The 71855-nt window shown below is 45.4% G+C and overlaps 1 protein-coding gene and 1 long non-coding RNA gene across 10 annotated transcripts; one reads left to right on the top strand and one right to left on the bottom strand.

Annotated features, from left to right (window-relative positions):
- Nucleotides 1-20881: 20881 nt before the first annotated feature.
- On the bottom strand, nucleotides 20882-52976 carry Gata6 (GATA binding protein 6). 4 transcript variants are annotated; one of them, XM_087592639.1, is made up of 7 exons: nucleotides 52881-52976; nucleotides 50430-51583; nucleotides 46451-46617; nucleotides 42911-43036; nucleotides 41633-41720; nucleotides 41448-41545; nucleotides 20882-22194 (listed from the first exon to the last, which is right to left on the bottom strand). In XM_087592639.1, exons 2-7 carry the CDS (start codon nucleotides 51544-51546, stop codon nucleotides 22027-22029), a joined length of 1764 nt encoding a protein of 587 aa, XP_087448765.1. In that variant the 5' UTR covers nucleotides 51547-51583; nucleotides 52881-52976; the 3' UTR covers nucleotides 20882-22026.
- Nucleotides 52470-65432, top strand: LOC100909782 (uncharacterized). 6 transcript variants are annotated; one of them, XR_015642747.1, is made up of 5 exons: nucleotides 52489-53153; nucleotides 54192-54424; nucleotides 54851-55049; nucleotides 62192-62542; nucleotides 64723-65432. It is a non-coding gene; the product is annotated as an uncharacterized LOC100909782 (long non-coding RNA). The 6 variants fall into 6 exon arrangements; XR_015642746.1 differs by having other exon boundaries at nucleotides 52754-53153; nucleotides 54039-54424; XR_015642748.1 differs by lacking the exon at nucleotides 52489-53153 and adding an exon at nucleotides 53412-53608.
- Nucleotides 65433-71855: the final 6423 nt, after the last annotated feature.

Raw genomic sequence — 71855 nt, 5'->3', positions numbered from 1 at the left:
CCTGGAGATCTAACTCTCTTCTGAAAGAGTGCAAGTGCCTCAGAGGACATCCTCTCTCTCTCTCTCTCTCTCTCTCTCTCTCACACACACACACACACACACACACACACACACACACACACACACCACACATAAACAATTGCAACTGCACACACATTCTATGAACATAAGGCCAGCGTGTGCAGCACATGTGTGCCTGGTGCCTGAGGAGGACAGAAGAGGGCATTGAATTCCCTGAAACTGGAGTTTAAAGTGGTTGTGAGCAGTCATGTGGGTGCTAGGAATCAAACCTGGGCCCTCTGGAAGAGCAGCCAGCACCTTTAGCCAGTGAGCCATCTCTCCAGCCCAGTTCATGGTGAGTGTGTGTGTGTGTGTGTGTGTGTGTATGCGTGTGTGTGTGTCTGTGTGTCTGTGTCTGTGTTGTTTGTGTGCATGTGTGTGTGTTGTATGCGTGTGTGTGTTGTGTGTGTGCATGCGTGTGTGTCTGTGTCTGTGTTGTTTGTGTGCATGTGTGTGTGTTGTATGCGTGTGTGTGTTGTGTGTGTGTTGTGTGTGTGTGTGCATGTGTGTGTCTGTGTCTGTGTTGTTTGTGTGCATGTGTGTGTTGTGTGTGTGTTGTGTGTGTTGTGTGTGTTGTGTGTGTGTTGTGTGTGTTGTGTGTGTGTGCTGTGTGTGTGGTGTGTATGCATGTGTGTGTGTTGTGTGTGTGTGTGCATGCGTGTGTGTGTGTCTGTGTGTCTGTGTCTGTGTTGTTTGTGTGCATGTGTGTGTTGTATGCGTGTGTGTGTGTTGTGTGTGTGTGGTGTGTGTGTGTAGTGCGTGTGTGTGTGTATTGTGTGTGTGTTGTGTGTGTGTTGTGTGTGTGTTGTGTGTGTGTTGTGTGTGTGTGTGTGTGTGTTGTGTGTGTGTGTGTGTGTGTGTGTGTGTACCTGAGCAAGCTTGGGTGCCCACAGAAGCCACAAGGTAGCAGCATCAGATCCCCTGAAGCTGGACTTCCAGACAGCTATAAGCCATCCAACATAGGTCTGGAAACTGAACTCAGATTCCTATTTTTAATTTTTAAAAAACTAGGGTCTAGGTGCTGAAGAAATGGCTCGGCAGTTATGAGCACTGTCTGCTCATCCAAAGGACTCAGGTTCAGTTCCCAACACTCACATGTGGTGGCTCACAACCATCTGTAACTTCAGTTATAGGCTATCCAAAGTGGTCTTCTGATTTCTTCAAACACTGTACACAGGTAATGGACATGCATCCATTCATGCAAAACACTGACACACATAAAGTAAATAAATGTTAGCAACAGAGATTGGTCAGCACATGTCAGCATGGCCAGGTAGAGAAGCTAACCTTAGGAGGACAGTACAGACAGAGATGCGTCCATACAATGGACTCATCACAGTGTGAAATAAACAAGCAATACCTTTAAACACTGCAGTCAGGGGGTTGGGGATTTAGCTTAGTGGTAGAGCGCTTGCCTAGAGCGCTTGCCTAGCAAGTGCAAGGCCCTGGGTTCGGTGCCCAGCTCCAAAAAAAAAAAAAAAAGAAAAGAAAAGAAAAGAAAAAAAAACAACAACAACAAAAAAAAAAAAAAAAAAAAAAAACACTGCAGTCAGCCAGGCATGGTGGCTCATGCTTTTAATCCCAGCACTCAGGAGGCAGAAGCAGGCAAATCCCATGAGTTTGAGGCCAGCTTGGTCTACAGAGCATGTTCCAGGACAGCCAGGGCTACATAGAGAAACTCTGTTTTGAAAATAATAAAAACAGGGCTGGAGAGATGGCTCAGTGGTTAAGAGCACTGTCTGCTCTTCCAGAGGTCCTGAGTTCAATTCCCAGCAACCACATGGTGGCTCACAACCATCTGTAATCAGGTCTCGTGCCCTCTTCTGGCCTGCAGGTGCATACATGCAGGCAGAAAGCTATATGATGTATACATAATAAATGAATAAATGTTTAAAAAAGAAAAGAAAATAATAAAAACAAAAGAAAAACCAACAGCAACGAAAGCGCTGCAGTGGAGACACACATCTGTAATTCTGGTGCTGGGAGGGGAGCAGCCAGGTGATCAGTAGCCCAGGGTCATCTGTACTGCGTAGTTAAGCTCCAAGCCAATTGGTCTTCAGGATGCCTTATCTCAGGGGAAAAAAAAATCAAAAACCTCTAATGGTATTAGGATGGTGATAGAAAAAGTATAACATATGGTAGCTGATAGTAAATAAGCTGATAGTATGATGATAGCATACAGGAGAAGCTCAAGGGAAGCCAGCTTTCTGAAAACAGGGAGCAAAGGCACCGAACCTCCACAAACCAAGGTCCAGTGCTACCCACTGTTAGCAGAACCTTCACTGGTTATAAGCATGTACACTTAAGAGGCTGAAGCAGAAGACTAACTTGGCCTATGTAGAGAATGTGACCACGTATCCAAAAGGGGAGGCAGGAGGAAAAGTAGTAAGGGAGGCCAAAAGACAAACAGCAGGCGGTGGGGGTACCCCAAGTCAGGAGAGGCATCACGGCTCCCAGTGGTGATGCCCAATCAGGTACCAGGACGAATGCAGTTCTCCTCCCATCCACCCACCCGTTCCTACGCAGGCAGTGGCTGTCACAGGGTGGCACCTGAGTCACCCACACATCAACACCCTGGGCTTCCCTGGACGCCTCTCCCACAGCGGCTGCCAGATGGTGAGCTCATGCCTCTCCACAAAACACTCTGTCAAAGGCACCTCTGATCCAAAAGATTAAAAGGGCGATGCCTTGGGCATTATTATCCTTCTGGTCATCCACAGCCATCCATCCTCAGCAAGGCTGTTCTGGATGGAACAGACTTTAATGTTTTTATAGCTTTTTGAGTTTCTTAGCAAACCTGAGCTGAAAGCACAAAGCTCCCCAATGCCCCACTAGGACAGTTCCTCCTGGACCAACATCCTTGAAGCCTGTGCTAGAGCGCTTCAGTGAGTCTCAGTGAGTCTCCAGGAATGAACCTTCCTCTCCCAAATCCATGGTTTACCTTGGTGTAGTGTACACAGTGACATTCTGATTTCAAGGAAAGAAATGGGAAGAAGTCTGAAACTCACAAATTATCACCAGAACTCACCCAACCAGAATGCTCTTCTGTCTATCTTTACTGTGATGGTTCTTAAACAAGAAGAAAACTTGCAGGACTTTTTCTTTCAAGGTCATCTGAGACAGTTATTTCAACTCTAAGTCATGCTACATCCAGACTTGGCACTAAAGGCTCTAGCATGGGGTATGAGATGGCCCAGCAAGCTTCGAGGTGATCCCATGTCACGGCCATGGAGCAGCACTTTGAGAATTAGTGGCTTGCTGCTTCCAAGAGGCCACAAGCCACAAGACAGGCCTCTTGCCAGGAAGGTGGGGTGGGTTATATAAAGCTCAGCCAGTGGCCAGAACCATACAAATGAGATGCAAATTCATGAAAATGAGATTCATGGACTAATAAAGGCAAAGTTCAAGTCAGTTGATACCTTGCCTCAATTCCAGCACTCAGGAGGCCAAGGCAGGAACATTGGGAGTCTGAGATCAGTCTGGGCTACACAGCAGACCCTGTTTTGAGAAAGAAAAGATGAAGGAGAAGGAAAGAGGAACATACAAGAAGGGAGAGGAGAAAAAAGAAAGGAAAGTATATTAGATAATAGCTATCTATTTTGAAAAAGAAATCACATTGCTATAACACGTTGTGAAGGAAGGATGGCATATATGAATTAACAGAATCCCGTAGCCCAGAGTTTTGAACATGACCAACATTTTTCTTCTGCTCTGGCTTTTGAAACAATTGCAAGAACGGGGCTCTTCCTTCTCCTTCGTGGCCTGATGTGCACTGTGTCAGCCTTTCTGTCCCAGCCTCAGAGCCTTCACCCTAGTTGCACTGTGTTTGATTTGGGCAAAACCTTAACAGGTTCTACTCCAAATTCTTCATTTTATATAAGAAAATTGATTCTCAGCAAGCTTAGGTGATTTGCTCATAGTGACAGTCATAATTTTCTTAGAACCAGAAGTTGAGTTTCCATCACTTTCCTTCCTGTGCCATGTAGAGATATATAAGCAACCTTCTTGATGTATGTTTTCCAGAGTTTGGAATTCCAGAGCTCAGGGTTGGGGGTGTATAATTGGCATTGTTAGTAACTGTTGACTTTGGCAAGATGTTGTAATTACTGTTCTCTAGCATCATTACCCCATAAAAGAAAGATTATTTTAATGCCCAAAAATTGAGAACAGATTTATCTTTGGAATAAACAGCATTGTGATGATTCAGGTCTATTTAAAAAAGCTCAATTAATACCTTTTTTTTTTCTGTACAAATCAGCTATCAGCATGCTCGATGGGCCTTGCAAGAGCCTTGACAGATCTGCTGAAAGTGATGGGCTTTTCCCCTGTTTATATGTGATGTTTCACCTGTCAGTTCGGTGGCTTATAGGTCAAAATCACCTGTTGTTGGCCAGTGACTTCACCTCTGCCTTTTTTAGCCAGGGGCCATACCGGTTGTAGGACACTCAGAACCAGAAGTTCCTGTGATTCTTGGGACCCAACTTCTCTGAAGTAACATGCAAGTTCACAGAGAGAAGTGAGGAGAAGTTGTTCTCCTGGGACCCCGATGGTCAGTGACATTGCCAAACTCAGTAAGATTTTCCACCCAAGAGCCTCAGAGCATGGAGTTGGTTGCAGGACAAAAATGTCAACTCAATGAAGTGATCTTGGAAGATCCTGCATAATAAGAAAGATGGAGGTGAGCAGGTGGCACAAGAGACTCCATCTTGACATCATGGCTACGCTCTAGGCCCAGCTAAAAATGTGCTCTAGTCAGTCAGCTTTGGCTGTCAACTTGACACAGTCCATAGTCATTTGAGGGAGTCTGAACTGGGGAACTGCCCAGATCAGGGTAACCTGTGACCATGTCTGTGAGGGATTGTCTTGTTTGAGATCGACCCGAGTGGGCCTGACTCACTCACTGTGAGTGATTCCACCCCTGGGCATATCAAAAAGCAGGCTGAGTAAACCAGGAGAAGTGAGTAGTGTTCCTTTGTGGTCTCCTCAGTTCCTGCCTTGAGGTCCTGCCCTGACTTCCGTCAGTGACAGACTATGACCTTGGAGTATAAGTTGAAATAAACCCTTTCTTGCCCCAAGTTGGTTTTGGCCAATGCTTTCTCATAGCAACAAAAAGCAAACTAGAACAAGAGGCTGGTAGAGCAGCCAGCTTAAAACTCAAGTGGCAGGTATGTGATGATCCTGGCGAGGAGTGAGGGCTGGCAGAGAGTCACATACCACGATGCAGAGAGCCGATAACCGATCACTGTGGTCTGTACGTAAAGTGTCCCTTATAGGTTCATGTGTTTGAACACTTACTTGGTGGGCCTAGCTCAGCCACACTTCCTGTTCCCTCTCTGCTTTCTAACTGCAGATGCAAAGTGGCCAGCCAGCCCCTTGCTCCTCCTGCCACACCCTCCTTGCTTCCTTCTTGTCTGGCCTACTGTGGTGGAATGACCTCCATTGAACTGTAAGCCAGAATTAGCCTTTGTTTCCTTAAATTGCCTGTGCCAGGGTATTTCATCCCAGCCATAGAGATAGCTAAGGCTCCACCGAGACCCACTTTCAGACGGCGCGCTTGGGCGGAATGATACACCTTACTTTCAGCTACAGGCAGTGGGCAGGCAGGATGGCTCAATGGTGACCACACAGAACGTAAGGAACTGTTATGCTGTATCCTTCTGGAAAGGGCCAGGTAAGAAAGAAGAAAGTCCTTGCTGCAAACTTCAACTCCTGTGTTGAGGGAAATCGTACACGTAACAGACCTAGCCCTTCTCCAGCACACTCCTCAAAATCTGTGGCAAAGGTAGCTGGCTGCTGCTCCCTTAACTGGTAATATTTCTGGCTCTACTAGCAGCAGAATTTAGAGAGAGAAAAAAAAGGGCAGCTAAAGAGACATCACTAACAGGAAGAAGGGTCTCCCTGCAGGGATTCCCAAGCAGTTTTCACAGGCAGCAGTTGGGGGAAGTTCCTTACTGGTGGCTAGGAGAGAAGGGAGGGTTTGAGGAAGTTGAGAATCCTTTAAATGAAAACCATTTCTTAGCTAGAAAAAAGACCAAGGAGGGTGATAATTTGGCGGGTTTAAATGTAACTATGCTGTGAATTCAGACATTTGGCAGTCAGTTAGACTCAAAAGCCGTCAGCTTGAGAGGGTCTTCAGATAGGACACTTCTCTGTGACATCTGAGTGTTCTCATTACTGCTACTCTTCCAACTGTGCATATGGGACAGATTTATGCTGTTTTGTTTTTACATATCATTAAAACTGATTATATGTTCTTTACAATAAAGTTTTAATTAAAAACAAAGCACCCAACAACAACAAAAAAACCTCTTTGATTTCTGTAGCCTCCTCTATTCAAACCCAGAAGGGCAGCCTGCTGGGTCTGAGGGAGGCTAGAAGGTCTCTCCTCCCTCTTCTCTTCCTCCTCTGTCTTCCTTTCCTTTGTTTGGCTTCCTGTTTCCTGACCCTGCTGGAATGAGAATGTTAAACCTCCAAGAACAGAATTTGTGAACCAGCTCGCCCCACCACTTAACCTCTGTATGTTGGGAAACCATGCCAGCTTGGGGACCTCCTCCCCCAGACTGCCCAAGGGAGGTGCAGACCTAATGATCAAAATAGAACAATCGTAGCCAGGGGCCTTTAGAAAAGTGAGAGACAGGCACAGTCTCACTCCATGAAAGGAGCCCAAATAACCTAGAGCTTTGGTTCCCTCCAGCCCTAGTACCTACTAAGGGTGATTTAGGGAACTGAGTCTCCAGAACTAGTTCAATCAGGTTATACTTTATGTTTGCATCCTTATCCATCTGTCTGTCTGTCCCTCCTTTCTTGACCACATAAATGAGAGCTGTTAGTCCTAAAGGAGTTACTTAAGACTCAGGGTTAGGGAAATGTTCAGTGTAGAGGGAGGGTGAATGGAGTTACAAGGTGACTGTCCTGCCAGGATCAGAGGGAATTAGAAGGCCTAGCTCCCTGGACACAGAGGTAAAACCTGCTTTGTTGGAGCACCCATACCCACTCTGTGCAAAAATGGAGGTGGGATGAAGGGCCACATTAGCACACAGTTTACAGTAACCAAGGGAAGAAAACTGGAGACACTCAGGGAGGGGAGAAGCAGCTCAGTGGACAAAGGCACCTGCCACCAAGTCTGATGGCCTCTTTATTCCCTGGGACCTGCTTAGTGGAAGGGAAGACCTGACTCCTACAAGTTCTCTTTTGTGCTCCACACTCTCATACATGGTACACATAAAATTAATAAACAAAAATGCCACTTAAAGGAAGGTAAAAAGCTACCGTACCGCCTATCTTTTTTGGAAGAGCAATGTAATTGGAGGGAACTGGTTAACGGCCACTAACAGCCACCGGGGGGAAAACTGGTTAGTAGCAATTAACAACTATTTAGGCATTGAAAGGAACCTGGCAGTGAGACAGGGGGAGTGCATTCCGATGCCACCCAGATAATGCTGCAGAGGCTCCTGGCACTCAGCCCTGCCTGGGTTAAACATGAACCAGCTTCAGCCTCTCAGGAGCCCTTACGGTTCCTGCTCTGTCTTCTGCTTTTATTATTTCTAAGACTTAACTGACGGAGATGAAATATATTTGAGGTGTATGCAGGAGAGTGTGACGCACGTGCACACCCTGGTTGGTGCAGTCACTCTTGGGAGTGTTCATCACCGCCCACCCACTCCATGCCATCCTTGGAGGACAGACGGGCTTATCTCCAGCAGCCCACCCATGTTTGTAGTCATTACAGGAACTGTAGCAGCAAGGATGGCCCCGTGTGCAAAAGCACCATCACAAAGCCCTAAAACCCCAGAGCCCAGTGAAGACAGACAATTCCTGAGAGGTGTCTCTGAGCGTCACACATACACAGCATGCTGTGCACTCACGTGTGTGTATACACTTATAAACATACACGCACACACATGCAAACTCACAGAAACTCACATTCATACACACGCACTAATGTTTTTCAGCTATTTATCATTATGTCTATTATTAATGTTTTCTTTTCACTGTTGTTTGTTTGACGGTTTCCTTTTTTGAGACAGGATCACACTACGTATTGATAAGTCAGACAGGCCTTCAACTTGAGCGCTTCCTGCCTCAGCCTCGAGTGCTGTTGTTACAGGTGTGATTACAAGTTTCCTGGTTCTAGTCTAGGTGTGTCTGTCTGACTGTCGGTCTGTGGTGTGTGTGTGTGTGTGTGTGTGTGTGTGTGTGTGTGTGTGTGTGTGTGTTCACACATGCATGTACAAGCACACTTGGGGATTTAGGTGTGGACACCTATTGTTTGGCACCTGTGTGGCTATCAAAGGACAACTCTGTTGGTCCTCTTTTCCCATCTCTATACTGGTTCTGGAGGTCAAATTCTGTGTGGCAAATGCTGGAGTTGGCCATTTCCCCCAACACTGAAGATTGTACTTGTGATGATGTTTGTAGATTTGTGTGTCTGTAGATGAGGCTCTTGCAGGGGAGGGGAGGACTCCTGTAACGACTCCTCAGTTCTCCACAGAAAGCGGAGAGTACACACTGTTTTTGAAAAGTAAAGAGAAGCATTTTGTAGTCCACCCCTCTCTTCAGGTGTAGCCTGTTCCAAGCTGACCTCACCTGATGTGTTTTATTTGATTTGGGGAAAGGGTTGGTTTGGAGGTTGGAGTTTGTTTTCAAAAGAAGGCAATTGAGCTTCTTGACATCTACAAACATGAACCTCCTGCCTCAGACCTAGTGCTCCAAATCTCAATAAAAATCCAGAAAAATCTGGGCAACTGGTAGGTCAGGGTGGAGGCATTTTCCTTAGGGTTTCAGCTTACAGACTACAGTCACTACATTCTGGAATAACTCCTGTTTCCCATTCCATAAATGAGAAAACGAAGGCTCGGGGCCTTTACACATGTGAGCGAGTTCACACAGATAGTGAGAAAGCCAAGATTTAAGTAAGGATCCAGCATACTGCAAAGCCCTGGATTTTCTAAATGCTATAGTCTTAGCCGTATCTCTACCCCAAAAATCCTGTGTGCTGAAGGCCCAACCCTACCTTCAGTGCTGCTAAGAGACAATAGAACTTTGAGGTTCCATTCTGGAGAAGTAAGGAGTTAGAGGGAGGAGGTTGAGGTGTGGAGGGCATGCTCTTGAAGGGGATCCAGGTGTCATGTTTGTATATGCGTGGCCCATGGAGTGGCACTATTTGAAAGTGTGGCCTTGTTGAAATAGTTGTGTCACTGTAGGCACTGGCTTTAAGACCCTCATCCTAGCTGCCTGGAAACCAGTCTTCTACTATCAGCCTTCAGATGAAGATGTAGAACTCTTACCTCTGCCTGCACCATACCTGCCTGGAAGCTGCCATGCTCCTGCATTGATGATGACAAACTGAACCTCTGACCCTGTGAGTCAGCCCCAATTAAATGCTGTCCTTTTTAAGACTTGCATTGATCATGGTGTCTGTTCACAGAAGTTGGAACCAGGAATGGGGGATTGCTGTGGTAGGGCTGACTGTGTTTTTATTTAGAGGAATATGGATTTTGGAACTTTGGAAGCAGTGAAATGTTTTAAGTTGGGCTCAGTGGGCTGTCCTAGTAGGAATATGGAAGACTTTGTTGCTGAGTATAACTTCAACTGTTCTGACCTGGCCTAAGAGGTTTTAGTGGAGAAGAATTTCAGAATGTGGCCTAGAGACTCTTTTTGTGGTATTTTAGAGTAGAATTTGGCTGCCTTTTGCCCTTGTCTGAAGAGTTTACCAGAGTATAAAGAGATTTATATTAATTGCATTACAAAGGAAGTCTCAAGAAAGCCCAGCAGAGACTGTTTTCTCTGGTTAAATATCATGAAGAGCATTTTTAAACAAGTATAGCAAGCTTAGAAAGGAAAAATATGCAATATATGGTTCAAGTATTAAAGGGGCACCAGGAAGAATAGAAACCTATGTTCTAGAAGATAACAGATTAAGTGGTTTAGGGGCAAGATCTACCCAGCTAAGTTTAGATCCAGGCATGGTGATACACACTTTTAATCCCAGGAAACAAAGCCAAACAGATATCCGAGTTCAAGGCCAGCCTGGGACAAAACAGGTTCTAGATGAAGAAAAGCTTAAATCCAGGTATGGTGGTACTCCTAGCTACTGGTCATCACCCAGCTGATTGGAGCATCAGCCCTCACCCTGCTGCATCCAAGGAGAGGAAACAGGGATCCAAAGAGAGGAGGCAGGGATCCAAGGAGAGGAAAGCAGGGATCCAAGGAAAGGAAGCAGGAAAAGGAAGGCTTATTCATAAGCTGTAGAGCCTGGAGGGAAAAATTCACCCAACACAGCCGTCCACTTGGTGATCTCCAGGGACTCAGGCGTGTGTCCTAGTTTTCTGCTCTGATGGGGCTTTCAATTATCCCTGAAAGTATAGTCTGATGAGCCACAGGGATCATCTGTGCTGCTTCCTGGAAAAATTTTAGAGTCAGTGTTTGGAGACACATAATCTTTAAAAGTCCTTACTGGAAAGGTGGTACAGGGAGTATTCACCTAGCATGCGCCATGCCCTCTGTTCAAACGCCAATACAGCGTACACCAGATGTGGGAAAGTACATGCCTCTAACACCAGTTCTTAAAAGGTAGAGAAGCACCAGGCATTGAAGATTGTTCTTGGCTACATGGGGAATTTGAGATCAACCTGAGATACACAAAATCCCGCCTCAAAAAGGGGGAGGGGGACAGTGATGTGGCTCAGCCAGTAAAGGTGGTGTACGTGCTAATAAGCCTGGCTGAGTTAATACCAGGACATACATGGAAGAATGAGGCAACCAATTCCAGAAAGCTATCCTCTAACCTACACACACACACACACACACACACACACACACACACACACACACACACACACAAAATAAATAAATAAATAAATAAATAAATAAATAAATAAATAAATAAATACAGATTAAAACAAAAGGGCAAACCCTATTTTCGTGAGTCCTAGTGCCATGTTAACTTGTACAGTGGTTAGTGAAGTGAAGCCCTGCTCAGCGTGGTGAGACACCACTGGCGTTGGCCAATCCAAATCCGAGCTTTGCTCACTTCCTCTCAGCCTAGCCCAGCGCCACGGACGTTAAGAATCAAGTGTAGAAAGCCAGGATCTGCTCAGGCCAGCCTGAACTATCATCTTTGAGACACGGTTTCCTGAGCTGCACCTGAGAGCCCACCCCACCCCAGAGCAATGAACCTAAAGGATTAAGTACATTGTGAGGTGTATATACTTGCTTATTAGACAGCAAGAATGCTACCATTCCCATTAACAGTGGCCACCAGCTTCATACATAAAATAATCAACCTACTGCTTATTCCCTTAGAAAATACAGAAAGACCCTGTCTTGAAACAAGAGAGAGAGAATGGGTGGGGGGGATAAACAGACTGGAAAAAGACACAGTAATTCAGAATGTTTCTGGGAGAAAAATCCAATTAATCAACTATATTAATGGATTAGAAGTCATAATTCCTGCGAACACTGATAGAGCCCTGGGACCCTAGGCTGAACCAGAGGATGCGTGCGGAGTCTAAGGGCCAGGCTACACAGCAAGACTCTGCTTCAGAAAAGGAAGGAGATGACACAGCAGTTAGGATCCCTGGCTGCTCTTCCACAGGGCCCTGCTCTCCCACACAGCCCAGATTCTGTTCCCAGCATCCACAAAGTGGCTCACAACCGCTTGTAACTCCAGTTTCAGGGGATCCAACACCCTCTTCTGGCCTCTGCAGCCATGTCCACGGTATACAGACAGGCAATCAAAACACTCACACACATGAAATCTCATACACATGAAATAGTTAGTCTAAGAAGTGAAGACAAGGAAGAAATTAACATAAAACTGAGAAGTGTATGATCAGAAAGAAACTTAACCAGAAACAAACAGGAGACTGTATGAAAAAAAATACATATACCCTTTACATCAGTATTGGCCGAAAGAGAATAATATTGGAACAACTAGATTGCCTTGTGGGAAAGCATGTGGTTAAATTAATACATAGTCTACATGGTATAACAAAATTCCACTGAAGAGAAAAATACAAATCACAAAAATAAGATCGTAAGGAGCCCAGGACTCAGGTCACCTGGCAAAAGCTCTAAGAGTCCCACAAGCTCCCACAAGCAAATGCTGGGGCCCATCTGACATGTAGAAGGGACATCTGTACCTGTAATCCCAGCACCCCTGAAGAAAAACAGAGACAGCGGTCACCCAGAAGCTCTCAGGCCAGCCAGCTGAAGACACAGTAGCTTAAGAGAGACATTTCCTCAGAACAAAGCAGACAGCCAAAAAGTTGCTGTGGCCTGCATGTGCACATATGCAAATTCTCTCCCTCTCCCTCTCCCTCTCCCTCTCCCTCTCCCTTCTCCCTCTCTCTCTCCTTCTTCCTCTCCTTCCTCTCCCTCTCCCTTTCGCTCCTCCCCCACCCCATAGAATTTATTAGTTTTTAAAATCAGTAAAGATAAAAATACTACAAAAAGCATATATCTTTAAATCTTTAAAACTCTTTATTACATGTGTTTATGATTCTGTGTACCATGATGTGCATGTGGATAACTCAGGTTGTCAGGATCTGCAATAGCCCTTAAAAATAATCTTATTAAATGAAGTTCTTTATAACCACTGTACAAAACTTTAGGTCAGTGGTTCTCAACCTTCCTATTGCTGCTACCTTTTTTTTTTTTTTTTTTTGGTTCTTTTTTTTTTTTTTTTTCGGAGCTGGGGACCGAACCCAGGGCCATGCGCTTGCCTAGCAAGCGCTCTACCACTGAGCTAAATCCCCAACCCCGCTGCTACCTTTTAATACAGTCTTTCATGTTGTGGTGACCGCTAATCACAAAAGTATTTCCATTGCTATTTCATAGCTGTAATTTTACTACTGTTATGAATCATAATGTAAATATCTGATGTATTGTTTATCTGATATGCAACCCCAAGGGTGTCTCAACCCACAGGTTCAAAACCACTACTCTAATGTCAATAATTTGAACTATCTTTTAAAAAGAAAAGACCAAATCCATCATATAGTACTATGACGTGTAATCCCAGAACACAAAAAGGTAAGGCAGGAGAATGTGTTACATCGCAAGTGGGGGGCTCGCTTAGGAAGTATGATCATGTACCCTTACCTCAAAAAAAGGGGGAAGAGCTGGCATGGTGGTCCGTGCTTTTAAGAAGCAGTCAGATCTCTGTGAGTTTGAGGCCAGCCTGGCCTGTGTGAATTCCAGGTCAGCCAAGGGTACACAGAGAAACGCTGTCTCAAAAGACTAAAACAAAAACAAAAACAAAAACAAAAACAAAAACAAAAACAAAAAAAACAAAAGGAAGAGAAGGGGAAAGGAGAGAAGGGGAGGGAAGGGGGAAAGAAGGAAAAGAAAGACCTAGGTTCTGGGTGCAGCTCCATAGTAAGGCACCTGTCTAGCAGCCATGAGTGTATAGATTTGTCCCCAGCACTGGAGAAAGAAAACGGAAAGAGTATCTAGATATGTGTGCATACGTTCCGGGCCAGACAGAACTACAAATTGAGTCTCTGTCTCAAAAACAATAAAGTGCTGTGAAAGGCTCCTTAATCACTCTTAATCACAGGAAAACACACTCAATCTCATCCACAACAAGATAAACACAAAACGAAAGTCAAAGATACTAGAGACAAGGATCACCATGGTTGATAACAGGCTCATTTGACTAAAAGAAAATAGACATTCTTGAACAGTGCCAGCCGGAGTCTGAACTGGGATAATGTCTGTATGAGCAACTTGGCAGAACTAGGAAAGAAAAAGTCTGGCTGGGACTTGGCTCACTTGGCTGAGTGCCTACCTAGTACGCAGGAGCCTCTGGGCTCTATCCCCAGAAGAGCATTCACAGGGTACAGACAGCTACACATGCCTGGGGTCCCAGCCTCAGAAGATGGAGGTCACCCTCAGCTACCTAGCAAGTGTGAGGCCAGCGTGGGATACATGAGACTCGGCTTTAATAAACAGTCAAAGCGCTTGCCTTGGCAACCCGACTTCTACAAGTGCGTTTCACAGTCCACTTACACATTGTGAACCAACAAAAACAGACTAGCAATTTCAGCACTGCTTGAGAGCAAAGGAACAGGGAATGGATCAGATAATGACCACACTAAGAAAAAGAGGAAACATGCAAAGCAGTGCTCAGTGTCTGCCACCGCATATACAAAACTGTGACATAGATGCTTTCATTTGCTTGTGTGAATCACCAGCTGATACACTTACTCCATGTGACAGATAAGATAGGCATGGCGGCTCATGCCTGTAATCCTAGCACTTAGGAAGCTGAGGCAGTAGGTCCATCAGAAGCCAGCACAGGCTACATAGCGAAACCCTTCAGCACACAGACACACACGGGAGTAGGGGAGAGGGCAGAAACAAAAAGAAAGACGTATAGGAAGGAAATCAGACAGAAAGTGAGAGTCGCAGTGGAGGGAGGAGCTGGGCGGCTAAAGCACAGGAGTGAGGGCGACCGCCTTTCACTGTGTGTAGCTCCTGAATTTTGTCTTAGTCAAAACTGTTAGAGGACAGATATTGGAGTGCACACCTTTAGTTTCAGCACTCGGGAGGGATGCACAGACAGGACAGCCAGGACTAAATAGAATCACCCCACCTTAGAAAAAACAAAAATCACAACCAAAAAAGTTAATGAACATGAAGGCCAAAAGGTGCGGCTTCCTTAGCCTTACATAAAACCTGGAAATGCAGATCCTGCGGGGTGAGGAGGGACCCAGGGTCAGTGTGATTTTAACAAGTGCTATGAGAGGTTCCCCTGCACGCAGCATCCAGGCAATGCACCGCTATCAATGTGATAACAGCACCACACTGCAGGAGGCACTCACCAAGGAAGAGAGAGCCCACAACACCACTGCCAAGATCTTGTAGAAATGTCCTAGGGGAAAAAACTTTGACATAACAAAGCTCAGAGAGACTTTATAGCAGGCAGGCATTCTTTATACTTTCCAGTGTTGTGGGTAGGAGCGGGGTGATATGTTGTCCCTTATGTTCTCTGATGAATGTTTAATAAGAGGGGGGTGTTTGAGGTTGGGAATTTAGTTTCATTTGGTGTGGTTTGAGCTTTTCCAGACAGGATCTCATATAGTCCATATCGACCTCTAACTTGACATAGTTTACCATTTTGTTTTGTTTTTATTTTTTGAGGCAGGATTTCTGTCTTGAAATTACCTTGTCCTGGGCTGGAGAGGTGGCTCAGTGGTTAAGAGCACCGACTGCTCTTCCAGAGGTCCTGAGTTCAATTCCCAGCAACCACATTGTGGCTCACAACCATCTGTAATGGGATCTGATGCCCTCTTCTAGTGTGTCTAAGACAGCTACTACACTCATATAAATAAAATAAATCTTTAAAAAAAAAAAAAAGAAATTACCTTGCCCTGGACTCACTTTGTAGACAAGGCTGACCTTGAACTCAGAGACACACCTGCCTCTATTTCAAGAGTGCTGGGATTAAAAGCATGTGTCATCACGGCCGGCTAACCTTAAATTCTTGATCCTTCTGCCTCCACTTCCCAAGTGCCTGGACAATGAGGATAAAAAGGTAATAGGGTTCAAATTAAACGGAGGCCCTGGGGCCAGCATGTAGACCTTTGGGTGAGCCACTTTGCTTGCTGGATCCCAATTTATTCAGTCTAAGATAAATTGGTTTGTGTGCAGTACTTGGTGTAGAGATCAGCATCCAGGCTAGGGAGACCAGTCAGTCAGTCAGATGCTGCATGAAGACCCGAGCACAGTCACCAGCATCCACTGAGGCTCAAGCGGCTGAGTGTGTAACCCCCACAACCACGCAGACAGTTAGATCCCGGGCGTTCACTAGCTGGTAAACTCAGGTTCCATGAGAGATGCCTCAAAGCTAAGGGTTATTCCCTAACAATAAAGGAAGATGCTTGACCTTGCGCTCTGGCCTCCACAGTGTGCACAACAACCATTGTACCACACCCCACATGCATGCACTACACAGAGAGAGAGAGAGAGAGAGAGAGAGAGAGAGAGAGAGAGAGAGATCATCACCTTTGAAGCCCCACATAAATTGACTATTTGCTCAGGCTGGCCTTGGAATGTTAAAAGAATTCACAAAAATACAGCTAAATAAGCTGAGGATATATCTCAGTAGGTACAGTGCTTGCCTGTTGTGCACAAAACCTGGGTTTGATCTGCAGCACAGCGAACTAGGGTTGGTGGCACAAACACGTCAATCCTAGCATTCAGGAAAGAGAGGCAGAAGCATCAGTAGTTCAAGGCCAGCCTCCAGCACACAGACACTTTCAAGCCATGAGATTTTCTCATAGTTATAGAAAGTGTATAAAAGAGGCCGCACCTCGTGTGGAAACTGGAGTAGAGCGGGTATTATCTGAGTAGATGCTTCCGTCTCCTCAGGAACAACCACAAAAATGCTGACCAAGCACACAGGTGGGGAGACAAAGGAACGTGGAACGGCTAAGGAGAAGACATGGAGGGAAACAGTGTAACAGTTAAGGAGAAGAGAGGGATGGAAACAGCTAGGGAGAAGACACGGAGGGAAACAATGAAAAGTTGGCTGTTTCTAAGAAATAAAAACCTCACTAAAAGACACTGAAGAGCCAAGCAAAGCAAAGCTGTTTTTTCCTCGTCCTGGAGACCCAGAGGCTGCCAGACTTTTCCACTTTCCTGTCTGGGTTTATATAGATGTGTAAATTTTCTGTGAAGGGCCCCAGACCTAACAGGTTCAAGGTGAGGGGCAGTGCCAAGTCTTACCAACCCATGCTCTTGAAGGTGATAGGATTTGTTCTCCCTGGACTTACTCTGAAGGCCAACACCTGGGGTGGGGGGGGAGAGTGGATGGCAACGAGAAGAGGAATGGAAGGACAGTCTATGACTGGTCCAATTCCACCAGCTTCAGACCAGGGGACCCCGAACCGGGATGCATGTGCACTATTGCCTCAGAGATATTCTACTGTAGGAACTGTGGGATGAAAATGCAGACGGGAAGAACTCCTAAGACTCAATGCCATTCTCAGGCTCAAGAAGGAAGTCATTCTAAAGCTGCAACCTCTCCAGATAATTATCTTAAAAGAGTTGGCCATTAATAACAAAAATGGATGCACTTCTGCTAAGCACACAGTTTGTCTTTAATTGTTATAGTTTAGCCAATTTTTACAATACTTAAATAAGTAAATAAAAACCAAGCCAAATAAAAATCTTTTTAACTAAATTAGTGACATCACCATGTCAGGCACGGAAAAACAGTGCAGGGCAACTCTCCTGCAGATATGGGAAACATTGCTGGACTTTGGGGAGCACGGGTGCTCCCCTGAGAAGGTTCAGCTCTGCCTGTGACATCCTGTTCTTGAGGAGGGACTGGGAACTGTCAACCGAGATTCATTTCTCCCGAGTCCCTGTGAACTTCCTTGAGCTTGAGCTATGGTATTGAACCAACCAGAACACTGCAATCTCTCTGCTCTGTGTGACACACACACCCGTGTCTAATGCCTTCTGTATCTAACTCCCACCCAGGGGTCACAAGCCTGCTTGGAGATCACCCATTGAACAATCCATCCAGAAGCCTCAAGTAGATAGGATTTTAGGTGCCAAATTTTAACCAATGGACTGTTTGCAAAAGATCTGGGTTCAGACTAGTAGCATAGGCTTGTAACCTCAGCTACTCTGGAGACCAAGACAGGAAGATGAAAGTTCAAAGCCCACCTTGGCAACTTAGTGAGACCTTTGTCTCAAAATAAAAAGAAACAAGGCAAAAAGCAGAGAGGTGTTGGGGATGAGGGAGGGAAGAACTAGCAGACAGATCCAGGAGAATTGGCTTAGAACCAATCCAAATAATTATTAATAATTAACAGTTTAATACAGTTAACATGTTGTGGTGACCCCCACCCATAAAATTATTTCATTGCTACTTTATAACTGTAATTTTTCTACTGTTATAAAATATCTGATATGAAGGATATCTGATAGGTGACCCCTGTGAAAGGGCCAGGACTCACAGGCTGAGAACTTCTGGGTTAAAAGCTCAAGAGGCAGCGAACCTGGAATATGGCTCACAGCAGCAGGAACAGAAGGGGGAGAACCCCATGTTTACACTTAGACATTTACACAGTAACTTTTGAAGAAAGGACTGAGATGGCTGCTGCGACAGCACGTGCATGTAACCTCGAGATGTCAGAGGCACGTGCATGTACCCTCAGCACAAAAGCAGAAGTAATAAGATACTGGAAGTTCAAGGCCTCTCAGGACAGTCAGGAGTGCATAAGGAGTCACTGTCTGAAAGGGGAGTTGGGGATGGCAGTGTACGTTGGCAATCAGTGCTAGAACAGCCATGTGCCGTGTGCAGGGCCTCATGGCACTCTCGGGTACCTGATGTACATGTTTGTTCTAGCAAGTCTACTGATATTTGTTTCCCATTTGAAATAATCGAACTCCAGCTAGCGTCTTTAAACTTAGCAGTTTAAAAATAACGTTTTGCTCTTTCAGAGAACCCAGGTTCCTTCCCAGCACCATCGCAGCTCACAACCCCCTATAACACCTGCCCCAGAGGATCTGATGCCCTCTTCTAGACTCTTTGGGCATCAAGCACAAACATACACATATGTGCAGGCAAACCATGCACACACACACACACACACACACACACACACACACACACACACACACACACACAAAATAATCTCCTTAACCTTCCTCTATAGACAGCCAGTGCTGCCAATTGTAATACTTCAACCCAGAGCGGCTCCATTAGGAATTAATATCTTCCCTCTCCCTCCTCAGTCTCCTTATACCCACTACTTTCTTAAAGGCACAGGGATCCACAGAACCCACAGATGTGCACACGGGACTAAATACAAAGCCACTGCCTCGTCTGGGACTGGGACCTGGCAAAGCCACAGTGGCCTGTATTACCTCCCAAGGGCTAATTTATCTGAGATCTGAAACTGTACTAATTTCCAAGGCCTGTGGAAAACATTTCCCTTGAGCAAGAAGCTAATTTATCTGCCAGGAGTGAATGCTGCCCTGCTTTCCTGACCCTCCCATAGACACCAGGAAACATTAAGGGAACCTGGAGATAGACCCCAGACGGAGGCTTTGCTTGTATAAAATCAGACAAGGGTAACAGGACATAAATTCTACAACCTGTGGTAATGGGCCTGGGGGCTTTGTAAGCTAAGGAGCAACATCTATTTAAATTAATTCCCTACTGAAAAATAATAAGCTTGGCTTGGTAGTGCACACCTGTAATCCCAGCATTGAGGTAGAAGTACAAAGATTAAGACTTTAGAGGCCAGCCTGGGCTACACAGCAAATGCAAACCCAGTCTGAAGTTGTAGACCTGGTCTTTAAAAAAAAAAGTATCAGTCAGGCTTTGAGAAGTCGAGGTAAGCGGTACATTTGGAAGTGAGGGGCTTCTGTTCTGTTGGGTCACAGGTAATACAGTGTCATTTTAAAGGCCCAGATGAACACGACTAATTGTGCTTTAAAATACACTGCAGAAGCCCTGGGCCTTTCCTCTGCCTCTTGTCATCTACTCCATAGCTCCTGGAATTCTGTCCACCTTCTAACGGAGGATTAGCAAATGTACGGCATTTTAGGATTGGAGAGGGTTTCGTGAGATGCTCCCCACCTCTCAAAAGTGGTCATTCGGAGCTTATTAACTTCAACTCCCAATCATGTAGATGGAATGGGACTGGACCAGTGCGGGGATGACCACTCAGGGTGATCCTGATCTATAAAAGCAGTTGGCCAAGGAAGGTGAACTGAACGTCACACACACTCTGCCCATCTAGCCATACCTCTGGACTGGGAGGAGAGCCCCACACAACCTTTTTGTTGGTGGTTTGGTTTGGTTTGGGTTTTTTGGTTGGTTAGTTGGTTGTTCTTTTGGTTTTTTAAGACAGGATTCCTTTGTACAGCTTTGGCTGTCCTAGAATTCCGTAGACCAGTCTGGCCTTGTAGAGATCTGCCTGTTCCTGCCTCCTAAGTGCTGGGACCAAAGGCATGCACACTCAAAATCAAGGAGTGGGAGCTCTTGCCAACCTTCTTCAAGTTACTACCATGTGACAGGCACTGTAGTGGGAATAGTGCATGAATTGTCTCACAGCAACCCCATGGATTCTACATTGTTTGTTTTGCAGATTATGGAAAGTGACAGTTAGTTGGATAATCTATCACTGAACTAACTGGTCTCTGGTGGTCTGGTTTTATACCTAACTCCCTAGATATACACACCAGCCCTGAGAACCTGCCAGCACAGCCTAGTTTTCTGCCATAAGATTTCATCTACCGCACCAAGAATATCTATTAAAAAAAAAAAATCGAGAAAAGAAGTAGTTCAAAATGCCAGACATTCCAAGAGCCAAAGTTAAACATCACCATTTCCAGTTGTACCAACAATTGCCTAACCTCCTAAAATCCACCCAACAAAGGTTGTCTGGTGGGTGTCAGTCCTACAGCACCAGAAGTGAGGACCATAAAGGAAAGCATTCTGACCTAGAGCCCCAGAGTTTAGTCACTCACAAAGAAGCCCAGAACTGGCTAAGATGTTTTCAAGCAGTGGTCTGAAACAGACTGCTCATAATCTCAATGTCCTCCATAATGGTCACATTCATTTATACAAAGTACCTCCAATTGGCACTCCATATGCCAATTTCAAATAACCCAAGGTACACAATAAGCCCCCAAAGAACAACTTTTAAATAAAGGTCTCGAAGCAGCTTGCAAATACCACCAGCACTTTTGTATGTTTTCTGTTTTTCAGAGGAGAGCTATGACACTTTATAGTCACAAACAGCAGTTCACGCACAGCAGTAAAGTAAGTTGAAAAGGAAGGAGCTCACTATACAGAACACAAAACAATACCCTTTTTATTTTTTTAAAACTCTGGTGAAATAGGTTTCCATACGATATCCCTTTAAAAAAAAATAATAATGTAAACCAACCTGTGGGTTAGTCACACGGTACAGACGTCACGAGTGTTTACAGATGCTTAAACTATTTACAAATGCTATTCTTTAGGTAGTAAAGGTTTGTTGCAATTTTCCAGCACTTTTTCCTCAGTAAAAGAAATGGGGATGTGTTGGTGTTCTTGTATAAAAATTCATAAATGGAGAAAGTCAATTTCCTGAGAGAAGATTTGTTCTTGAAATCGTTTTTCTTTTAAACAATTGGGAATACAGAAGTGGGCTGTGGGTGTAAGAAGCATATGTCTAAAGTTAACATTTTTTTAAATTATTTTAAGTACCATTAAGTTAAAATGTTTACATTCATTATAAAAATGCTGTTAAATCTTATGCAAATGATTTAACACTGATTGCTGCAACGCAAATTGCACTTAAAAAAATTATTGTGTACATGGAAGAAAAATATCTTGTTTGCTACCCTGTTTACAAATTCCAAGTGACCTCAGATCAGCCACGTTACAATAAACGTTGAGATAAGTCAGTCAGTGTCTGTCATAATGCGATCTTGCAAACTAATATTCTTTTCAAGACCCCAGGAATGCACTCAGCCTCCAGGATGGACCTAATGGCCTCCAATGCTCCTCTCCACGAATGCTTGTGAAATGTGCACGTAGATCAGGGATGAAAGAATTCTGGGATAACCAAGGTTGATCACAAGAAGCACATGATTTGGAGCAATACACAAACTATTTTTTTTTAATCTCTCAATCTTCCTTAGCAGACAAGGCCCCAGTCATTGTCACAGTTTCTCCCACTGGTGTGGAGCAGAGCCAGAGGCAAGCTGGCTGGAAGCAGCCCAGGCTGACAGGAATAGGCCACACGCCCACTGTGCTGCCCCTTCCTACAAAGACCCATCTCTTCTTACTTCAATAAGCTTCTTGGGAAATATATCTCTTTCAAAACAAAGGCACAGAAATCACGCATCGAAGGAATGTTATGTCTGCATTTTTTGCCGCCATCTGGACTGCTGGACAAAATCAGACACAAGTGGTATGAGGCCTTCAGAGCCCTTGGCAGCACCAGCTCAGGCCAGGGCCAGAGCACACCAAGAATCCTGTCGCACCGAGGATGTAACTTCGGCAGGGGAGGACAAACTGACACCTATGTAGAGGCCATCTTGACCTGAATACTTGAGGTCACTGTTCTCAGGGTTGGCACTTTCTCCCACTGCAGACATCACTGATGCACCCACCTGGTAGAAGAAGAGAACAGAGAAGGAGAGATGGTTATATGTCGTGTTGTTAGCTGGTCCAATCCTCCTGTCTCAATACCAGGGAACAAATGACATAGTCAGCAAAAAAAACTAAAGCCACTCAGGAAGAACTAAGGCTCGCCTTGCTCTTCCTTGCCCAAATCAAGGGGCATGTACTGTGCTGACCACTGTCAGCCAGTGCCGTCCACCTGCTCCTGGCAACAATCTTAGAACAGTGCTGTTACCTTTTCAACCATGACCACCCAGCACAAAACAAAGGTAGACAGGAAGGGGTTCTGAAGGACCAACTCCAATTTGTCAAACTTAAGAGTGGAGAGGGCAAACAAATCATGCCCAACAAGGTACACACTGCAAATGCTGTAGGACCAAACCCAAATAACTAGAAAAGAATGGAAAAGAGGAAGAAGGAAGGAAGGAAGGAAGGAAGGAAGGAAGGAAGGAAGGAAGGAAGGAAATCCCAAACTCAGATTTTAATGTAACTATTATAAGCATAAAGACCCAAAGTGACAGCATTATATGCAACCGGAGAAACGGGGGTGGGAGGGACGCAAACGTCACAAAGCTGTAAGATGTTAAGCCTTTTGTTTTGTGTTGTTTTTTTTGTTTTGGTTTCTTTCTGGTTTGTTTGTTATTTGTTGTCACTTGAGACAGGGTTTGTCTGGGTGTCCTGAAATTTACTCTGTAGATCAAGCTAGCCTTGAACTCAATATCCACCTGCCTCTGCCTCCCAAGTGCTGGGACTAAAGATGTGAGCCACTATGCCTATATTCAGATGTTTAAAATTGTATCTAGATTCTTGTGAAGTTACTGAAATAAGTGCAGCGATGCTACAGACAGCAGGACACTCAGAACTCTGACGAATGACTTTAGATCTTGAGTCCAGAAACTCCATTACAAGCACATACATAAGTCCAAGTGACACAAGAACAGTAGCTTCTGTAGAGTGATTTCTATCATGCCCAACTTCTTACCAACACACTTATTCCAAAACAGCCAATATGCTGGTCTCTGGTGTCTGATTTCTCTGAAACAAGGTGTTACTTCTGGGAAATTCAGAGAGAGCTGGGATTGTCCAGACAGCTGGGACAGCAGGGCTAGCCCAGTGCACTAAAGCACTCCACCAGGGTCATTAACAAGCCCTGCTGGGATTGGTAGGAGCTCCAGGAGGGAAGGCTAGCCAGCAAGCAGCTTAGCTTACCATTCTGCTCACAGCTTAAGACAAGTGATAGGGTCGTCTCAGAGGCCAAAGGCTGGGTTGGGATCTAAATCAGACTGCTTGGTGAAGACAGGTTGAATTCCAAAGTTCTGGGCGGGTCGCCTAGGGTGCACTCCAGTCTACACACAGGTTACCTGGCTTAGGCTTGACTCAGCGTGTCTGTAATCATGTCTGAATGGTGTCTTGCTATGTAAGTATTCTGAAGGGGCAGCCACATGGCAGCTCACCACTGTGACTCCAATTCCAGTGGATATGACACCCTTGTGCAACACATTCAGGCAAACACCAGTGCACGTAAAATAAAAATAAATAAAATATCTCTCTAAACTAAACGGTCAAGTGGTGATGGTGGCACACACCTTTAATCCCAGGGCTTGGGAGACAGAAAGGCAGATTGAGTTCAAGACCATCCTGGTCTACAGGACAGCCAGGACTACACAGAAAATAAAATGGATATCTGGTGCCGGAACATCATTGTTGTTAACTACCATGTCTGTATATAAAGTCTCTACAGTAAGTGCTAGAACATTGTAAAGATTATACACATAGAAAGTACTGTTATTAAGTTAGCATTGTTAAAATGCTCTCCCTAGTTCTATCCCCCAGCCCAGGACAGCAATCATTGTCCAGGAACAAAAGCGGTGTAAGTGAAAACCAACGGTCAGGCTATGCATTTGTTTATTTGCCTGTTCATTTGAGACACAGTTGGCCTGTAATTTACTATTTAGATCATGCTGACCTCAAACTTACAGAGATCTGCCTGCCTCTGCCTCCCAAAGGCTATGCATCTTAATTTTAGTGACAGCTCTTCAGAAAGAGAAATGCAAGATATTCAACAACCATTCGAAATCACCCTTAGCTCCTGTCTGTTTTGAAAGAAAATCTTTGAGCTGTGCATAACACTCAGGAGGCTGAGACTGGAGGGGTACCATGAGTTGGAAGCCAGCTTGGGTTACAGAGAGAGAGAGAGAGAGAGAGAGAGAGAGAGAGAGAGAGAGAGAGAGAGATTAATTCAAGCACACCAGAGTTCTGTCCCAAGAACCCAATCATAGTGGTTTTGAATAGGTACGGCCCCATAGGCTCCTGTGTTTGACTTCCCATAGGGAGTGGACTGTTAGGATGCGTGGCCTTATTGGAATAGGTGTGGCCTTGATGGAAGAAGTTTGTCACTGTGGGGGTGGACTTTGATTGAGGTCTCCTATGCTCAAGCTACACCAAGTGAAGCACACAGTCACTTCCGCTGCCTTCAAATCAAGATGTAGATAGAACTCTCAGCTCCTTCTCCAGCACCATTCCTGCCTGGATGCTGCCATGTTCCTGCCATGATGATAATGGACTGAACCTCTGAAACTGTAAGTCAGCCCCAATTAAATGGTTTCCTTTGTAAGAATTGCCTTGGCCATGGTTTTTTCCCTGCAATAAAACCCTAACTAAGACACCAAGTAAGCTGCCTGTTACTCCAGATCTAGGAAGATGAAAACATTAGGACTCAGCCATCCCATGCACTAAAATCCATGCGTGCAAACACATGCAGGCATAGCCCACACTGAACTATACATCCCTAGCTCCAAGGGAATGCTGATGCCTTTAGTGTTGTTCTTATACCTGAAAAACAATTCCAAGTTTCTGAGAAATAACTCTTCTATATGAATACTAGACTATATATAAGAAGGTCACAGTCCTACAGAGGGCCAACAAACCCCAAAATGCAGATGTGCACACGAAAAACATCAGCTCCTAAAACGACAGCTGAGGCTCTCAGGAAACACAAGAGAATTTTGTGCCAAGACTTCATAACCTTTCACTGTGTGTGTGTGTGGGGGGGGGGGGGAGATTGGGGAATGGGAATAAGATGTGTATGTGCCACAGCATGTATGTGGGCAGACAACTTCTCTCTCTCTCTCTCTCTCTCTCTCTCTCTCTCTCTCTCTCTCTCTCTCTCCCTCTCCATGTGCCTTCTAAGATTAGGCGTAGGGTGCCAGGCTTGTAATACAAGCATCTTTTGCCACTGAGCTATTTTGCCAGTCCTAAGAACATGGTATTTAAGCATGAAATACAACACAAGAAGTCTGGGGCCTGCTGATGTCCCCAGTGGTATACAGTAAAGCCAATACTAAGACTCTGGGTTTTCTTTCTCACCACAGAAGGAAAAATAAAATTTAAAGTCTTTATAACACTTCAAAAGGCTGGTGTCAAGTAAACATGCCAGTCCTTTGTCTGTGGCCCATGAGGCTACACTTTGGTTCTGACAAAAGGCAATTAAAAGTGTCCAAGGCCACTGAGAAGCTTATGCCCTGCTGAACTCGGTAATTCCACTTCTGGAAATGTATTATAAGGAAATAGTCCAAAAGAAAGGAAAGGTGGCACAAAGGAAGCCATCCATTACTGGAGTACTTAAAATAGTTGAAACCATGGGAACAATCCAATATGGAATGGTCTGGAAACCTGGGTCATCCGCTCCATGAACGATTATGCAATTATTAAAAATAATAAGACCGTGTAGCAGGACAGGAAAAATCCCTCCTACAGTGGTAAGTGAAAACCATCGGGTCGTGGATCCTGTGTCCTGTACGTAAACCTGAGTGTCAGAACAGGAGTGAGGACATCGGAGAGCACTGGGTCTCCTAGCCAGTTACTCCTCCCTGAGTATTTTCCTTTGAATGCTCTAAGGGAACAGGGAACACCAAGGCTGCTGGCTTCACAAATCAGAGGCAAAAGTTAGAGACCTGAGTGACTGAATGGGACTGTAATGTAGATGAAATGAGGGAGTGAGAAGAGGGGAGGCACTAACAAGGGAGAGGCCAGGAGGGCCCAGTATAATCTGAAACCATCTCCAAGCTGCCCAGCATAAACCCAAGCTTGACACCCAAGCCTGGGAGAAACACACGACTCTGCTCCAGTTATGAGCACTGTTCCTGTGTGGAGTGACTCTCACAGCTGTTCTTAATTGCAGGGTCACTAACTCTCCTGAAGAAGCCTAGCTCATCACTGGTTTTCATCTTAAATCCCTTCTCTCACAGGTTTTAGTCATGGATCGTCTAAGAAGAAAAAAAATCAGAAAGCATTCATAATCCTGAAACCAGCCATTTCTGGAAACTGAGGCAGAAGGACAGAAGACTTTGAGAACTGCATGGACTGTTTAGTTAGATCCAGTCTCCCCCAACACACGCACACACATACACATGCACACGCACGCACGCATGCACAGAGACACACAGACAGGCATGCGCACACACACACACACACACACACACACACACACACGTGCGCGCGCGCGCACAGACAAGCACAGAGACACACAGACACACACACAGGCATGCACACACAGACACGTGCAGACAGGCAGGCATAGTATCTCATACCTATAGTTTCAGTACCCAGGAAGCTGAAGCAGAGGTCAGCCTGAGCTTGTCTTAAAGGATTTTTAAAGGGGGTGGGGGTGGCACAGAGCTGGGAGCTGCGGTGAACTGCTGTAACCCAAGCACTGCAGCAGCAGGAGGATGGGATTCAAGGCCATTCTCCTCACTTGCACACAAGGTCAGAGGCCAGTCTGGAGGATTATGAAATACTGTCTCTCAAAAAAAAAATATTTTCCCCAAAACAGCAACAATAATAAAAATGATCTGGTAAGAATTTTAGGGGACTGGAAAGATGGTTCAGTGATTAAGAGCACTGACTGCTCTTCCAGAGGTCTTGAGTTAAATTCCCAGCAGCCACATGGGATGGTAACTCACAACCATCTGTAATAGGATTTGATGCCCTCTTCTGGTGTCTGAAGACAGCTACACTGTACTCACATACATAAAATAAATAAATCTTTAAAAAAAGAAGAAGAATTTTAGTTGTGGTGCATGCCTTTAATCCCAGCTTTTACGAGGCAAGTGGATGTCTGAGTTAGAGACACTGGCCTGATGTAGTATTTCCTTAGTTACAGACCAGCCAGGGCTACATAGGGTGATCCTATGTCAAAACAAACAAATCAAAGAATTTCCATGAGTTAACATTTTCCCACATCTAATTAAGTCCTTCAAAGGACTTTATCAAATGGTGAGCCTCTCAATATAGCCAAAGGCTCTTCTAGAACTGAAACAAATGTTCCGGCGGGAAAGCAGAGAGGAGCTTAGATACCAGAGCCCAGCCATCCTTCCTCCCTTCCCCGGGCAGACAGGCAGCTCACTCGGCAGAAATCCCCTCTCCCAGATCAAAGTGCACTGAGGGTGGAGTAAAATCTGTTCTGTGTTCCCGTTCACAGCTTATCTGCCCTCCACCCTCCTACAGACAACTGAAAATGGAGGTACTTCCTGTTCGAAGAATGTGTTATCAGCACCAGACTCAGCCTGGCCTTAGCATAGCATGCACGCCAGGGTAGGTGGGAGACAGCAGCATGGGAAAATGCCCCTGGAAAAGAAGAAGCGATTCCAGGGACAACTCAAACAGAAGGGAAGGAGGGAAAAGCCTGTTTGCCCGTGAGGCACACGCAGGTCATCTCACATCACCCAGCTGCTTCTCTCGAGAATAAGCCATCTCTGTCTTTGAATGTCACTGGTAAAGTTATTAAAGGATTCAGATTTGATTCATTTGAGCTGTCAAATGCTCAGAACGGTGTCTAGCACCAGTCGGCTGGCTCCCAGCGGTCATCTCCTCCTTCCTGCCCTAGCCTTCACATCTTGCAGGGCTGGAAGCTGGGGAGAGCCTCCATAGGAATAGAACTCGGAACACACCAGAGAGAAGAAACACAAAGACAGCTCCGGGGTAAAAACGTGCACTGAACAAGCCAGACCACGGAAAGTTCAGTTTCCAAACCCAGAGAAAAGGGAGAAAGTAACTCTCAAAGTTTTCTTTCCTGCACTGCGTGTGGGAGTTCTGCACATGGGCTTACACACACACACACACACACACACACACACACACACACACACACACTATTCTAATTTTGAACAGAATGCTGGACATGGGGGCACATGCCTTAGGGGAGATAGGGGCAGGGGGATCTAAGTTCCCAGGCTAACCTGATCTAATAGTGAAACACTATCTCAAAAAGAAAAACAAGTGAAACAGATAAACAGATAAAAGTTTTCTAGCTTATGAAATTGTGTGCACATGTAGAAACACACACATTGGAAATGGACTGTGCTGCTATCTGCCCAGGGTAGCCTGGATCTCACTCACCATCCTCCTGCCTCCCACATTACAGTGCTGGTATAGACACATGCTACCATACATAGCATAAGTTTTAATGTTGTAAGAAAGCCCCAATGAAGCTAGCTCAGTGGGTAGAGCCCTTGCCAAGCCGCATGAAACAACCCTGGGTTCAATCCTGAGCAGTACATGCACCAGGCATGGCGGTGCTGCTGTAATGACTGGGGAGGTAGGTCAGAAGGATCGGTTCAATGCCACCCCAGCTACAATCCAAACAGCTGCCAGCATGAGTGGGCTACAGGGGGCTTTTGTATCAAAGAAACCACAGAACTCTGCTAACGTATCTGCATTGCTTCTAAAAGTTCCTCTCTGCAGGAAGGAATTGCTGTCTGTACCCAGGAAAGTAACAGGGTGAGTGGTCAAGCTCTGGTGTGGGGCTCTAAGCTTCAAGACCCTGATCTGCCTCCCATGCACCTGAGTGAGTCTGTGCTCACTCTCGAACCCTGTGTGAGGGGAAACCGGGCATTCCTCAGCAAAGCTGTGTTTTTGTAGCCTCTGGGCTTAAACCCCTGTGGGGCTCTCTAGCTCCCTTCTACAAGAAAAGGAAAAAAAGTATGCATAAGTCCCAGTACAGGCATATACTCTCATGGAAACCTGTATGCCCACTTACATGGTGGCAGAATAGGACTCAGTTCCCAAGGTGACATGTGGAAGGTACCGGAACACATAATCTCTCAACTCAAAGCCCTCGAGCTGTCCATGCCGGCTTGCCAGCCTGAACACATCCACCTCTAAAGAGTAGCCAGTCCCTGTAACTGGCCTAACTCCATTTGTTCAGTTTCCTTCCTAAAATGTCAGATTCTCTAGCTGCAATCCACCCTGGACAGGGAAGCAAGTTGTCTTGACCCCGTGCTCCCGCTCTAACGGAGGGCATCGGGTGGGGAAGGCAGCCAGTTTGAGGCTACGCAGGGGCAAATATAAACTACCAGGGTCTGTCTGGGAACGTGAAGTCAATCTGGAAACTTCTTTTTAAAAAAGGTTTGTGAAATTGGAATGGATTATTCCATTTAGTAGTCAAAAGAAGCTGTACAGGACCCCGAGGCAAAGCCTTGCAATGCTGTGTGTCACCACTTTCGCGTGCTTCTTCTCAGGAGATGGGTGAGGATCCTAAACCCTGAGCTTCAGTAGGAAAACAACAAAGGTCGGAAGAACACATACTCAGCCACCACATCGGGAACTAAGGAACACAGACCATAAAAATGCTAGCAGGGAAAACAAAAGCTTGAAAAGCTTCTTATAGCACGGGAATACTTCTTTACATTCCCCTTTTAGAAAGTAAAGATTTATTCCCACTATCTTGGAGGGGAGGGGGTCTGAGTGCTACGCGAGCTTCTATCTTAAGTGCTTGCTGTTCATAAGCTTCAAAGCAGTCTGTGGGCATCTCCCATTACGCTACGCAACACTCCTAAGGACCAGATGGGAGGACTTATTCTTCCCTTGTAGGAGGACAAGTCTTGCCAGTTCCCTACAGTCACGGAGAGCTTCAGCTGGCTCTTGGCTGCCTGAATCTGTTTTCTCCCAGCTGCTAATCTGTGAGCCCCAGAATAAACTTCAGACCATATCCAGGCTTCCGTACAAACCAAGCACTAATTTAATGACATCAAACATAGTTTGATACAATAAAAAAAAATGGCTTGTAACACTGGCAAAAATTCTTGTAACTCTGGTGAAAGCTGACCATGCCAATACACCAGACAGGCAGCAAGCCATGGAGTTGGTCCCCTTGAAACAACAGATACTGTCTTGGAATTCTGTTTATCACATGACATGGGCATGGTGGCAGATTCCTGTTACCACTCTTAGGAGGTAGAAACAGGAAAATCAGGAATTCCTGGCCAGCCTCAGCTACCAAACAAATCTGAGGCCAACCTGGGCTATTTGAGATTCTGTAGCAAACAGAAACATAAACTGAGTCCTAGGCTGTCCTGGAGCTGCATATGACAGAAGCTGGGTTATGAGCCATTAAGTCTGACAACACCTGTCTTTGAAAGTATTGGTATACAGAAAAAAATCATCAGATAACCAACTCTAAGTATGAGCAAGGCTATCACACTGAACTTAATTCGGACCCACTAAGTCTTCATTTTGCTGGTAACCCTTTTGGCAGACACTCACGAAATGCATAATTACTTCAATTCCAGTAAGGGAATTCATTTTCTTCAAAGACTCATTTAGCAATAACATTTCAGATCATCCTAAGCCAGATTCCTTGTCTGTAGCATTGTTTTCCCATAACATTATTTCACATTTTGTGACAATTCTGTATTTTTTAGAGGCAGGGATTTAAAACAAACAAACAAAAAATAGGTGAAGAATCTTTAAGTTGGGGCTGTACAAAAAGCCAATAAGCCCTGCTGGCACACACATGCTTTCTGCCTGGCTCTGGCTTTTAGAGCTGTAAGGAGCAATGAGTCACTTATCACTTAAGCCTCAGTCCACGGTAGCTTAAGTGAGCACATACTTCGTAACTGTTTTCTAATGCATATTCAAAGCCATGGGATGTTAAGGAGACAGTGGATTTTCTCACTACCTTACACAGGGACACACACACACACACACACACACACACACACACACACACACACGAGAGAGAGAGAGAGAGAGACAGACAGACAGACAGACAGACAGACAGAGAGGGGGAGAGAGAGGGGGGAGAGAGAAGGGGAGAGAGAGGGAGAGAGAGGAGAAAGAGAGACGAGAGAGAAAGAGAAAGAGAGAGAGAGAGAGAGAGAGAGAGAGAGAGAGAGGAAGGAAGAGAAGAGACACGGGGTTAGATAGAAATGAAAGTATTCGAAATCCTTATTTAAACATTCTCTGCTAGGGTGGCTTTCTGTGAAGGCTAGATAGTGTTCAGATAGAATTACAAGTTACTAGAAAGGCTGTGAACAAAGAGAGAGGGTGGTTGGTACACAGGGAATGTGAAGTAAAATATGCCAACAAAATATTTATGTTCATGGCTTGCAGCATGTGGCAAGTGGGATATTAATAACTGAGTTGATTGGCCAACTCCCCAGGGTGCAGGGAGGGGGAATAGCTCTGACTTAGGAGCTAGGAGACGTTGGTTCCAGTCCCCGATTCAGCACCAGACTGTTCTGTGACCTTAGGGAGTCACTCAGTGTCCTGGTTTATAAATGAAGCAATTATAATAGTGTCTTACCCCAGTGCTCACAATCAGTGTGAGCGAGTAATGGTTTTTAACTCCTTTTTCATTCTTCAGACAAGAGTGCTTGGGAATAGAAATGCTGAAACTAAAAATGGGCGCTAGACTCCTGGAAAGTGTCTTGTCTGTTTAATCATTTCCTAAAACTGAAGGTTGGCGAGGTGCTTGGTGGGAGAAGGCATCTCCTACCAAGCCTGATGGCCTGAGTTTAGTCCACAGGATCTGCGTGGTGGGAAGAGAATGGACCTCACAAGATGTCATCGAACCTCCATACACAAGCCACGGTCATGCATGCTTATGAGCACTCTGTCATAAAAACCTGAAATAGTAACTACCACAGAGAGCAATTTACTAACACTGGAGCAAAGCACGGAGAGCAGTTTAGTAACACTGTTAACTTTAACCTTACACGTAACATCACAATTTCCGCCTAATATCTCCCTGTCATACTCTGAACTCCAGAATACATTTTATTTTCTATGTTGCTTTAATTTAGATTAAAGAGGGTGTGTTCGTTGGTAAAGCCCCTGTGCTGGAAAGATGGCTCTGCTAAGAGTCTCACTGCTAGATCATCAGGATCAAGGGTACAATCCTAGAAACCACATTGAAAAGCTCCCTGACACCAGCAACTCTAGGCCCAGGACCTCCACAGACGCCTGTGCTGGACCTGCATACCTGTGTATACACACAAGCAGAACCACATGTATGTGAGGAGATGTGAGATTCTGAAAGGCAGCCTGGTTCCTGGTGGTTGATAAGGCTAGAAGCCCCTAGGTATTCTGAAGGGGTCCCTGTCACTACCACACCTGTGCATGTAATAAAAATTTTAAGTAGGGCTCGAGAGATGGCTCAATGGTTCAAAGCACAGACTGACTGCTCTTAAAGAACCAAGTTTGGTTCCCAGATCTAGATTGGGTTGCTCAAAAATGTTTGACTTCTGGTCCAAAGGAAATAATGCTTTCTTCTGGCTTCCATAGGACAGCTTGAACTCACATGCATACAGCCACACACACACCTGGCACAGACATACACACATATTCTTAATTTCTGAGGAGGCAGAGGCAGACAGACCTCTGGGAGTCTGAGGTCATATTGGTCTGCATAGCCAGTTTCCAGTCATCCAGAGCTACGTAGGCCAGACATGACGGATACAGGGACACACGTGGTCACTATTTTCCACTCTATTTTAGTAGTAAGATATTTGTTTCTTAAATTACGCACTAAGACTGGTCAAATGTAACAAAGCATTATTTCTTCTGTCTAAAGAAATCAGTGTTGTTGTATGCTGTAGTAGTAGTAACACTGATTGTCCAAGCCAGACCTGGTCCCAAATCAAAGCCTTGACCATTAAACTTGCCACAAGAACTTGGGCCTCTTCCGCACGTTTGTGACCCATTCGGGTGGATGAGTAAAAGTACCTAGCACATAAAAGATACTTGGAGGAAATTAAACTCTTGCCCCTGTGCCACTAACTCACAAGTGAGAAGGCAGATGATAACAAGGCTGGGGCTGCAGAGAGAGCTTATTAATTAAGAGCATTTGTTGCTTTTGCAGAACACTCAGGTTTTATTCCCACACATGTGGTTCACAAGCACTCAGTTCTGGCGGTTAGATACCCTCTGAGTACCAGGCATACATGTAAACAGACACACATGTAGGCAAAACACTCATATACATAAAAAGCCAAAAATAGCTGAAGTACTTCCCAGTAGAAACAGCAGGGGTCCAAGCCCGGGAGACTGGTTCAAGCCTGAAATCCCAATACTAAGGAGGCTAAGGTCAGAAAATTCCTGTGACTTTCAGACCAGCACATACATACATGCATACATACATATATATTCGCTTACATGCAAGCAAAGCTCTCATATATATAGAACAATTCTTTTTTAAAAACTAAGAACAAGATTAACTGATATAATGGTTTAGCTTTCGGTGCTCTGTGAGGTGCATGCAGAACATTCAAGTGGTGATGATGCCGTGCTATTTCCCAGCCCCAGGGATGGGGGCAGGGCACGGAAACAGGAGAATCATCTGCACCCAGGTTCAAGGCCAGCTCGACCATCATAGGAAAACCTCATTCTAGATAGGTAGGTGGATGGATGGATGGATGGATGGATGGATGGATGGATGGATGGACAGACGGAGAGGTGGACAGAGAGAAGACAAGCTAGAGAGACGGCTCAGTGGCTATGAGCGTCCTGCTTTTCCACCATCTAGTTTGGTTCCCCGTTCCCAGCACCTATGACTGGCTCAGAACCACCTGTAGCTCTGGAGAATCTGAGACCCTCTTCAGGTTTCTATCAGCACACACATATGTATGTGTAGTACACTCCCAACATATTTTTGTATACATAAATAAAACAATTTTTTTAACAAGAGCAGACCCCGGGGTTGTAGCTCAGGTTGTAAGTATTTGCCGAGCATCCTCCAGGCCCTGAGTATGGTCTCTAGCACCACAGGGGCAAGAGAGTGGAAGAAGTGGTAGCTTTCTGCCCCAGGGCCAGCAAAAGCAATCCATGACTCGTGCAGGCTAAATCTGCCACCGATGTGCCTTCCGGTTCCTAAAGGAACTACTGTCTGTGACTCTGTGACTAGCAATAACATCTTGGTAAACCCAAACTGATTCCAGCACAGTAGAGAAAAACCTTCCCATAAAAATTGTCACACTGGTAACCCAAGCACTCAGAGGCAGGCAGATCTCTAAGTTTGAGGCCAGCCTGGTCTACGGAGTGAGTTCCAGGGCAGCCAGAAGTCTCAAAAAAAAAAAAAAAAAAAAAAAAACAAAGCCAAAAACAAAAGAACTTGGGTGAGAGGTAAAGCCCGAGCTAAGGAATAAATGAATGCAATGCTTTCTAATTTCACCACAGGTTACAAATGTCCATGCAGAATCCTAGCACCTGGGGGGCAAAAACAGACAGCAGGATCAGAAGTTCAAGGCCAGTCTCAGAGAAGTTAGATTCCAGCCTGGACTACGTAAAACCATGTCACAAAAATCTGCAAACAACACCCTGGCCTGGAGAGGTGTGGACCATCCATCTCTCCACCGAGCTGGCTGTGGGTAACAGCCCTTGTTGCCCTTGCAGAGAACTGGGATTTAATTCTCAGCACCTACATGGCAGGCAGCTCACAACCATCTATGACTGACTGCAGGCCAGGGGCACCCAAGGCCTGATTTCTGCAGGCACCTACATGCAGGCAAAATACTCTGGCACAAAACATAAACATTTTTTTTTATATTGTCTGTGAAAAGAACCTCAAATGTTGGCCTTCCCAGGTATCTACACTGTCGTCTGAGGGTTTCACAAAGCTTATTTTAGTCTATCCCTAAGTCACTGCCGCTGAGGGCAAGCACTTAAGGGTACATGCTACCACAATGCTCAGGGAGGGGTGCTTACAGTTAGGAGGGCGGCCAGTGTCTACAGAGAGACAAAACACAACACCTATTAAACTTCTGAAATGGATCCAAGCAGGGTTGAGACCACTGAGACCCAGACATGGGATTCACACCCATCTGCCTCTTGGTGCGTCGTCAACAAGAAACACAAGTAAGGAAACCTGTTTCCCGACACAGCAGAACCCCTGCCCCTGGTAGGAGGTGCAGCAGGGCAGCCCCCCACCCTCCCCACCCTCAAGTCCGAGGCTGAGAAACCACTGTGTAAGGGTGTGAGTTCAGTGCACATCATGGGATTGCAGAAGAGAAGGAGACATGCCTGTGAGGCGGGCAAGCAGGGGTGTGCTGGCATTGCTCAATTAGCAAAATACTCCCAATCAGAAATATGGTAATTGTCGAAGTCCAACAGGCAGCAGAAAGCACACTGGTCGTGGAAGCCAGTGTTAGCTAAAGTTCCTTATTTACAAAAGAACATAGTTTGGGCTCTCATTACTGATGGCTTTAAAATATATATATATTTTATTTATTTCCATAAATATATATATATGGAAAAGAAAAGCCCATTCCTCCCTCTGTCTTCCAAACATCCAATCTCTCTGCCTTGTAGTCACACCAAATTCAAACACTCGCCCTTTGGTGCCATGGATTGCTACTCCTCCTTCCTGGATACTTCTATCTACATTTTGTTTTTAATTCTTAATTACTTTATTGATTGGGAGTGGTGGCATGTGAATGACGGTTTATTAGTGTGGAAGTCAGGACAACTTTGGGGAAATTGTCTCTTACTTTCACCACCTGTGCCCTGGGACTGAATTCAAATCTATCCATCAGGGTAGGCTGTGATCACTTTTACTAAAGAACCAATCCCGTCGGCTCTCTATCCCCATTTGTCTCTTCAAACCTACCCAATTGAAGGAGGGTATACGTACTTTGCAAAATACATTGTGCAAAAATCTCAAGTGACTAATTTTTATGAGAAAAATAGGCAACTATTTAGACAAAGGAACGCATGCCTGTAATCCCAGCATTTGCTAGTAACTCCCAGGCGAGGAATTAGGAGTTCGGGGTCCCCACTGCTTACAGAGGCTGAGCTACATGAGACTTGAAAGACTAGGGGCTGAAGAGATGGCTCGGCGCTCAAGGACACTGTCTGCTGTCCCAGAGAACCCAAGATTCCCAGCACCCTTGTGGTGAACTTATATAACTGCACCTCCAGAGAATCCCACCTTCTGCTCCTCCTGACCCCCAGGCCTCCTGACCCCCAGGCACACAGAGGCAAAACAGCCATCCACACACATGAAATATTTTTAAAACTAAATGTTACCCAGTTACTCCGGGGTTCTGTTCTCCACAGGTCCTTTCCAACTGTGACAGAGCTGAAAGCCCCCCTTTCCCCCTCTACTGCTTTGCTTATCCTGGTACTTTCAAGCCTGACCTGCAGAGAAAGACCATGTATGTGCGTGCCTGCCACTCCCCAGCACCTCGTACTATGGACAGTGCCAGATGGGAGAAATGGGAGACCGTGTTCTCCCCCCCATGCCCCGTAAAAGGGGCCTCCTACACCTCCGGACTTCTCAACACCCAGCGAAGCAGAAGCGAAGTAGATATTTACCGATGCCAAGTGCAGTGTTTAATGATGACTGATATAATCTCAATCAATCTCATTTTTAAGTAATGGCTGATACTATTTTTAGGCAAAATATGTCCAGCGATTCTTTATACTCATGCATTAATTCTCTGTACATAGCCCAAGCTGGCATCAGCCTGGAGATTCTCCTGCCTCAGTTTTTGCACACGCGCACACACACACACACACACACACACACACACACACTGTGTTAGCCTTTTAAGTCAAGGGGGAAAGTCTTCTGACCAGATATCTATCTTACAATGATGGAAATTGTACACATTAACATTTCACTTGTAAATAACAAAAACAAAAGGTTTATATATTGCTCAACACCTGGAATTCAAAAATATTTGGGTTTTGTTGTTGTTGTTTGTTTCTTTTGTTTTGGTTTGGTTGGTTGCTTGGTTGCTTGGTTGCTTGGTGAGGTTTTCTGAGACAGGGTTTCTCTGTGTAGCCCTGGCTATCCTGGAACAACTAGCTTTGTAGACCAGGATGACCTCGAATTCACAGAGATCCACCTGTCTCTGCAGGTGTGGGCAGCCCTATGCCCAGCGCACACCCAAAATAAAGTTTTTCTTAAAGATACAGTCTCAGTCTGTAGTCCCAGCAGACCTGGAACTCTCTATGTAGAGTCGCCTTCAACTCAGAGACCAACTGAATGCCGAGATTAAAAGCTAGTACCACCACATCCAGCAGATTTTAGTATTTTTATATGCCATGAAGAATAAACACCAAATTCTGTCAACTGGGCCAGTTTAGTGTTTCTCAGTAACCTTACAAATAAAACTGTAGCCGTAGTAAGACAGACTTGTTAGCATATTTGGAAATAAGAACAAGCATTAACATGCATTCTTTTATCAATGCTGCATAGTACAGAGAGTCTCTCCAACATAAGGCAGGAAAATACTGCCTGCCTTTCTCCCTTCGGTCTGTAAACCACACACCAGCACAGCTTCCCACAAGGAGAAACTGAGTCACACCAGGTTCTGACTGGACGACTCTCCAGACTCTTCCTGACTCTCCCAGACAAAGGGCTCATGAAGCACAAGGAGAGCCCATACATAAAGCGAGGTCAGAACAGAATAACCAGTGCAATGGAGCAGAAGTGAGACTCCAGGCTCCAGGCTCCTACGGCAGATCTGGTCTAGCCAGGAATGGTGACTGGCATTCAGGAGGCTTGCCAGGGTGCACATAGAGATCAAGGTAACCTAGCAACTTAGTTAAAGGCCAAAATTTAACTACATGCTAAAGGCCGCACATGGTGGCAAACACCTTTAATCCTAGCACTCGGGAGGCAAAGGCAGATAGATCTGTGAGTTCAAGGCCAACCGGTCTACACAGTGAGTTACAGGCGAGCCAGGACTACACAGTGAGGCCCTTGCCTTCAATATATAAATAAATAAATAAATAAATAAATAAATAAATAAATAAATAAATATTACTGACCATGTTTTAAAGGGGTTGAGAATATCACTCAATGTATAGCACTTGCCTAGCATCCACAAGGACGTGAACTCACCTCCTAGTACTAAGAAATAAGAAGAGAAAAAAAGTAAAGGATTGCATTAAGATGGCCCACTGGAAAATGGCTTGTTACACCAGTCTGACGAAGCGTCTTCCCAAAGTTGTGCTCTGACCACCACACATCACCATGGCGTATGCACATATACAACATAAATATACGATAAGTTAACTTAAACGAGAGAGAGGACTCCTTCCCATACCCCATTGCTGCTGAGAAGGGACCCGGGGCCTGGCTCAGGCTACAGCAGTCAGTAGTCAAGACAGCTTCCCTCCAGTGTCCTTTGGCCAAGAGAACCCAAGAACCTGGTGCCCATGAATCCACAGGCAAGGAGCCAGCTAGAAATGCCACCACTGGCTCCCAGAGAGAAGGACAACATGGGGCTACTGCACCTTGTGTGTGGAACAGTGCTCGATTTCCACCAAGGAAAGGCAGACATGTTACCCATCCTCTCTCGGCGGAGGGCTGCGTAGCTCCAGCCGCACCATCTGTGCCCGAGATTTCCACCTTTTTAAAAGTGCTTCTTTCTGCCAGCTGCTCACAGACTTCATGCATGAACGGTTCTCTCCACAGCCATGAAGTCGCCACACCAACCACACCACAGAACCACAGAACTTCAGCGCAGCCAGATATAAGCACTAGAAAGCACGAAGGGCCAAAGAGGCATGGAAGGACCCTCCTTGGCAACAATCTAGAGAAGGGACACGCTACCTGCAATTACTCTTCATGTGGGACAATATCCAAAGGTGGACTAGTTCCTCACAGCAAGTCAGGAGCAGCTTACGAAGACATCAATGGTAGGGTTGCCATGCAGGGAAAGCATCTCTGTGGCAACCTGGTATTCTCTGCAGGAGGTTGGTAAGAAGTAGAGTGAAGAAGCAACTCCATCCAGGGCAGATGGGAGGTGATGTCACCCAGCTCTACCCCAGCTGCCTGAGGAGCTGCAGCTCATACCAGCTGCCCCAGGCTCTCCAGGTCCCATGGAGATTTCACAGCTAGGATCTTGAAGGTCTGCAGCTTTATAAAAGGGCCTCTCTGGAGGAGTCCCTGCTAACAATTCTTACGGCTCTGCCTCCTGGTGTCAGAAGGCTGCTGGTCTTCCTCTGAAGGGAACAGGCCACAAACAAAGCAAGCCTAGAGAACCAGCCCACAGCTCACAGGACCCTCATCCAGTCAGATTAGGTTCCTCTTCCAGTTTTTGCAGTCTTTTTCTAACAGACTGGATTTATTAAGAGAAATTGTGAATTTTTACATCACAAAACCACAAGAGCAAATCTGACTGCATTCCCAATAGCACCACTCCTCAAGCAAACACAGGAAGCCTATGACATCAACGTTTAAACTAAGTTTCAGCCCCAGGAACTAGATACTGCCTTCCCCCAACAGTAACTTGGGGCTAACCTTAGACAAGACACAGACAGTGGTTCCAAACCTGGCTGCTCCTTGATACCCCAGAAAAAAAATAAAACATCATTTTGCCCCATTTACCTACACAATCTGAGGACCAAAGAGTAGGAGGAACCAATTCTTGATCTTTTATTTCCCAACAAGTAACAAAGTCATTTTGCCACTTCAGACAAATGGAGGTGCATTCATCACTCTAAGCAATGAGCACAGGAACCAGGAATGGGTAAACAGGTACAGGTACTGGCTGTCTGACTCCACAAATCTGTCCTCTGATGTCTACAAGTATATGTGGCACACAGACATAATGGGCACATGAATATCCCACACATATATCACACACACATGCAACACACACACGCACGGGCACGCACACACACATTTATAAAAGCTCCTTAACCTAACATTTGCAACAAACAGAACCAGCTGGAAGACTGAGCACACGCCTTTAATCCCAGTGGCAGAGGCAGAGAGAGGCAGATGAACCTCTTTGAGGAAATTTGGTCTGTCTATACAGAGTTCTATGTCAGACAGGTCTAAAAGACCCTGTTTCAAAAAAATGTAAAACTTTTTGCTACATTATTCTTTCATTGTGTCCATTCAACAACTATTTATAGAAATGCATTATATACTGGTTACAATGTTTTCAATTCTTTGACAGTTTCATACATATATAAAATGTTTAATTATTTCAGTCTACTTTCATTAAAGGAGTTTGGTCTACAAAGAAACATCAAATCTTCTCAAATATGGAATACTGTTTTTAGTATGTTTGTTTGGATTTGTGACTGAGGTAGGACCAAGACAGAGAGCGAGCCTATGGAAGCTTCCAGATACCTCTAGTGTAGTACTTTCAGTTTTGCCCGTGGCTATTGTATGGAAACACAAGTAAGTTTCCAGGCCCCACACCCAGAAATTTTGACAAAAAACTTCCAGGATGGAGCTTAGAAATCTGCAGCATTTTAAAGTACCCTAAGCAATCCAAGGCCAAACTATACAGCCAACCCTAGCAGAAAGGGAAGAATCTGGGCTGTACTCCTTTATAGAGTCCTGCCCAAGGGCTGGGGGTGTACCTGAAAGGCCCTCTGTGGAGCCACAGAGCTGAAGCTGAGGGAAGCCAGGTGCCCTGGACAGACATTAGAGTGGGTTCCTGTCACAGCACCACAGTCACTGGTACTGGTATTGCTTGTCATTGCTGAAATGACCCTTTGGAATTAATGACCACCGGAAGCAGCAAGTCTCCCAGCAAGAGCAGTAGGAGCAACTGCAGACAGAGGACCTTGCCTTGACTGGTCCCATGAAAGTAAATCTGGGGTTGATAGGCACCTAGTCATTTTACTAATCTAGGTTAGAAATACATAGTGACTCTCACAAGCAAACAAGCAAGCAAGGAAGAAAGGAAGGGAGGGAGGGAGAGAAAGAAAGAAAGGAGAAAAAGTAACCATGATCACTGTGAGGCTTTAACACTTCTTTCTTTTCTTTGGGCTAATCTAACACTAAAAAAGTTGGACCTTAATTAAGAGGTTTGTAAAGTACTTAAGTTGACATTTTGTTGACATTCAAATATAATTTCCCCTGAAAAAAAAAGATTCTTAGGTACCAGTTCACTAAATTATTGGTTGAGATTATGATACTGCTGATAAGATAGAATGTAAGATAAGTCGATGCAGAACAGTTCCCTCGGGAGTCACCGACTGCTTGCACACTCACCCCTGAGGCAGTCGACTGTGTGGGAGGAGAAGTATTTTTGGTGCAGTCATCTGAATTAGAGGAGGAGGAAGTTGGAGTCATAGGAACAGAGCTGTTACCTGCAAGAGATGAGCTGTGAATCCAACGACCCCCACTGCCAAAGCCAGAAAACACTTCACAGATAAAATGGCATTTATCATACTTACCGGAGCAAGCTTTCGACTTATTTATATTTTTAGGTTTTCGTTTCCTGGTTTGAATTCCTTCTTTTTTCATAGCAAGTGGTCGAGGCACCTAAAAAAAAAAAAAAAAAAAAAAAAAAAAAAAAAAAAAAAAAAAAAAGTCCACATTGGTCTTACATGCAAATATTATACTGAAGTAAAAGATGATTTTAGCACCGAAAGCCCTCATTTTAAGTACCTGGGAATGCAGCTTGCAGAATGCTTACGTGCCCCAGAAAATAAGTAATTTTCTTTTCAATATTAAAGATTCAGGTGTGCTAGGGGAACACTATTGGGCTACAGTGCTTTAAACTAATGAAAGACTTTTGGCAAAAATTTTCATCCACATGTGTGTGTATTGATATTTATTAATATATATATATTGATTGATTGTAAATGTATATAAAGATTTCCCCTTTCTCCAACAAATAGATTCTTTCAGGAAAAAAATTAGTTTATCGTGGACAATTTAATATTTTCAACTTTGTTTATTATCTGAAATAACAAACAATTATAGACCAGATATTTCTTGTATGAATCTTTACTTTAATATCCTTATTTAAGAGAGATCAAATGCCTTCTCCCTACAACACAGTTTATTTACCGTAAAAGACTGATCATTGTAGCCAGTGGCTCGAGGAAAGTCTTAGCGCTCAGAAGGCTAAGGCAGGTGGGCTGTTGCACCCTGGGCTGTGAGTTAGAGGTCAGCCTAGGCTACAGAATGAGACCTTGTCTAGAGCAGACAAACAAATATTGAAGTTTACAATAAGCTTTGCGACCCTTTGATGAAGTACACACTCTAACAGAAGCTATCAAATACAATTCCTCAGACAAATGCCTTTGCCAAATTTCTTAAAACTTAAGATTTACTGTAAACATTATTTCGCTATCAATTTTTGAAGTATACACTTTAGATTTTTACATTTTCCTTTCTTTTTCTTTGTGTTCAGGGTTTCTCTGTATAGCCCTGGCTGTGTTAGATTAAAGACACGCACGGCCACACTTAGCTCATTTTTACATTTCTAAAATCGAGATGTTTTACAAAGAATGTTAGTTAGTGTCAGGTTTTATTCCCTGGCTGCTTAGTGGCTGAACTGATGAGATCACATTACAGTTAAAGAACAGCTTGGATTCGCTATGGGTCATGTGTACACACATTCACTTTTATACCGTCCTTTTCATTTGCTGATTCTGACTTATAATCAAAATTCTACAATTCAGGTAGTAACTACGTATTCATAATAAACAGAATAAGAGGCATACCCCATGGAGTTTCATATAAAGCCCGCAAGCATTGCACACGGGCTCACCCTCAGCGTTTCTACGCCATAAGGTAGTGGTTGTGGTGTGACAGTTGGCACAGGACAGTCCAAGCCGTCGTGATGAAGGCTAAAAAAAAAGCACACACACACAAAAAAAACACAGTAAGTACAGAAAGGCGACCTTTACACATTTTAATGACTTTATATGTACATCAAGTTTCTATCTTCAAAAAACACTTTTCCTGCTAATTATACATGAAATGTCCTGTCAGGGAAGAAAAAAATCTGTCAAATTAGGCAGACCTTCCTGGACTAGAAACCTTAAGGACTGCTTGGTGTGCTTAATCCAGCAGGTAAAATTTTCTCCCCCAGCCTGCTGCTGCGTGTTCTTCAATAATCTGGACCCAATCGTTCATTGGCCGTGCTAAGCTATCACAGCCTGTGCCGTAGTGGCTGCTCCTCCAAGAAGTCAGGTTTCCATGCATTGCTGTTGGGGAATTAGATTCTTCAAGTTGCCCCAAACAGAGCTAAATTCTAGAACATTAACAAGAATACATACAACCAACCACCAGGCAGCCTGAATCCTGAAGCACAGTGAAAGCCAGGAATCTAGGAATTAGACATAACCACATCTATTTTTCACTCACATGTAGAAAAAAAAATCACCCAGAAAACACAAAAAGATGAGTGAGAGTCTGGCACGGTGAGCCTTTAACCCCATTACTAAGGAGGCAGAGGCAAGTGGATCCAAGTTCTAGGCTAGCCTGGGCTACACAGACAAACCCTATCTAGGAAAAATGAGAGGGGTGGGGGAGATGAGGGAAAGAAGGTCAGGACCTGAATAAAGAAAATACTCTGTTTTACAAAAGATTCCAGCGCATTTGCTAACATTTTTTTAATACACTGCCTTGCACATGGTGATGTTGACACACTACTGTCCCAACTATTTTTCATGTAAATAGTTAACTGAATTAACTGGCATCACCAGGGTAAGCCACATCTAATGCTGCCCTTATGATCCTAACATTCCTAAAAGAATAAATTTCCTCCAAATCTCTACAGAAAAGGAGGATGTTGAAAACAATATAATCGTCTCCCAGGAAGACAAAATGTGATTTATATTTAGATTTATCAAACAAGTTGTTTAAAATTATTAAAAACAAGTGCTATGGTCAGATACTACATATATATATATATATATATATATATATATATATATATATATCAAAGCTCCAAAGGCTATAGAAAAATTATAAATAATTGGAAAAGATATGTTAGTCATATATATTGGATATTTATATTCCAAGTTCTTTCCTTGTAGACAAATATAAATGATTAAACAGACTTTTTCACTTATAGCTCACACCTGTTCTATTATTAGGTTAGCATCCTTTATAATCAAGTTGTAAAAACAAGGACACAGCCACGAGCCCCTCAGTCCTGTACCGTTTCTAAGAACTTGGGGCTAATAATTCTCAGGCTCTGGTGAAAAATGCACACACTTGGCAGATAGAACTACTTGAGAAATTGCTTTGCTAAAACAAAAAAAAAAATATTATCAAACCTTACACAGTGGAGATTTCTTTTCTCTTCCCCCTCTTTGGGACTCAGGGGAATTAAGTTTCCAGGTGAGCACTCCTTTCTGTCCATAAACGTGAAATTAGTGAAGGACGGACAAAATGATCCGTTTTATAAATGACCCATTTATGACAGTTTCCAGTGGAATTTGGAGCCAATGTGGAGCAAAATTGTTATCAGAATTTGCCATTATAACAAAGAGCTTTATGACTGTCAACTGCGGTTTATAAGTGAAGGCAGTCACTATAAACATGTGTAATGAAGGTGAGCAGGTTATAAAAGTTCCTTGTAACAAGCGATCTCAGTTCTGTTCCTCACTGACAAGGAATTCAAGTTACACCATAAATGTCTTATTTTGCAATGTAATACAAGTTCAAATTCACAGTGATTGTTCTGTTCTGCTGGCTAAACAAACTGGGGTTCAATATTCTGTTTCTGAGAACTAAGCCAGATTCACCAAAACCATAAGCCCACAAAGAGCCCCAATTGATAGCACACGCCTGCAATTGGTATCATTTATAACTCATTCACAAAGCGTATTGGCTGACCTTGGTTACTGCCGAGACACCTGCCACACAGAGAGAAATGGATTGTATTGGATTTACAAATGTTTATGTTGGTTTTTCTTATGCGTGACAGTTATTTTTTACTAGTACCTGATGAAATAAATGGAGCTTCGTAATATGGTTTTCAGTTAATCAAATGTGTAATTCGACAAGAACCTAAAAACAGCCACATGCACACGAAGTTTCTGCTCAGTTTTGAAAAGGGAAGTTTCCTTTCGGAGCTCAGCTTGGACTCTGTGTGAGTCTGGCTGTCCCTCTGGAAAGTAACATTTAGTTGTCCTTGCTTCTCTGATCGATGAAAGGGAGAACTCCCTTGGAATATTTTCTGACTACTTTCTTTTTAATAAAATACATGAGGATCTCAAAAGCCCTTGAGTCAATTGCATCCTGAATTCAAGGATACCCTTTAAAGAAAACTCTAAAAAACGTTTGTAACAAGCTTAAAGCACATTCCACTCAAATTAACTTCAGCTACTTTATTTTAAATGCATTAAAAACAAAACAATCATAAAACTAATTGCCTCTCCTTAAGGTGTCAGGCTTACACTGTGATGCAATTTCACTCTAATCTATTTAACACAAACAACATGTATAGCGTTTGTTCTGCTAATTAGAGAATAACAATTAAATAAATTACCTGGGTCCTTAAGATGTCTGGCATCTAATTGCAAAGCATTTACTTTAAATGACATTTAGAATACTATTAGTTGGGGCTAGACAAATGTTAGCCTTAAGGTGCAATTCATGAAAACTTCCCCCCCCCCCCACTTCTTTCATTTCTAGCTTTACATGCCCTAACAAATGACTGTATTAGTTTAATCATGGGAGAAAAAAAAATAAGAATACCTCACACTTATTTAAAAGATGGTAAACGCTTGAATTAGTGACATTCACAATTTGTGAAGACTACCTTCTCAAGTTCTGTGCCTATCTGCAACAGCCAGATTTCAAAGTAACCAATGTTTGAGTAAATAAATCTTCACCACAGTCAGTGTAATTTAAAAGGCAGAGGAATAGGGAGCTAAACTTGGATCTTCAAAGCCTACTTTTCCTTTGCCTACTTTTGCTTTGCAGATGTTACCTGCAAGCCCAATTTTTGGGGTTTCCATTTTGTATACTAACTAGCCAAGAATATCTCTTTAAGATAAAATATATATGCACGTGCTTAAAAAAAATGAGAGGCAGCACGGAGCGGAGCAGTTCAGGAGCAGAGCACTGGTCGAATCTAGGTGGTGTGGAAAGGGAACTTTTTTTTTTGGTTGGTTCTCGGTGGGATTCTGACGCTTACGCTAGAGGAAGTTTTGTTGTTGTTGTTGTTTTGTTTTGTTTTTTGTTTTGTAGGGGGAACCGGGGTGAGGGAGAGGTGCTCCGAGTCCGCACCCTGCGGAGACACTTACCACGCGCTTCTGTGGCTTGATGAGGGGCCTGCTGAGGCCGTTCATCTTACTGTAGAGACCGCATGCGTTGCACAGGTAATGACCGGTGCCATCTCGTCTCCACAGTGGCGTCTGGATGGAGCCACAGTTCACGCACTCGCGGCTCTCCGACAGGTCCTCCAACAGGTCTGTGAGGAAAGCAAGGACCAGAGAGAGAGGCCTGTGAGGTCGACAGCCCCAAAGGCACACCACACTCGAACGTCCAGTCGGGTGATCAGAAGTTGGAGGCGCACCCCCAGGCTCTCCAAGACTTCTACCCATAGTCTTGGTTGCCCTAGATCCTAGATCTCCACTGCCCCACACTCTAGTGTCCCCCAGGGGCCTAGTAGAAACCCCAGGGAAGTCGGAGGACCTAAGAATGACAGAATCTGGAGGTGGGGGATAATCAACTCTGTTCCCCTTATGCTCCTCTGGTCCCTGTGCTGTCTAAAAGGTTTTTACAACCGAGGCCCGTCATAATTATAAAATGCAACTTGCCAAACGAAAGGTTACTGCAGAATACTCACTGATCGCTGCCTCCAAATAACCAGGATTTGCTGCCCATTCCTTGTGATCAAGAAATTTTTAAAGTATTTTCTGTGCTCATAACGTTTGCTTCTTACATGCCTTTTCTTCAATTAAAAAAAGGCAAACCATATTGGAAATACTGGCTCTCTCTTCTCTTTCTTCTCTTTCTCTCTTCTCTTTTTTCTTCTTTTTTCTCTCTTCTCTCTCTTCTTTTTCTCTTCTCCCTCTCTTGCCTGTCCCTTGTCTCCGTCATCTCAATAAACCTCTTCCACGTGGAAAAAGATGCTATTCTTAGCATTTACAACGATTAATAATAAATAAGAAAAGGGTTTTCTCAGGGAAGGGAAAGGCACACTACTAAGCATGGAGACTACATTTTATTTTTCATGTCATGAGGATCTAACACTGAAATATTTCGATTTCTATCTAAAATCTATTTTAAATGTTTGTTCCCATCTTTCAGATCATGCGGTTAGCTTTTGGGATTTGAAATGAACCTAAAGCTTAATTAAAAACAAATCCAAAAAAAATCTTAATTAACAAAAGTGACAGCATTTGCTGCTTCTCTGCAAGGAGGTTAAATATAAAAGAACATCGATTTTCTAAACTGAGATTAAATGTGTCACATACACACTTTGTAAAATGAGACCCCTTTCTGATACAAAGAGTTTGAATGTTCTAATTTGACATTCTTCAAGAAATAAATACTTGAGTCACTTTTAACTTTACACTTTAGCATTTTATTTGAAGAATACTCTGCCAGCAGACAGCACCACCCCTCAACCCCCATGTTCTGAGTTTGTGTTGACAGTAATCTGGTAAAAAAAATATTTAAATATGGTTTTAGCATTAAAATGCTTTTATCATTAATTTTTACCGTACCAAAAATAAAGTGCCCTTCATTTCTAGAGTTATGCCTTGAAAGGAAACTAACTAACATCCCACACAAGTGAGTTCAAAGTTATCCTGGGGACACTGGAACTTACAACACATCACAAAGATTTATTCTTCTCTGCCCTAAAAGCCACTATTGACCACAGGAATCAGTAAAATACTCAGGACTTCAAGGACACTGAAGTTAAACAAGGCTTTTGCCTTTGTTGTTGACTTTAAAATGTTACCTATCAGAGAGCTCCTCTACCAGAGTGGGGCATTCCCTGGAAACCCTGGCCATTGGTCTGGCCTCCTTCAGGCTAGGAACAATAAAAAGACTCCCGAAGAAGACTGTGTGAATGCCCCCAGGTAGAACACAGTCCTCTGGAGTCCCAGAGACAAAATTTGAAATTCTAGAAGCTTTTTTTTAATTAAATAAAAATTCTTTAGTTCCTTTTCTCTCTCCCAGCAAGAAGAGCCAGACAGCAATAATTCTAAAATGACAAAGGAAAATACTTTAATTATAAAATCTGGTTGTGCCAGGAGGTTGACACCTCAGTTCTAAATGGTCCCTCTGGGTGCTCCTGGGAAGTGAGAGACTCCAGTCAGGTGTGGCTCCCTAAACGGAGCTCTGCTCTGTGGGGGCTAAGGAAGACCAAAGGATCAGGGACTATGCAGACCCAGGCTCATCTCAGTGTGAACAACTTCAAATCCACCCACCAGACAGGGAAAGGGTGGAAGGCAGGCTTCTTACTGTGTAGGTTGATTAAGCACAGCACTCAAGTTTTAGCTTTGGTGTTGGCTCAAACCACTTAGAGGGTCACCTCTAAACGCAGTTTTAAATAATAATCATTCTTAATATAATGAAGATGGCTGCAAATTCAAGGTCAGCAAGGGAAACAGGAAGATACTGGCAGAGATGAGGGAGAAAAAACAATCCTAGTAAAGAAACAGGTCCGGCTGTGTGATCAAACGCTGGTCTACACTCTTGCCAATCCTGCCTTAGTTGATTCTTAGCAGACTGCAAAATCTGGATATTCCTAAATCCTGTCACTCCAAACCCACTTTAAAAAAAATCTGCTTGAGTCTACAGATTTTTCCGACTTTGCAATGCCCAAAAGGGAGGGGGTGGGAGGGGTGGAAATCAAGGAAAATATAGACTAAGTTCAAAGCCAAAAAAGAATCTCCTATGGTGCCTATATGACAGCATTTCTCAAGCAATCCTAGTCCTGGCAATGTCTAGCCACCCTTTCTCATCCTTTGGAGATTTTTAGTCTCTTAAGTCTTTACCCTTGTGAGCCAAACATGGTCTTTACTTCATGTGGTAGGAAGGGTGACAGTCTATCAAGTCCCAAGCTATCAGAACAGGGTCTGACAGTAAAGGTGCAGAAGGGAGGGAGACGCCTCAGAGCCTCTGGGAAAACTGGTTTCTTCACCAGGTCTCTTGATCTCTCTGTGTTATTAGTGAGGAGATGATCAATTCGGGTTCTTCACTTTAACCCAGTGGGTTTTCTAAATACAAACTGAACAACATTCCCATTTAGTGTAACAGGTCAGGAGCCAGGAAAGGCCGTCCCAAAGGAGTGGAGGAGCTCTCAGAATGAGGCACAAGGATTCATTCATGGGAAGGACAGTTTGGACAACTGTGCCTCCATTTGAGACTAACTACTGCCCTCAAATAGACAGCTACCTTTTTTCCTAATAGGATCGGTTGTCAAATGGCTGAAATCCTGAGAAGGAAAGACTTATGGATGAACCCAAGGCTCAAAACAGGATGGCTGGGGAAAGAAACCATGCCCTGACCATACCTTCCTCTGCTAAGAGCAGACAGAGCTACTTTCCAAAATAAGATCTTTCCAAGGAAGCAGAAGTGTTTTCTCACTCTACACTTCAATAGCCTCTGGCACAGAGAATATGAGGGTAACTTCCTGAGCTAAATTCTGAAGGTCCAGGCCTGGCCAAGTAGGAGCCATATCCCTGAATCCCACACAGCAGATGCCAAGCCTGAAGGCCTATCCACCACAGATGTTACAGATGACCATGTTCCCTTTGCACCCGGTGCTTGTAGATGCCTGGGTCTCAGAGATTAGAGTGTCCTATTTAAAAGGGACCGAGCTGCTTAACTTAGCAGGCTGAATTAGACAAAGCTGAAGATGTCCACGTGTCTACCTAATCAAGTGCCCAGCATTCCAAATGCACCCAGTCCTGGAATCTCACTCACCACTCACCCAAACCAGGATGGATACAAGCGGTGATCTCTCAAACTGAAATGCACGTTTTCTCAATTCCCGGGTTCTTAACTACTCACCAAGCGCCCCCACCCTCCCTCTCCCACACCACGCGCATCCCCTCCCCATGGTTCTGAGGTCACAGATGTGCGTTCACCCTCTTTCCTGGACAAGAGTATTTCCCACAGCATCACTGCTAACTTTTGAGTCTGCCACTAAGACTTTCTAAGAAACCTTTGCTGGCCCCATTGGGCCTCTAGTAAATAGCTGTTCCACACTGCTCCAGTGTCCCCGGCGCGCGCCCCCACACTGCGGCGAGATCTGATCCTTACCTGCGCTGGGGCCTCGTGGCACCGGGAGTGGAGCTCCCGCGCGGCTCTGTAAACTGTGGAGCACCGGCGTTTCGAAGGGTCCCGCTGGCCAGGCGGGAGTCAGAGGAGCGCCCATGTAGGGCGAGTAGGTCGGGTGGTGATGATGGTGGTGGTGGTACGTCCCGTTCAGCGGCCTGGCTGCGGACAGCGAGCTGTACTGGTGCTCCCGGCCACCCATGGCCGCCAGGCTGCCGCCACCGCCACTCACGCTACCCGCGCCCGCGCCGCCCGCAGCCACGTAGCCCCCGGGGTCCCGCGCGGCGCCGTTGGCCATGGGCGGGCTGGGCGAGTAGGGGAAGCGTGCAGAGGCGTGGGCTGTGGCTGATCCCGCACCTCCGGGTCCGGCCGCGCCGCCGCCCGCTGCACCACCCCCGCCATACGGGGGGCTGTCGGCGGAGGCCTGGGGCCAGCCCGGGTGGGCGCCCGCGCCGCCCGCGTGATTGCTGGGCCCGCTGCCCGCCCCCTGCAGGTAAGGCAGGCCGGGCAGCATGGAGCCCACGCGTGTGGTGGGCACGTAGACCGGAGAGCTGGCTGCCGCGGCCGCCGCGGCCGCCGCAGCTGCGGAGTGTACGAAGCCGCCGGGCGCGCCGTCGTAAGCGGCGGGCCCCTGGCTGGACAGAGCGGCGAGCGTCTGGTACATTTCCTCCGGCTGCTCGGCCGCGAAGGGACTCAGCTTGGCGCCCCGGCTGGACCACAGCAGCTTGCTGGCGGTCGCGGCCTGATCGAGGTCAGTGAAGAGCAACAGGTCCTCCCAAGTCGACAGGGCGCTCCCGGGGCCAGCGACCCCGGGCGCCGCGGCTCCGTGAGCAGCGGCGAAGGGATGGGAAGTGTAGGGGCTGAGCAAGAGCGAGCGGCCCGGAGGTCCCGCCACCGCCTCAGTGTCGAGCTGCGGCGTCCTGCAGTTGCTGGCGCCGCAGGGACCACGATCCCCACCCCGGGAGCAGGAGGAGGAAGAGGACGAGATGGGGGAGAGCGGCGAGGAGGGCTCCCGCGCTGGAAAGGGCCCAGAGTCGCCGGCGTCCGCAGCAGCAGCCCCGAAACGCTTCGGCAGGCACCAGCCGCCGTCAGTCAAGGCCATCCACTGTCCGGCACTGCTCCAACCTGACTTTTGGTTCCTAGGGTGGGATTGAGGAACAAGACGGGAAGACAGAAAAAGTGGACTTACTTACTGTCTACAAACATGCTTCACTCCCTCACCCAACCCTCTCCTAGTTTAGGGCATTCCTTAAACATCCTACTTCTGCCCCGTGTTTGATGGGTTAGAAAACAGTAATTGAAATTTGTGCAGCAGCCAAGGTATTCTGGACAACTAGGGTGCCTCTCCGTCACCCAGGACACGTGTCCCCGAGCCCTCCTATCCCACCCCTCCATAGCATCCATCCTCTCTGCAAAGCGCGCCAGAACCCAAGAGTGACCTCGAAGCCGGCCGGGATTTTCCTTCTGTCTCAGATTGGCTAACTCTGAGCCGATGATACGAAAGAATTTAATGTGTGTCAAGGCTGTCTCACCCTGCCTCCTTGTAGGCGCCCCTTTCTTGGGATGCCTCACTGAGAGAGTTCCGCGTGTAAAAATAGCTAGAAAAGACAACCTGTCCCCGAAAACGAAACCGCCGCTTTTTCTCGGAGCTTCCCGGACCTGCTGACCAGATCCAACGCGAGCTCCAGAAAAAGTTACCCAGCCCAGAGAAAGTGGGATGCCAGGAAAGTCGTAAGGACCTAGGAAACAGTGCTGGAAACCCACTCGGCAAAACCTCACGTCCAACCACGTCCAGGCCAACGGTACACCTTAAACACAGACCGCCTCACAACCACCAGCGCGCTCACTCAGGCCAGCCGGGCCACCCCCCCGGGCCACCCCCATGGTCAACCCCAGCGGGGAAAAGGCCAGATCGTGCAGGAATTGGACATAGTAGGGTGGAGCAGAGCACAGAGAAAAGGAGGGGGAAACGCAAGAGGGGAGGGGAGTGAGACCGCCCCAGAGCCGAGGCCACCCCAAAGGGGAGAGCAGGAAGAATGACAGGGAGACTTGGAGGGGGTGGGGAGCCAGGCAGGCCTCCACTGGGCTGCTTTTCCAAATCGCTTAGGCTCATCGGAGATAACCACACTAAAATTAACACACAGACCCGGGCAAGGTAGCAAGAAAGAAGTTTCTCTGCCCACTGGACTACAGGCTCCCGCCCCTTGGCGCTGTGATAACTCAGAGATAAGCTGCGGGCAGATAAGCACGGAAGGGGGGGACGGAGGGGGGAGGCTGGTCCGGAGTATCCCAGGAACCTCGGAGTCCCTGCAATCCTCTAGAGCGAAGGAGGGGACACCCTCGGAACCGATCACAGCCCAGGAAAGGCCACAGAGCTGGAGGCCCGTAGAGTTGGAAGGGAGAGGAAGGAGTAAACAAAGAAGGAAGCAGCCGAACCTCGGGCGAACGACGTGTGTGAAGAACGGCCGCGGCCGAGGGTGCTCCGGGACGCGGAGAGAGTCGGAGGGCGCCGGCGGGAGACCGAGAGTCCAGGGTCTGCTAGTCGCTGCTGGTGAATAAAAGGGAGAGAGGAGGCGCCTCTTACTGCTCTGCCGGAAAACTGCAGCCTGCGCTCCTGATTGGACTCACCGAGCCCTAAACAAACAGCGCTCGCCGAAGGGTGCCAGGCTGTGGGTCGGAACTGCTCTCTACAAGCTGCTGGGTGCGGAGGTGAAGAGAAGGAGGAGGGATCCAGGGGAGGAGAAAAAAGCGGGTGGGGAGGGGACGGGCAGGGGGAGGGGAGTGCTGCCCTAGCGGACAATAAGAGCTAGGCAGCCTGCGGGCGTGGGCTGAGCTCCTAGCCCTGTCCTCAGAGTCAGGGCGAGTCCGCCCCGGGGGCGCCCAGCTAGGGAAGGGGCAGCAGCACGCCAGACCTGGCCAGCGACCCATATTCATCCAGCGCTGGAACACATCCTCGGGTCCCCAGTTACACACACGCACACAAGCGCGCGCGCGCGCACACAAACACACACACACACACACACACACACACACACACACACACACACACACACACGAGTCACACCCGGGGCAGAAGGGGGAGGAAAACTTGGCTTGGGAGAAGCTGGATCTTCATAGACCCGCACTGACCGCCGCCGCAAAGGGAAGGGCACGCCACCTCCTAGGTCAGGGCGCCCCCAAAGTCAGCGGTGGGGGGGGGCTGAGAGTAAATGCCCAACTGGCCCTCCTAGCTCCTCCTTCCAAATTAAACGCCCCCCCCACCCCCTGGCGCTCAGTTGCTTGTAACCGACCTTAAACTTTCCCCACCCTATTTCGGGACGCTCAGGTCCTGAGGGTCGTTTGGGATCTAGGCTACGATCTGGGAAAGGTGTCCCTTTGTACTCCCTACCTCGCCCCGCTCTTAAAATTACAGAATAAATTCCTGGGAGGTTTTGTAGAGTTCGAGACGACATACCCCAGCTAACCTTTTGGTTGTGGTGTACGGAAAGGTTGAATCTATGAGGTGCTGGGGACCATCATGAATGAAAAACACTGCGGTGTCCAAGGACGCTAGTTTGGTTGTCGTGTTCACTCTGAGCTTTCTCTGGACTTCAGGTCAATCCAAGATAAAGCGCTGAGTAGGAGCGGGGTACCTTCTCTGGACCCAGAAAGAAATAACCATTTCTCCACCCCCAATCTCACACACACCCCTTAGTCGCTCCCTCCAAATGGTTATCACAACTGTGTACAAACTGATACCGTTCTTAGCGGGCCAAGGACTGGAAATGAACACTGGCGGGGTTATCAGTGCGGATCTGTCAGCAGCGAGTGGCGCACTGCTTGTCCCAGGCAGCCGCAGTGGTGTACTTCTTATTCCTTCGGGCCCACAAGGAGGATTTCTCCCGACAAGCTGGACACTGGAAGGCTGCGGGAAGGGAATTGAACAGGAGAAACACTCTTATGGGAGTGGATTTTTACACGCACACCCCACGTAAATTAAAGTAAGTGTTTTCTATAGATCTTTCTGAAAACATTTGAACTCTCTTTTGTTGTTGTTTTAGTTTTGTTTGATATTTTTATTTTTATTGTTTTTCCAATTGGAGAAAGGAGAGGGGTTCAAGCAGATTGAAACATGAATACATAGGTACGCCATAAAACATGATTTCGAGAGACCTCGTTGAGAAGGGGGATCTTTCCTTGAACTGTACCTGTACGCTGAGGGAGAAGGGAAAGGAAAGGACTTACTGAGGAGGGGGAGGGGGCCTCCGAATCCAGGAAGTTAGCAAGAATTCTCCCGTTTTCATTCTTCATCGTAAATCGCGGCCAAACACTTCTGAATTTTAAACCTGCTACCGTGGTCTATAAACCGTTCTTGCCTAACTGCGTCACGTTTACCGTTTACCATGTTCTTTTTATGCCTCCCCTAGTCACTGTGGCTTCAGTGTGACTGCCTTTCTGAAAGGCTGAAAGTAGAAAACTCTGGAATGGAGAGGCTGGCAACTGGAGCAGGATTCGAAGGCTTTAAATTTTAACCCGCGTTCGATCGAAAGTTACTACCACAAGAGACTGGCACCGGCCGGCCCAATTCCCACCATGGCTTCCAGAGGCTTGCTTTGGGGTTGTCCGGTAAGTTCATGAAGTCCGGTAAATTTTTAAGCGAAGTTCATTTGTAAGCAATCCATTAAAGCTTCGGCATCGTTTTTCATTTGAGTCCAATTGTTAAGAAATAACGTCTCCAGTTTGCTCTTAAAAGCAATTTTTACAGTTCGTATTTGCTAATAAAATAATAAATGACTTGGCTAACTAAATTGGCGTCTTGGCTGTGAACGGCCTTCAAGGCTAAGCGAGATCGAGCTCAGGCGCGAGCCTGGTTCCTGTCCTGTAGTTTCGTTGATGGCATATATATATATATATATATTTTTTTTTAAGTTCGGGGGGAGGTTATCCTGCGTAAATTTCCTGGAACAATAGCAAGCCCCTACTAATCTGCCTTCTCGCCGCTAGGCATCAGAGACTAGAGAACACCGGTGGCCCTGGCCTCTGGAAGTGAGGTGAGGGGCTCGACCCCTATTGACAGATACGTCAACATTCGGGCTCTAGTGGCTCGTGAAGGGACCCATAATTTTATCCTCCACATTCCCAATCATTTTAGTAGTGCCGCCAACCACAAGAAAAAACGATAGATCATTGCTTTTCTTTTCAGGGCCACAACATTCACCTTTTTAAAATGTTTAAAGGCTGACTTTCCGAAAGAGGAGTACGTTAGACAAATATTTTTTTCATCTCAGTTAATGTAAAAATAAAACTATTTAACCTGTCCGGTTGACCAAGACAAAAATCTAGGCTGCCTGCAGACTCTGGTTTGCTTTTTTCCGACTCATGGACTCTGGCGGCGACACCCCAGCCCAGCAGCAAAGGCACAGTGCAAAGCCCTCCCCCACCGGCCTCAGGCTGGCCGCTCCGGGGAAATGGAAGCCAGCAGAATCCGGGGAGCCGAGGGAAGGGAGGCACACCAAACTAGGGGGAGCCCCAAGATAGCAATGGTCCCTATCATGCCCGAGATAGCTTCTAGAAGTTTCTTCCTTGGTGTATTTGTTTCGTTTTGTTTCTCTTTCTTTTCAACTCTTTTTCTCTTGTCCCCTCCTGCCTTCCCCTACCCGACTTTGCTAGTCTTGAACGGAATCGTTTCGCTCAGAAATATTTAGACCCAAGAAGCAGACCCTCTGAACAGAATCTTCTTCCTATGCCTCAAGAGGGGACGGCCTTTCCCCCTACGCTCATTTATTTGGTCCGGGCCACACCACCACTCGCCTTTCAAATCTAGCCCATCACAGCAGCCAATAGGGCAGGGGGCGGGGGCTCTGAGGCTGAAACGGAAGGGGTGTTAGGGGACTCGATGGCGCGCGGCTTCCTGGGGGCACCGCAGACCTGGGCCTGGATGCGTGTCACTATACAACTTTGGCCTTGCAAACTCGAGCTCTCATTACCTGTCATTTCACGAAGCTTCTATCTGCTCCAATGTCGGTTCAAAAGTGGGGGAGGAGTGTAGATATATACACATACAATGTCTGTGTTAAACATAGTTTGAACTTTAGATTTTAAAATATTACGCTAAGGCTATAACTCACCGGTGAACTGCTTAATGTTCAAGGATGTAGGTTCGATTCTCACGCACCACCAAAAAAAAAAAAAAGATAACACATTTATAAAGCCTCGTCGATTGTACCACATTTCTTACTGTCTTAGGGACTCTTTTCACCCAACGATACGGGTCACCTTGACTCCCTGATTTTCCCCAATGTCCGGTAGAAGGGTGTGGACAGTGTGTCCTACCCGACTCGGAACGCCAGCCATCTACCAGGCTACTCGCTTGACTTGTGTTTGCCTTTTCCCTCCACCTTCTCTCTCCCTTCGTGGTGCGTCGTCCTTTTTCCTTTCTTTTTACCCCACTTCTTCCCTTCCCTTCCTCCGTTTTATTCTTCTTTTCCTATAAACAAACAAAGCCGCTCCAGACAGGATCAGGTGATGGCGGAAGAGCGAAGGTCGCCCCAATTCTCAGTGTTGGTTCTCTTTTTGCCCGGCCTCGGGCTTCAGGGCTAATGCACTGGTCCCGGGCGGCGGGAATAGAGCCCCACGCGGGACCCGACCCTGGCCCCGTGCGCTTGCAGCCTCTGGTGACCCCGGCCGGCAGCCACCAGCTCAGCGCAGAGGTGGGCTAAGGTCACTGAGGTGGCATCCCTGTCCGCGCGCTGTTTACGTGACTTAATGTACTTCTTACGCGGCGGTAAGTCGCAGCGGCGATAAGGGGGTGGCCCAGGAAGGGTCGCCTTAAAAGCCCCACGCTGGGCGCCTGCGGCCCACCCTCAGCCATTAACCTTTTTACTTTCTTCTGTCCTCTCTCTTAAAGCTTGTTATCTGGGCCACCCAATGACCGACGAAAGATCTTCCCTCACCACGTCTCCCATCACCGCTTTAAACCAAATAAATTTAGCTATTAAGGGCCAAGATGTCTGACAAAAGATCGAAAGGTGTCTCTCTGGGATCCCTTAAAGAAGCCGAGAAGCTGGCTTAGCTCTCGAATCCCGATAAAGAAATTCCATGCCGGCGCCGGCCTCCCTCCGCAGCCTGCTTGCTTCAGACACCCTGAGATCACTACCTCAAAGGTCCATTGCGACCTGTGACTGCAACTGAGGCACTGTCTCTGAGTCTCCTGGCCTGGGGATGTTCGGGCATTGGAACTAACCCTAACCCTGATGCAAAAGCTGTGGTACCTAAACATTCTGCCTGGCTTGCAGAAGAACCAAGGTCAATAAAACAAACCCAAAGTGCCATTTAAATTTGCACCCCCCCCCCCATCCTTTTTTCCTTTAAGACAAAGCCTTCTATTATATATGACAGGCTGGCCTGGAGCTCATGATCCCCCAAGCCTCAGGCCTGTAGAGCATTGAAAATTACAAGTGCTTGTAGCCTTGTCCTACCTTCCTCCCCACCCCCACAATAACTAATAAAGGCAAAACCAAGTCATACCAGTCTACCTTTTCCATGGTTCATTTTAGGATCAGAAGCACCCCGTATCTCCTGGGAGTCATGAGCAGAACTGAACCCCTGGCAGATATGATAGACATGTGTCCCTGGACTGAACCCAAGAAGGGTGTAGACTCTCAAAGGCTAGTTTGGTCAAACACAGTGTTTATAATCATTATTAATTACAGCTGGCATGGCTATGTGAAGCCCATGGCTGTGTGTCAGCCAAAGCCATCATTTCCCTCTCAAAGGATGAAATCAAGGGTCCCCCCTTCCCAGACTCAGGACTCTGAAAGTCCTGGGGGAAGGGGGTGCCAGTTGGGATGGTCAGATAACTTAGGTTTTGCTGCTTCGGAATGGAAAGGGCTGAGAGGGTAAGAATTATGTCTGAGGTCCCCAGGTAGGCGACCTCAGCTCTGCTGCTCCCTCAGTCTACTCTGGCAAATGCTGGACTCATTTCCAAAAGTCTGTCACCTTACGCTGGGGTGTGGACTTACAGACACCCATTTTCCTACTCCTTCCAAATAGTTTACTTCCCAAACACCCTCCTTGTGTAGCCTTGCCCTTTAACCCAGCCTCTGAAGAAGGAGAAAATAAAGCTTTAGAAAGAAAAGGTACTTTCTGCTCCATGGGTTGGGCTAGATCTGAGGTCTCCTTGGATGTGGGAACAGCTGAGAGCATAGATACAATGAATCCTGGGATCTGGACCCCATTGTCCTAAACTTGTGTCCTCAGAGCCCTTCCTCCTTTTGAATAGCATTTGCCACTTTTTTCCTTTTCTTGCTCTTTCTTTCTTTCTTTCTTTCTTTCTTTCTTTCTTTCTTTCTTTCTTTTCCATCCTTCCTTTTCTTTCCTTTTTTTAAAGACCAGGCAGGGGAAAAGAAAAAAAATAAAGAAAACAGAAAAATGAGTTTTTGAGAGATTTGCTAAGTTATAGATAGACACCGTCCTTGATTTCAGGAGAGGATAGTAACCAAAAAAAGTTTCTATTCAGAAATATGACCTCTCTATTCAGCTATGCTGCAAATATGCAGAGAATTAGGACCAAAGGGTTTGTCTACCACTGTGCAGCCCTCCAGCTTCCTGCCACTCATCAACAGATCATGTCTGGGAGCATGCATTGCAGGGAGAAGAAAAAGGAGGGGCAGCTCCAAGCTTGCAAGTGTTTACAGTCAGTCTAGGAGGTTGATACCTCTTGTAGAGAGAGCCACGGGCAGCTTCTTGGAAGGAGCCTAGGGAAACTTTGTCTTCCTCTGAAAGAGCACATAGATTGCAGTTGTCTTCTAGGCCATGAAGTGGCTTTGGAAAATTGAGAGTTCCTCTAGTTTAAACACTGAGGGAATTTTGTAAGAGTCACTGGGACAGCCTAGAACTTGGGGCTACTACTGTGCCACTTCCTAATACCTCCATCTATCTTCTGTGTGAGGAGAGCAAGTTGCCCAACTTCTCCATTCCTTCTTCTGTAAAACAGAGCTTCAAAATGCCAAGGCAAGGTGTCCTGACCCTGCCTGTTCTCAGACCAGACAAGACTACACCGTGGGCAAGATGGCTCGAAGGGTAAAGATATTTCCTGACAGGATGAACCAATGACCTCCACTCATGAGCTGGGACATGTGTACACATACAACCATAAGCATAATTTAAAAATTAAAGGAAGGCTAGAAGGAAGGAAGGAAAAAGAAAGAAGAGAGGGAGAAAGGAAGAGGGAGGGAAGGACTCCCTTATGGGATCATTGCAAAGACTAAGAGCTTTGGTAGTAATTCTTGTGCATGGTAAGGTCTGTGAATTATTACTGATAGTCTTACATATACTGCCCAAAATTTCAACTTTACATGTGACCTAATCGCCCCTGTACTAGGTGAATTCCCAGGGAAGTACTCCCATTTGACTTGGGGAGGGGGTGTCTTGAGCCCTCTGTGTACCAGCACCAGGACTTTATTTATTGCATTATGGTAGGGAAAGGGGTAGAGGGTGAGACAAACATAGGTCCTTTGCTGGCTTTTGGTGCCTTTGAAGAGGAAACATTCCTTGTTCTCCCCTTTGCAAATGCAAGCAGCAGACTCCAACATCTTCTGCAGAACCAAGATAGCAATCTGGAAGCTTCTCAAAAAAAAAAAAAAAATCCCAGTCCTCCACAGCAGCCCTGCCTGCCATCTCCACTGTGGAAATAGAAGGGAATTAGTACTCAGCCATTAAGAAGGGCAACCTAGGAGATTGGTGCTAATATTAGGGGCTTAAAAGAACCAATTTAAATTGGTCTACGTGTAACCAATCCTGCACTTCTCTCAAGATTTTTACCTTTCAGTTAGTATTGCAGATTTATCCCAGTTTGATTTTTTTCATTGTTTTCTCCCTCCCTCCCTCACTCCCTCCCCCAACACCTTTTATTTTTCTTTATTTCAGGCTGGAGTTAGAAGCCAGGGCCTCCTGCAAGCTAGGCAAGTGTTTTACCTGAAACACATTATAGAACAGAGAACACTCTAGATTTCTTCACTTGTTTTCTCTCTGGCCCTGCTCTTCCCCCTCCTTCCAATGTGTATTCAAAAACAAGAAGAATCCTGTTCCCTAGATAAGGAGACAGTGAAAGAGATGCACAGAGGCAGAGCCATAGTGGGCTAGTCTCCCTCTCCTTCTCGCAGGCAGCTGGCCCCATGTGGGCCCAGAGACTGCTTTCCTCTGGTCTTTGACAGCCCAGATCTTCTCTCGGTTTGATTTACTGAGTGCTGTCATTTCTCTGCTCTTTACTTTCACAATCACACATTCAAACCTGATAAAGTTCAAGACCCTGAGTGCTTGCAGCTTCCCAAGACTGACAGTCCTGCCTCCGCCCAGGCCAGCCAGCTGAGGCTGATTGAATCCTCGTGGACAGAAGCCTCCAGGGATCACAAGCAGCAGCTAGTCCAAGGGGACAGGGAATGTCCTGGCCCCCTCTGCTCTTCCAGCAAACCTCAGCTCCTTTCCTGAGACAGATTATCAGAGATTTGGGGGTAGGGAAGTGAAAGACCTGAGCTTGCACATGCAGAGCTGGTTAAGCTGCCCTGAAAACTGGATCTCCTAAATCTACTGAATAGCAATGGACTCAAGGCCGACACACTTAACCTCAAGGTGCCTTAGTTGCTCTGTCCATAAAATGATAAAAATATTGCTTCACATACACACTCATCATGGACTGATGACTAGGGTCCTACTTGCCCTATGCCATTCTATAGGCTTCTCAGAGACAGGTATGTACGTATCTGGCCTGGCTCTTCAATCCCTGTCAGGTTCAATACGAATTTAAATGTTAAACTAAACAGTTAGCTTAGACTCAGGTTTCCAAACCACTGAAATGTCTTCTGATTGGAAGATACTTTCTTTCTTTCTTTCTTTCTTTCTTTTTTTATTTGATTTTTTTCCATCTTTATTAAATTGGGTATATCTTATTTACATTTCGAGTGTTATTCCCTTTCCCAGTTTCCAGGCCAACATCCCCCTAACCCCTTCCTCTCCCCTTCTCTATGGGTGTTCCTCTCCCCATCCTCCTCCCATTACCGCCCTCCCCCCAACAATCCCATTCACTGGGGGTTCAGTCTTGGCAGGACCAAGGGCTTCCCCTTCCACTGGTGCTCTTACTAGGATATTCATTGCTACCTATGAGGTCAGAGTCCAGGGTCAGTCCATGTATAGTCTTTAGGTAGTGGCTTAGTCCCTGGAAGCTCTGGTTGCTTGACATTGTTGTTCATATGGGGTCTCAAGCCCCTTCAAGCTCTTCCAGTCCTTTCTCTGATTCCTTCAACGGGGGTCCTATTCTCAGTTCAGTGGTTTGCTGCTGGCATTCGCCTATGTATTTGCCATATTCTGGCTGTGTCTCTCAGGAGCGATCTACATCCGGTTGGAAGATGCTTTCTAAATACCTTATTTTCTGCCCATGAAGATAAGTGAGCAAAACCAAAGAACATAAACTACAAGTGGTAACCAAGGATGGAAACCTTCTGTTCTCAACCGGGACAGTGTGAGGACAGAGTAGTTACTAAGCATCATTTATTTATTGCCCAAATTCATGTCTTCATTTATCCTAAAAGGTATCAGAATTTTCTAGTACAGGGAGTACACAGTGGTGGAACACACACTTAGCATGCTCCAGGACCTTACTTTAACGCCTAGCATCACAAAACAAACAAGAAAATCTGATGTAAAGTAATTAAGGTAGTAGTGACTCAAGTAGATGGTTGGCAACCTGAGTGTTCTCACCTTGGTAATTACAGAAAAGGGAGAGACGGACATTCCTGGACTAACAGACAGTGCTGTGCCTTGGTGATTGGGGCCCCAAAGAGCTCACAGAATCTGAAATCTCTGAGGAATATCATGCCTACTAATATGAAAGCCCTAAGCAAAGAAGGTCAGAAGCCCAGGGCCAAAGCAGTTAAGATTCATCATCCCATGTGTTCCGCAACACAAGCGCTCTGAAGGAAGAGTTCACTGACACAAACATGGAGTATATGACAAGCTGTTCATCAAGAGAGTGAAGAAGACAAAGAACCCAGGGAAGAGATCGCCAGGAGTCACCAGTTGTCCTCACTGAGAGCCTATACCTCCAAGCCTAAGTCCAGGCAAAAGTAAGTCTTTAAGAGGCACAAATGATCAAACCCTAGGAGGAAAAAAATGACTAAATCATGGCAGATACCAGTAATTTCCATGATTCAAGAAAGCAGAGGCAGGAGGATCACTAGAAGTCTGTGGTCAGCCTGCTTTACATAGAGCTAGGTCAACTGGGATTATTTAGTTAGACCCTTTCTCATTTTGTTTGGTTTGGTTTGGTTTGGTTTGGTTTTCGGAGACAGGATTTCTCTATGTGTCCCGGGCTGTCCTAGAACTCACTCTGTAGACGAGTCTGATGGGAAACAGAGATCTGCATGCTTCTGCCTCCCAACTGCTGGGATTAAAGGCATGTATCATTACTACCCAACAGGACTATAAACTTAAAAAGGCATAATTTGTCTCTCTAGCTCTCATGGCCTAAAGAAAGCTAAATAATATCTTAAGGGACAATTGTGGTGACCCTATTAGAGTCAGCACAGTTGTCTGCTGCTGTGTTAAAAGGGCACTTTTACCTGGGGAGAGATGGTGGCAGTAAAGTATTATAAATTATCTAACACATTATAACATATAGATTCCAGTACTTAGGAGATTGAGCCATGTGTAGCCAGTTAGAGGTTACTTGAGGCCCTGTCTTTAAAAAATGGGAAACTAAGGCAGGTCAGTGATGATGAACACTTTTATCCCAGCACTCGGGAGGCAGAGGCAGGAGGATCTCTGAGAGTCTGAGGTAGGACTGGTCAACATGGTGAGTTCTAGGACAGCTGGGACTGTATAGTAAGATCCCAACTCAATACGACAACAATGAAGACCAGGGTGGGAGAGATGGCTTAGCAGTCAGTTAAAAGCACTGGCTGTCTTACAGAGAGGACCCAAGTTTGGTTCCTAACACCCATACAGTAACTCAAAACCATGTTCCTTCATCCTATCCCAGGAACCTGACATCCTTTTCTGGCCTTTGTGGATACTTCATGCATGTGGTGTATAGTATAGAGCTATATAATGCACATAAACTAAGAATAGATGGATATCTCTTAGAAAGAAAATCACGTTCTAGCTCTCTGGTCAACAGATACCATTTGTGTATTACAATGTTGCTTCTTTCTGATCATAGTTCTGGCCTCTATGGAAGAACGAAGGATAGCCTGATATCAAATGACTTCTCCTGGCACATCCTGAGTCAGATTACTACTCTGTTTATGGCACCACAATTAAAGGCATGTAATTATCCAACAAAAACAGTATAAACGTTACATCATTTATAAAGCAGTGCCCCGCTAGAGTCTAGCCAAAACCACAGTGTAGATCCATAAATAAAGCAAGCTGTCAGCCTTCAGCTTTCTTTCTTTTTTCTTTTCCTGTTGTTGCTTTTTCAAAACAGGGTTTCTCTGTGTAGCCCTGGCTGTCCTAGAACTCGATTCATAGACCAAACTGGTCTCAAACTCAGAGATCCAACTCTGCTTCCTGTGACACCAGCCCTGCTCAGCTTTCAAATTTCAAAGGCCTTCTTAGTGTCAAGAGTTCAGCATGTACAGAACCTCTGTGAAAATAGCAGGCTGAACAGACAGAAGCCCATGTGAGTCAGCTGCTGAGTCATGAGTTCAAATACCAGAGACACATGGAAAGTTCACTGTCTTTCTCAGGCTGTGAGCCCTTATGCAAATCCCTCCATAACACCGATTGCCATTTTCCTCATTTGTTCAGGGGAGGTAAGAGTGTCTTCTATACCCAGTACACTGTTTGGACCACTTGGCAGGAAAAAGGGAAAGAGATATCAAGGGCTCAGGACTTGAGAGAGGGAAGCTGATTAAAGGCAGGATGAGAACACAGGAGACAAAACCTTTGAGAGGAGAAAATGTAACCTACAGGGGTCACTTGATGCCATAAACGGCCTGAGTGTGTTGATGCACACCTGTGATCCGAGGACCTGGGAGGCTGAGGCAGGAGGCAGGAGGAGTGTTTGAGGTCAATCTGGACTACATAACAAACAAAGCCAAAAACCCTTAATCAATGGGTGGTTGTGGTGGTTCAGCAATTAAAGGTGGTTTATAACACCTTTAACCAAGCTGAATGTATTAGTCACTATTGTCTAAGGAAACGGAGCTGACAGAATGACGACAGATATGTAGATGAACACATACATTATCAATTATTATGTATATAACATTATATAATAATAAATCTCTATATGATTTATTAGAATGTCTTACAGGATATGGTCTGAGTAGTCCAACCATGGATATGTCATACTGGAGCAGCTGAGAACCTGGCAATAGTCCACAATGCTGGATGTCTCCACAGTCCCAACCTGACACCAGAGACATGGAGGACTCCTGAAGAACTTCTGGTCCTTAAGTGCACACTGGAAGCCCAGAGAAGCTAGCTCTAATATCAACCAAGAATGCAGCAGAACAGGAGATAGGCTTGCCCTCTCATCATCCAGGCTGCAACCAACCAAAAGACACTTTTGTGGATTTGTAGTCTTTGCTTTTTCTGGACAGGGTTTCTCTGTATATCCCCAGCTGTCCTGGAACTCTCTATACAGGCCAGTCTGGCCTTGAACTTAGAGATCTTCCTACCTCTGCCTCCCTGAGCACTGGAATTAAAGGCTTATGCCACCTCACCCTGCTAATACCGCCCACTTTTAGGATACATCTTTCTGCTTCAAATGATCAGATCAAGAAGAGTCTTTTGAAAGAGCAGGAGGTTTGTGTTATTCCAGATCTAATCTACTTGACAGGTAAGACTGGAGTTCCACCACTGGGACCCCACAGCAGAAGGATGGACTCCCACAAGCTGTCCTCTGACCTCCATACAAACCTTATGGTGCATGTTTGAGGATATACATTTGAGTGTTTGCGCATATACACAAAATGAATAGATGTATTAAAAAGGATTTTTAAAACCTTATCTGGTGTTGCTCTGAGCAGGTGTGGTGATGATGATTTTAGACCTTGGAGGATTTGGGAATAGAAGCAATGGAGTCAGCTCAAAGAGTGTTCTTTGGCCACAATATACTGAGTTTGAGGCCAACCTAATCTCTGAGGCTAATCAATCAACCAATCAACAAATCAACCAATAAAAGAAATGAGGTTATGAGACTTTGAAGTATCAGCAGGTTGTTTTACTATAAAATTTCTTATCCAAGTGCAGTGGGACATACCTTTAGTCCCAGCACTCTGGAGGCATAAGCAGGCAGACCTCTATGAGTGTGGTCTATATAGTGAATTCCAGGCCTGCCAGGGCAACATAGTGAGACTATGTATCAAAAGAAAAAAGAAAAAAGAAAAAATATTATACTAAACTGTGTCCTTTAAGACAAAAGATAACTGTTAACTAAGAAGAAATTATCAAATCTCTAAACTATTTTTTTAAAATATTTTATTTATTTATTATATATGAGTACACTGTAGCTGTCTTCAGACACACCAGAAGGGGGCATCAGATCTTATTACAGATGGTTGTGAGCCACCATGTGGTTGCTGGGATTTGAACTCAGGACCTCAGGAAGAGCAGTCGGTGCTCTTAACCACTGAGCCATCTCTCCAGACCAAATCTCTAAACTATTAACTGGAAAATTTACCATCAATATAAAACCTTTCAACAGAAACAAATGTAACAGTGAGGGCCAAGGCAGGGCTGAGTCTGCCAAAACTATTATAATGAGATGTTGGGCATTAAAATGAAGCCCAAAATAGTGGCATTAGGATGTAATACTAGAATGCAGGCCCATTAATGCTGAGGTGGTGGTCTCTTCTGCTTCAAGATTTGCTCAGAATCCAGGCCAGGAGCCTGGTACACAGTAAGGACACACTTATGAAGGAACATCGCATTAAGACATATGTTGTTCCCCAGCCCCTAAGTTTGCCATTTCCTTCCCTCACACAGAAACATTGTATTACCAAGGGATGCCACCACATGTGTGTCTCTAGGAATAGAATTCCCAGACTCATATGTTCAGGGGTACAGGCTGAGGTCTCTTGAGCTGCAATTCAGGTCAGACGGTCTCCTGTCGGCAGGTGCCCATGAAGGCATGGATGAGATGGAGACGCAAACCAGCAAAGCCAATGCCCTACACAGGTTATGATGCATCAAGAGGGCCTTCCCTAGATGTGCTTGGTCTTTCTAGCTTCCAAATAAATGTGTATAAATTCTCCAGCCTCAGGCATCTACTCTTAGCAACAGGCTAAGAGGGTTAGTAACAAGCACAAATAAATAAATGCAGGTAACAAAATATTTTCAAAAGGAAGAAAACAAAGACATCACCCACCCACACATGTGTACCAGCACATGCACACGCACACGTGCACACGCGCACACACTCACTCTTCAGATTTTTAACCTAGTGTGGACTAGAATTTAATAAATAGCTCAGGATGGCTTTGAACATATGGTCCTTCTGAGTCAGATCCTTCTGAGTATTGTGACTGTGGCTACATGAGCCTATTGCCAAACTCCAAGGCCTATGGGGGAGGAGAGGGAAGTTAAGACAAGGCGTGGTGGCACATCTGGAAAGAGGAATCCTCAATTAAAGAATTGTTCATCCAATTGGCCCGTGGACGTCGTCTAGCTTGATGATTGATGTGGGATAGCCTACCCCATTGTGGGTGGTGTCACTTCTGATCAGGTGGCCCAGAGCTGACTAAGAAGACCGTGTGTGAACAGGATCAATGGAAACAGGCCAGCAGCAGCTTTCCTCCCTGGTCTCTGCTTCAGTTCCTGCCTTGGCTTCTTTGGTGATGGACTGGGACCTGCAAACTAAAATACCCACCCACCTGCTTTTTTGTGGATTTGCTTGTTTGTTTGTTTTTTTTTGTTTGTTTGTGGTTGTCATGGTGTGTATCATAGTAACAGAAACAAAGAAAGGCTGGCTGTGCAGTCCTGGCTGGCCTGGAATTTTCTGTGTGAACCAGACTGGCTAAAAATTGGAAGTAATCCTCCTGCCTCTGACACCCAAGTGCTGAGATGACAAGGGTGTGCCATCATGTCTTGTTCTATTTTTGTTTTAATTAATTAATTAGTTAGTTAATTAATTACTGTAATATATAAGAGGGGAGGAGGGGAAAGAAAGACAAAACATAGGGCGTAGCTTCTGTCTCCACCTCCCATTTCATGGGGGTACCACTCGTCGGGCATTTTCCACTTGGGTTCCAGGTATTAACCTTAGATCGTTGGGCTTATGTAAGCAGTGTTTCTGCCTGACAAGCCTGCTCCCTGGTCCAGTTCTCTCTTTCAGGGTTATATTTCCTGTTTGTTTGTTTGTTTGTTTGTTTGTTTGTTTGGATTGGTTGGTTGGTGCATTAGTTGTTGAGACACAATCCCTTGTAATTTAGTATGTAGCCAAAGCTGACCTTGAACTCTTGATCATCTGCCTCTACTGTCTACGTGCTGAGATTACAAATGTATACCACTAGTTTGGCTTATTTGGTGCTGAAGATGGAACCCGGGCCTTATGCATGTTAGGCAAGCACTCTGTCAACTGAACCACACTCCTCCACATTTACTTCTGCCTGCACATCCTCACCAGGCCCTCACCTGAGCCACACCCCTGCACATCCTCACCAGGCGCTCACCTGAAAAGCAGCAGTATGAGTGTTGGGCTCCTATGGGGAAGTCCAATTAGACTCTTTACCTGCCTGATTGCTAATCCTGAGATTCTTCACCTTCCTGACTCCTTTCTCAGCTCAAGCCCTCTCCTCTCCAACTCTCCTAAGTCCTAAAATTTTCCTCCTTCTCAAAATCTCACCTGGTAAGTTAGAACAGACACAGTGAGCACTGCCTGGGTCCCGACATAAAGCTTCCTCTCTGTGGAACCAGTACTCAGTCATCCTCTGGTGCAGATGTAGCCCCAGCATACAGGAGCTCTCCTTGCCTCCGTCCATGCTAGGTACATCCTTGAAGTTCAGATAGTTCTCTGGCTGATTTAGACTACAGTTGTTAATTCTTCATTTCAAAATAATGATCAACTGGTTGTAAATTTCAACATTCCATTGCTTAAGAAAAAAATGTCAGGTTTTTTTTTTTTCCAGACACGGTTGTATCTGTGCTCACATTGACCTCAAACTCCATGTGTAGCTAAAGATAAGCTTAAACTTCCTGTCTCCACCTCCCGAGGACAGGGGCATACCGCTAAACCTGGCATGTGGGATGCAGGAAATCAAACCCAGGATTCCGTGCATGCTAGGCAAGCAGTCTACAGGCTGAGCCATAGCCCCGGCATGCCCTCAATTGCTTTTTAAATTAGACCGCATTTTATTTATTGTGTGTCTATATATGTGGTCTTGCATGGGCCATGGCTTGTGGAAGTCAAAGGCCAACCTGCAAGAGAAGATTCTCTCCTTCCAACATGTGCCTTTTAGGGATCGAGCTCAGGTTGTCAGGCTTGTCAGTGGGTGTCTTTACCTGCTGAGTACCTTACCAGCTCCTGCCCAAATGCTACAAAATTGTGACCAGTTTGGCCTGCTTAGAAAGTTCTTGGCCAGCCCGCACTGTACAGCAAGGCCTTGTTTCCTTAGAGTATATATGTATGTGCATATGTGCATGTAAACATGTGTCATGGTGTACTGGTGGGAAACAGAAGGCAACTTTTTTCCTCTCAGCATGTGGGTCTTGGGAATAAAACTCAGGGAGTCAGGCTTAAAGACAGGCACCTTTACACAGTCAACCATCTCCTGAGCTCTATAACAATAAACCTTCCCCACCCCAACCCCAGCAGTGGACTGAAGTGGAAACTTCTAGTTCTTTAAAAAGTTAGTTATATCAAATGATGTTTTGCTGGGGCACAGGTGAAAGGATGTCTTACAAAGTAAACACGTGAAAGACTGTTTTCTTGAAGCAGACACAGGTGAAAGGATGTTTGGATAGAGCAGACACGTGAAAGGATTGTTGATTAAGGAGTATAAATATGACCCCCACGAGACAGCGGGAGATGAGCACTACTGAGTATTGGTTTGCTCCATCTCACTGTCCTTCACTAACGAAACACATGTATTGGTTCGCCTTACATAGTGTTGTTAAGCTCAACTTGTGGTAACTCTGCCATTGAGAGAAACTCTCCACAAACTTCTCGTGAGGCTCCTGCTGCAACTTGCTGCTCAGCCCCACTTTCAAGCCACTTGGCCAGCGTGGTAACTCATGGTAGCTTCTTTAGGATTGAACTACAGCTGTGAGTTCATGCTTGATGTCTACTTGCTGAAAGGACTGGACTGTAGCTTCTGGTTCGTGCCTGGTATCCGCCTGCCTAGAGGACTGGTTTGTGGCTGCTGATTCATATTTGGTGTTCGCTATGGGACTGAACTGCTGCCGAAGAAGATGAAGCTCACCTCCAAAGAACTATTGCTGAACAGGTCCATTTCCCACACATCCTAATAACTTTCTCTTCCATTACCTTCTGCTGGGTGGTGGGCTAGAGGAGAGGTTGAACCCTTATTAAAAGTAGGTTGCGGGGTTGGGGATTTAGCTCAGTGGTAGAGCACTTGCCTAGCAAGCACAAGGCCCTGGGTTCGGTCCCCAGCTCTGAAGAAAAGAAAAGAAAAAAAAAAAGTAGGTTGCAAAAAATCTATGCCTACAGTAGACCTTATAGTTATATACTTAGTAGTCCCAGAAGCTAGAGGACATGAGTGTTTACAAGCTTTGGGTCATGCCCTTAAAGGAAAAAGAAAGACTGTGTCCTCCCTTCTCATAAGAATAGCCTTTTCTGCTTTGTTTTGTTTTTAGTTTTTTTCTTTTTTCAACACAGGGTTTCTCTGTGTAGCCCTGATTGTCCTGGAACTCACTTTGTAGGTCAAGGTGGCCTTGAACTCAGATTCACCTGCCTCTGCCTCCCAAGTGCTGGGATTAAAGGCGTGCACCACCAACGCCCCACAGCCCTGTTAGTTTTAAAAGGTATAATGGACTCTGCAAACTCTCATGTCCTAAAGAAAGCAAAGTAACATAGATGTTTTTGGTGTGGGATACAATGGAGATTTAGACAAGGACCACTTAGTATTGAACCAAAATAACAGCCTCTTAAACAAATAAGATGTTTTCATATAATAAACTGAAGGGCTGGAGATGTAGTTCAGCTCATTGAGTCTTCTCCTTAAATACACCAAGCCTTGAGTCAGATCCCTAACACTTATTAAACCAGGTATGGTAGCATACACCTATAATCACAGCACTGAGGAGGATTAAGAATTTAAGGCTAGTCTTGGTTACAAAGGGAATTTGAGGCTACTTTGGGCTCAAAGTTAATAATTTATATATATATGTGTGTGTGTATATATATATGTACATATATATATATATATATATATATATATATATTATAGTGATAACTAAGTACAATCATAGAACCACAGAGAATAGATATAGAGTAAGGGCCTAGAGCAGTGGGATTCAACCTTTGGATTCACATTAGATATCCTGCATATCAGATATTTACATTGTAATTCATAATGGTACCAAAATTATAGTGCTGAAGAAGCAGTGAAAAATAATTTTATGCTTAGGGTCATCACAACATGAGGGACTGTATTAAAAGGTCAAAGAACTAGGAAGGTTGAGAACCGCTGAACTAAAGAGGACAGATAAATCTCATTAGAATAGGTAATTATGTGTTGGAAGGAGCTGAAATAGAAGAAGAATCAAGTTGGGAGGGGCTGGGGGTAGAAGAAGGGAAAACAAGAAGAGCAACTAAAATTAAGAGGTATTTGAGGGGTTATATGGAATCCTAAAACAGTAGAAACTTCCTAAAATATACACATATTTGAAGGCAAACTAAATGAAATTGTCAAATAGGAGAGACAGAGTCCTAACTTGCTATCTCTTGTCACCAAATGAAGCATCCAGTTATAGGATTGGATCACAATTAATTGAGTTGTTAGCCAAGGGGGTTCCTTCTATGGGAATCCCCAACAACCAAGGCTGCTGCCTAGACAATAAGTTACATCCTGCCTGCAAGATCTGCTAGGGCAATGGTGGTGCATACTTGTGGAGGTAACCAACCAATGACTGATCTGCTAGGGCAATGGTGGTGCACACTTGTGGAAGTAACCAACCAATGACTGATTTGACTTAAGGCCAACTCCATGACGCGAAACCATACTTGACACTGCTTGGGTGAAGAACCAGACACTGGGTAGACCACTTCTCCACTCAGCTTTAGGACCCCATCTTGTGCAGGCCCTGTGCATGCTGCCTCAGTCTCTGAGTTCCTGTGTGTTGTTTGTCCTGCTGTGTTTCAAAGGCTGTTTTCTTAATGTCCCCATCCCTTCTGGTCCTCATAATCTTTCCTCCTTCCTTTCCCCTCTCCCTCCCTCACTCCCTCCCCTTCAGTATGGCTTCCAGTTTGGT

Source organism: Rattus norvegicus, chromosome 18 (assembly GCF_021556685.1).
Source record: "Rattus norvegicus strain SHRSP/BbbUtx chromosome 18, alternate assembly SHRSP_T2T, whole genome shotgun sequence".
Taxonomy (NCBI): domain Eukaryota; kingdom Metazoa; phylum Chordata; class Mammalia; order Rodentia; family Muridae; genus Rattus; species Rattus norvegicus.
The sequence above is the reverse complement of the archived record's forward strand: the minus strand, read 5'-3'. Positions and strand labels throughout refer to the sequence as shown.

Coding starts and splice junctions, on each gene's coding strand:
- Gata6 (XM_087592639.1), bottom strand. CDS start 51,546: ATGGCCTTGACTGACGGCGGCTGGTGCCTGCCGAAGCGTTTCGGGGCT. Junction 46,618..50,429: donor GCCACGAGGCCCCAGCGCAG/GTAAGGATCAGA, acceptor CTTTCCTCACAG/ACCTGTTGGAGGACCTGTCG. Junction 41,546..41,632: donor TAAGTCGAAAGCTTGCTCCG/GTAAGTATGATA, acceptor CATCTCTTGCAG/GTAACAGCTCTGTTCCTATG.